Source organism: Pinus tabuliformis, chromosome 1_1 (genome assembly GCF_031772625.1).
Source record: "Pinus tabuliformis cultivar Carrire ecotype Pingquan chromosome 1_1, CPIR1, whole genome shotgun sequence".
NCBI classification, from domain to species: Eukaryota; Viridiplantae; Streptophyta; class Pinopsida; order Pinales; family Pinaceae; genus Pinus; species Pinus tabuliformis.
The window spans coordinates 539,105,675-539,177,763 of NC_142297.1; the positions used below are offsets into that span (position 1 = coordinate 539,105,675).

A 72,089-nucleotide genomic window follows, 5' to 3' on the forward strand; every position below is an offset into this window, starting at 1 on the left:
TACTACACAAATTTATGGGATGAAAAGATCACCTAAAAAGAGTTAGTTTTTGTAACAAAATATGCTGCGAATGCATATGAACATCACAATATTGATGAATATAGAAACATTTAAGATATTAAATAATAAAATATAATCATTGAATGGGTAATGAAAGAATTGAGTGATTGAATTTTGCACATATTAAATGGTCGTTGTTATTTTTTTTACAATATTAACATATTTATTTAGTAATAAAAATAATAGTATTATAAAAAAAATTATATTTGAAAATTTCAATTTTAAGAAAATAAAATAATTAATATTGTTGAGAATTTCTAGAATTTTGTGCATTTTGTTTGAAGAGTTTTGGTGAATACTTTATTCATCTTAAGTACTTATTCACATGACATTCTATTGTGTAGAAATTACAATAATACCTTCAAGTTATGGTCTAATAAAAGGTTTAGAAAATAGATATTTCAATAATATTGAAAAATAAATATTTGTTGTCCCTAGTGTCCCACCTTATTAGAAACTAATAACTAGTACAACTATGATTGGTAAGTATCCATATGCATCAACCTATAATAAGTATCAAAACACATACTTCATTATATATCTCAAGTTGTGAAAATTTAAAAATATTAAGATTTAGCTCAATTATAACTTTATTTATTATTATTATTATTATTGATAAAATGAATGAATATATATGTTAGACATATATACATTTAAAAAAAAAAAAAAAAAAATTGACCATGGATATTCACTCTCACTTTATTATGAAGATTATTGATATGTAAATATGATTTGTTACAATACCATAACTTATCAATACGGTATGTCCAAAAAATCATAACTAATTTCATATGATAATTGTTCATATAACATTTTCCTTTCGATTAATGAATTTTATTTCAATTAATGAATTTAAATGAAAGGGAAGAAAGAAATACCTACTATGAAAATAATTCTCAACCTTTGATTTGTCTTTACTACTAAGTATATTCTTGAAAATTTAATGGAGGATAAATCCCTACCATCAATGTAATAATTATTGATAATTAAATTACAATTTTAAAAACCCAATTCCTAAAAGATGAAGGATATCTTGATCTATACAAATTGTTTCATCTAACATATTAATGTAAATTTTAAACATTACTCATCATAATATAATATTTATTTAGCAATGTTTTCTTTTACGAAACCTATATCAAATTTGTCCCTACCTACACTAACTTAGAACAATATATTTAGAGTTTAAAAATGATGGGACTAAACTTTTGTTATGAGACTTTAATGTTAGAAATGAAAGTAGTCAGTCTATTCTTTTAACCAATGATTTGAAACCTAGTCTTCTATAATTAAATGAGGCCCTTGTTTTAGTTAACATATAAACAACAAAGTTAATTAAGATTTACAATTTTCATGATCTAAAAATCTAACCAATGATTTGAAACCTAGTCTTTTATAGTTAAATGAGGCCCTTGTTTTAGTTAACCTATAAACAACAAAGTTAATTAAGCTTTACCATTGTCATGATCTAAAAGTTTGCAATGGACTAGTGAAGTGGCCAATATCCAACCAAATCACATATATTCATGGGCTACAAACAAGACATATATGTGATATATGATATCCTTGTCTATAACCATCTAGTAAATTTTAACCTTTTAAATAAAAAAGTCTCTTCATTTTATGAAAAAAACCATTAAATAAAAGTATAACAAAAGGTAATTTCCTTAAAAAAAAATTTACAATTATTTTTAAGGATTTAAATATGAAATACATATCCTATGTTATATGAACACTATTGAAAACCTCATTGATGAATTTACAACAACGCTTTGTACTTTTATTAACAAGTTATGAGTGGAGTTGTGATGTGAAAAGAGAAGTGAAAAGACCAACCCTTGATAGGTGTTGAAATTGTTAAATTGTTAGAAAAGTTAGTAGGGATGTTTTTAGAAGGTCATTAAAATTTCATATCATAAATAGTTATAAAACTAATTAAATGGCTAATTAATTTTTGTATAAATGCAAAGAGAAAAAAACTCATTAGAAATTTGGAATGTAAATTATTAAAAAAAACTAAGAAAATAATATGATTCTCTCAAAGAATGGAACTCATACTTTAAAAACATTTATAAATTCCTAACACCATGGAGAAAACTATATAAAGCATTGTTGTAAGGGATAAAAGGCTTACAAAAGAGAAAGCTAAGGACATCAAATTCTACCAATATTAAACTTTTAAATTCAAAGGCTCATTGCACACTCGATATACATAATATTTCCAATTTAGTAGCCAAACAATATTTCCCTAAACCTTGGATACAAATCCTCAGAGTACTTATTTTTCAAATTGGAGATAAAAACATTCCCTCTAAGTGCAACAACATTAGTATTAGCCTAATTTTACCAAAGCTATGTGGAATTAATTTTTAAAATAAGATTAGTGTATGAATATAAATCCATGGAAAAAAAAAAGCCAAGGAAAAATTAAGAAGTTGGAATTCAAGTATGGAACACCTTGTTACATATAGGATCATTATGAAGAGGTGTTGTTATGATAAAATTGATGCCTTTTATTGTTTCATTGAATTTAGAAAATGATTTTACACAATGTTCATGATGAAACTTTGGGATATGTTAGAAGAGACGAAAGTCCCTTTCAAGTTGAGAGTTTTTGCAGTAAGGTTGTGTGAAAAAATTATTTCCAAGCTTAGGAACATAAAAAAAAATTGCAATATATGAGTTAATAGAGGTTGACCCCTCTTCCCTACCTTTTGTAGTATATTCATTAATAGTTTACCTAATAATGTTTTGAGGAAATCGATTGTGTCAACACATTTATGTCTGTATAATCATCATCCTTATTATTTAGAATTTTATTATGGCAAGAAGTCTTTAAGATCATGACAAGCAACTACAAATCCCAAATGATTTTTACTCTAGTATGGTTCTACTTTTTCACACTAACAAAACAATAATTATGATAATTAAATTGAAAAGGACGAATTATGATGCACTCATATAGGAAAACAACAACTTGGTTTTATTTTGCATACATATTTTTAAATACATATTTATCACAAGCTCAAATGTACCACAAAATTAAGAAAATAATAAATTAAGGGTAGAAATCTTATCATGTTTTGAAAACAATTGTAAGCTAGTTGAAATTTCAATATGATTTAAGATGAAAATCCCCTTTCGTTTCTTAGATGGATATGAAATTTAGGTATGTGATATCTATATAGAAACATGGATAAAAATAAAGAAGAATTAAGAGGATTTTATAACTAAAATGCCAAAATTAAAGGAAATAAACCTGGTCCTAGGTAATGTACAAGAACAAATAATTCACATGGAAGACAAGAGGCTTCCAAATGTTTCTTCAAACTCTAGACAAAACCACCTATGACTAGAGCCGGATGAAATGCAACTATTAAATCTTGGTTAATCCATTAGGAATAATGGGAGATCTACAAAGTAATGAGAACATTAGAAATATTATAACATCAAAATTTAAGAAAAAATTGTGATGTGATAAAGAATTAAAGGATAAAAGAAAATTAAGGTACTATAAAGAAGTGGTTAACCTTGATCTATAAAATCAAAAGTATCTCCTTATTTTGATTAGTGTAAATAAGAGTAATGGTATTATTAAAATAAAAGTATACTCTCACAAGCTCCATAGGGAACCAGGGATTATACAATTTCTAAAGTACTATGGGTTGGAAAAATATATCATCTTTGTTACACTAAGTATGTTGAAGAGGAAAAAATACTCTCTTTAAATGTATTCGAAATTCTCAGATTAAATCCTAATTTCAGAATATTTATCACAATATCAACCTTCATAGCCTTTTAATCCATTAAAATTATGGTGATCCTTAAAAAGTTACCTGAATACTTTTTGAACATATAAAATATAATTAATCATATAAACTAAATCTAACCTAAATAAGAATTAGTCATCATCATTATTATCATTATTATTAACGAGCATTATAATAAAAAAACTAGCCATCATCTTACCAAAAAAACTTATTAATTTACTAGTTTTACATTATTCTTTCTTATATAAATATTAACGCATTCAAAATAAACATAGGTATATCTATTAATAGTTGACTTTGAAATACATAGAAAGTTCTAAACAAATAAAGAAATCAGGAAATTTTGAGATCATTACTCACTAAGTTTTCAGTGACATTGTCTTAGCAAGAAAACGTTGTTGCACAGTTTCTCCATCTACTTATCAATTGTTAACCTGACAGTTTCTTCCCCAACCTCAGTGTCTATAACCAAAGTGGTCTCCCTGTTCCTCAAATCATTGCATGTTTGTATTTTTGTAGTTGTGTTGGCAATGATCAACGTATTCTCCAATGTCAAAATCTCATAAGTCCTCATTTTCCTTTTTAGATCTAATAGTTGACATCATGCATTTCCCTTCATGTTTGTAGCTCTAATTTATCGTAACGAAATTTTTATATATATAGATATTCTCTGCGTGCCAATAATTCCATGATTTAGATTGGAGCAAGTTAAACTTTTCTAGATCAAAGAAGCTCCGTTATGGATTCTCAATGATCTCCCGTCCTTCCTCAATTCACTAAAATAAGTGGAAAGGAGGAAACCTGCTCTCTTATACTTGTTAAAAGATTTCAACCTGAAACTTACACAAAATAGATTCCGTATCTAAATCATTAACTGAATTGAGAAAGCAAGTGCAATAGCAATAAGATTTCCGAGAAAACTCCCAAAGTTCAAACTCCTCTGAAATAAATGGAATGATTAGTTCGTTCCCTGAGATGGATGTTCTATTTATTAATTTTGTTTAGTTCGTTCCCTTAGATGGATGTTATATTTATTAATTTTTTTTAATAAAATATTTTTAATAATATTTATAATGTTAATATTTATTTATAAAATATATATGAATTTTTTTAATTAAATTGATTAATTAAAAAATGTTATAATAATTTATATTATTATAATAAAATTTATTTACAAAATAGAGATTTCTCTAATAATAATGTAATATGGATTATTCTAAAAATCTTATTACATATTTTAACATTATACATATTTGAATCATATGTTAATACTTTTTATAAAAATCTTATTACATATTTTAACATTATACATATTTGAATCATATGTTAATACTTTTTATAATTAATAATAAGTAGTAGTTACATTTAAATTATGGATTATTCTAAAAATCTTATTACATATTTTAACATTATACATATTTGAATCATATGTTAATACTTTTTATAATTAATAATAAGTAGTAGTTACATTTAAATTAAGGTTTATGAGTTTTTTAACATTGATAATGTGTGATCATTAGATAGATGTTTTGAAGAATAAAAATACAAAGATTAAATTTTTATATGCCTGACCTACTTTAAACTATATGAAATAATGATTAGTGCGTTTAATGTCTTTTAACCTATTTTTTTAAGTATTTTAAGTATACCTTATAGAATCATTTTGATTCTTAAAAATTTGCTATTTTATGTTTTAAGGATGATATAATTTTTTTTAACAAAAATGAAAATTCCTTTAGCTAACTTCCTTCTATTAACCAGATACAACATTTTATAGATGTCACCATCTTGTCAAATACAACATATTTAGGGATACTTGAACCAACAAAACTAAAAAACAAACACATTTCAAACACTTAAACCCACCCAACTGAAAAACAATTTTTTTATATAACACTCAGCCTAAAATCCTTTGATTTAATAATAATATAATACAATTATTAATAAATTGCTCCTGCGACCCCATATTACACCTAGCCTGCAATCGTAAATCGTGAATAGAAAAATAAGGTCCTAGCCTCGACTGGTACGTAAGAAGTTGGCGGCGGCGGTGACGCGACGAATCGAATTTATTATTACATAATTGAGAGAAACAGAAACACTTGCTCAAGAAGGATGTTGCAGATGTGTCCTACACGGGTTAATAATAAATTATTTTGTTAATTACATGATAACCTGAAAAGAAATACGATTTGTTTCGAGATATGGTCCAGATGCATCCACCTGTTAAATATGTGAAAATCATGCAATTTTTAGATATTTTAAATTATAAGATGATTTCAATGGACACTGATTCAATGAAAAACTGTGCAATAATAAGAGTATAAACGTGCAAAATGTTAATATTAAATAAATTAATTGGATTAAATGATCATCGAAAAAGAGTTAGATTCTGTAGTGAAATATGCTGCAAATGCATTTGAACATTAGGGAAATTTAAGATATTAAATTCTAAAGATAATCATTGAATGTGTAATTGGAGATTTGAGTTATTAATTTGCGCTTTTCGATAGCAGTTAGTGATGCTGTTTGGTTAATAACTTTTAGTGATGCTGTTTCGTTATTAGTAGATAATTGAGTTATAATTAGTTTTTTATTCTTTAAAAAAAATGGTAGATTTGATTTATAATAAGCTATAATTCGGAGGAGAAAGGGAAAAACACAATCCCCAAACACCTAATCATGGGGATTTGGTGATCATTTGTAAATAATGTAAATAATAAATAATGGAAAAGGAAGATTTATTGGGAGGTGAAACTCAAGAGTCACTCCCTTAGGTATATAATTATGAACAATTTAAATGAATAAAGACAGTTGATTTGAGGAGCTACCTCTTGTCTTGACAAAACACAACTTGCCACCATGGCAAGTCTCTCTATAGAAGCTCTACAAAATGCGAGAAACCTTCAAAATATTATGCTCTCTTTTTCAAAGAATAGTGGCTGCAATTTCAAATAAATACTCTAACACAATATGGTTCTATTCCTTTTCAATATTATAGGCAGTTTATTGAGTTTTGTAAACAAATTAGTATGGAGGACAGGACAAATTTAGTTGACATATCTGAATTTCTAGTATCCCAATTCTAGATTGGGAGACATGTAGCTCATGGCTTTAGCATCTTAGCTAGCTCTTGAAGAGACAAGGGTTGAGGAGGAGAAAAAAGTAATGACAAAAGAGGAGAAGGAACCCTTGTACATCACAACAGAGCTAGTGAGCCCTAAGGTTATCATTAACAATCATTTTCTCATCTCCTATGATGTTACTTTAGCACCCAAATATATTGCAAACCAGGAGAAATCCATTCTACACTTTAAAGATACCTTTAGACTAACTGGAACATAATGTCTACAAGTTTTCCAGAGCAGATGACATGCCTCACCCCATAGTCTACAAGTCGGAGAATATCACTCTCTAGAAAGGCTAAGAATTGCCTTGGAGAAAACACCATTGTACAAGAGAGTCATGCAAAGGATGAATATTAATTGGATAGGACTAAAACTCAATCCAGCCTTGTTTCTATGCTTACAGGAAGGAAGGAACCAAACGAAAAAGCAGCAGGAATGGAATAAGATAGAGATAAATGCATGGTTTTACCCACAAGAAGGCACACCATCTGCGGTGCCTTGTGATGTCAAAAAGGCCACCAGGGCCATGAAGGAGCTTCATGTGGATGACTGAGTTTCTCAAAGGATGAGAAACACCTTCAACAAGGGGGTTCATGATGATGCCGATCAATAGGTATATTTTTAAGATCATTATGCCATCCTCCAGCCTTAAAACTATCCTTCTCTCACATTAATTCACATTTTTTGTTATATTATGCTTAGTAAGAAGAGTAAAATGTGTTTATCATAGTATGTGGCATAATGTGGTTTAATTGCAAGAAAATGAACCATTTTTGAGGTATTTACTATGCAAAGGCTCAATAGAGACAACCAAGAGAAAATCTAGGGGGTTTGTCCACCTCCTTAACTCCATAAATTCGTTTGGAATCATAACATCCTCTCTCATAGATTTGAAATCATTGGTAGCCAAGTCACTCCAAGTGCATGTGAAGCTCAAGAAGGACAAGATCCACTATTTTTGAGATCAAGGAGGCAATCACTACTATTTTCAAGGGAGCTGCTATCAGTCGCCCTTTTATTTAAATAAACAAGATCTAAAGCTCATTAGGATTCGAATTTTTGACTCAACTAGGTGTAACTATTGAGCTCAGATCTTGACATTGTCATTTTTTTGAACTTTTATGTGATGTATGAGACTTTTACTTTATGATAATGGGAAGTTGGTTATTAAGATGCATCTAAGTTAGTTTCAGAGGGTGGAGATGCCAGAGGATTAGTTCCCTCTTGCGTGCTTGTGTTTTGTTCTTGGTTCCAAGCATTTCATAGATTTTGATTTCAGTAGAGGTTAATATATAAAACCCTATGATTAGAATCTTATTTATCACCTCTCTTGTGGGAGAATGGTTGCAAGGATTCACAACCTCATTCAAAAAGTATTTTGTTTATGATTTCTTGGAAATAGATGAAAGCTACTTTCCTTTCTCCATATTTTATTTTTGTAGCTTAGAAGTTAGTTCAGTGATCTAAGTAGTGTTAGAGCATAAAATATATGTCATTTAAATTCAACTCATATTTTCCATCATAGTTCTTATCACTATGTTAATGACCAATGAATGTATGTATGTGGCTAATTGCAAGCTTGTGTTAATATGTAGGGAAGGGAACCTATTTCACCTCCATCTTGGAATTCTCCATCTCTCAATCCTATCTCTAAAACTTCATTTCCAGAGTCACTCTATATAGTAAATGTAGAACATTGTGGGCATTCATCCTAATGCAAGGCAGACCTGTGAGGCCCTTGGTTTGGCCAGAAGGCTTCCTCAACCTTATTTCACTCTCCCTAACCTTGATACACCTATTCATGCCTTCACAACCTAATCTCCACCCTAAAAAGACCCTAAAAACCCCTCCTGTAGCATTACAAGTCCTCATGTAGCATTACAGGACCTCCTGTAACAACCTCTTGTAGCATGCCTATAGCACCATTTCCCTTAACATCCCTTGCTCCCCACTTAAACCTTACCTCAATTAGGATGAATAATGACCCCAAGCTATGATTTGATGATCAAGAGAAGCTCCTAAATCACTCCAACCATTCGTTTTCCACACTATAAAAACCAAGTACAATTAGTCTTTTAATTACATGCAAGATATAAGTTAGATTTCCAATTTCCAAAGAAAGTTTGATGTAGATAGATGATACAATAAATTACACTACTAAAGTTGATGAATGATGCAAGGTAGAGTAGCTTTCCTTTTGTAAGTATATTAGTTTTATTTCTCCTTCATGAAATGATAGTTAGCATCTACCAATTGAACAAATGGCAATTTTACTTTCCTAGTTAGGTTCAGTTTTCAATTTTACTTTCATCAACAAGTTTTTACTCTATACAAGTAGGAGGAATGGTGTTTGAACAACGTAATCTAATGTCTTAGTTTAGGGTGGAATGAGTAGAATCCAATATACTATGCATATATCACTGTCACATCTAAGTTTGTACGAATCCTTGGTTGATTAATTGAGTTGAGGAGCCCTTGGGAGTTGCAACACTCTTGGTGCAATACCAAGGCTCACTAATTGGAACCAAGGTTATAGTTCATCCCAAAAAATTTATATCCTGGTCCAATGGTTGAGGTGTAAGGATTATGTCCCCGAGGAAAAGTGCCCCTAGAGAACAAAGGGCCCCCATAGGCTTGAATTCCCATATGTTTATACCCAACATTAGGGAATGTACCTCCTTGTGTAGAAGCACTAGCATAAGAATGAGAAGTCATAGGAATAGAAGTTTTAATGGGGATGGTGCCCCCAACTATACTATCCCCCTTAGATAAAAAGGAAGCTCTAGAGAAAGGCATCCCTCCAAACATAGAACATGACCCAAGTTGAGATGTACTTCCATAAAAAAACTTTCCCCCAACGTGTCTAGAGGAAATGGATGACACTCCCATCATGTTTCCTAACATGAAGATACTCATACCCAAGTTAGGAATCATAGGTTGAAATGAACTAGGAGTAAATATCTGAGCTCCCATAGATTGACTAAAGATTGTCCCTACTGCAAATGCTAAGTTAGGAAAAGGAAATAACACAAATAAATATGGAAAACTTGATGAGGTCACATATGTGATTGGTGGAATACCCCAAGCAAGATTAAGACATGTAGAAGGATGTACAGACCCTGCTACACTGAGCGGTGGTAATGATGAGTACATGGAGACAATGACTACTACTTCATAAGGTAAAGTGGTGATTTTCCCCTCCATTGAAGAAGAAATATTTTCACTGGCAATGAAAGGAACTTGTACATAATAAGGTTCACTACTATCACATCTCAACTACACTAAAACTAGGTCAAGAGGGTTAGTCATAGGTGGATTAAAATATGGTAAGGGACTTTCGTTGACTAACACAATTGTGACAGAATCAATATCCCTAAGATTAAGGTTTTCCACCCCTCCTGGGACTTCGGTATCATTTGAGTCCTATAATGTGGAAGTTATCATACATCTACATGTTGGTGGAACCTCCTCTTCAGTAGAAATGCCTAACATTCTACAAGAATGATGGTTACTTCATTCAACCAAGGTGAATATAAATTTACTAACCAATGAAGTTAGTAATGTTGGAAAATCAAGATACTTGTAGATTATAGATGATTTTCCTTAACTTGATAATTACTTTTGATATTAATTAGCATTTTATTACTTCTTTTAGTTCCCTTTCATAAAGAAATTTCCAAAAAAATTAAGATCACAAAGAGACAAAGTATAAAAGATATAGGCCCCAAGCCAAGGGAAAACGTAGAAAGAAAGCTTGTCTTCTTATAGAAAATTCTTACAATGGGACTTCCAAGAACAAAATACCAAAGCGTAAGATTATCCCAAGCACCAAGTAAGACCAGTAACAAGATCTATTTCCAATGAACTAGTTCTTCTAATATCTGCAAGAGTCACCCCAACTACAATCAAGAATTTGGTCCCTACAACCTTGTACTGCAACTTCGCACTGTAATTTTTTCCTGCAATTTTAGCAGTGTAATTTTGATATAAACCTTAGGAGACCTCACTCGTGTGGAAATAAAATATATTTGCCCCATATACCTTTCTTCTTTAACTTCTTCTTCTTTCTCCTTGTTGTCTTTGCTCTTCGCTCTTCCTTATTCTTTGCTATTGCAGATCAAACATGCTTGAGTGTGTGTTTCAAATGAGTTGAATTCCCTCTTATTTATAGCCTTCTTGAGGGGTTGAATGGCCCTCCCTTAGGCCACATTTACCTGCATTGGGTTGACTTGGTATTGGAGGAATAAATGGTTTTTCTTGTCTCAAAGTATATATTTTTTTCATTACAATGTGTCCAAATGGGACTATAATACATGACGTAAATTTTTCTTTGTCCTAGAAAGACCTAGAAGCATAAAGAACGTGCTTTTGACCTACAATTGAGAATGAAACCCATGATTTAAATAAAACAGAGTTATTTTTCTTTCTTTTTCAAAATATACAATGTGATGTTTACAAAAGGTCATTATGAAGATCAAACCTAGTTATAATTTCCAACACTCCGTCTTAACTAGGGATTTATTCATAATCCCATCATGAAGTACAAGGAATCTCAAAATTTAGGCATTCTTGGAAGAATATTCAGATTGATAAGGAAACTTTCAATCATATATATATCATAAGCAACATTGTCATTAAAGGCCTTAACTAGACAAGCTCATCTCCATTCGGGAGAATTATGTAGGGAGGATTTACATGAGCTTCCACACTACCTCTAAGGAACACACTCCATCCATATGTTCATCGGGTATGTCCTTTTAGGACTATTCTTATTTTGGATTTCTAATCTTGAATCCTCAAAGAATTTCCATCCTCTTTGACTACTCTTATCGTAGATGCCCTACCTCATCCTCAAAGAGTATCGATCTACAAATTATCTCTTGGATTCTACAATCCGTAATAATTTTTGATCAAATGCTTATACAATCTTCCAAAATCCATTCTTTCCTTATCGCCTTCACTAATACTTATGATTTTTAGTCCTAGTCTAGTGCATGAAACATAAAGATAAGAACTATCCAACATCACTCCTCAACTAGGGAAGAGATATCTACCATACCAGAGGATATCTATTATGTATGTGGCTAATTGCAAGCTTGTGTTAATATGTAGGGAAGGGAACCTATTTCACCTCCATCTTGGAATTCTCCATCTCTCAATCCTATCTCTAAAACTTCATTTCCATAGTCACTCTATATAGTAAATGTAGAACATTGTGGGCATTCATCCTAATGCAAGACAGACCTGTGAGGCCCTTGGTTTGGCCAGGAGGCTTCCTCAACCTTATTTCACTCTCCCTAACCTTGATACACCTATTCATGCCTTCACAACTTAATCTCCACCCTAAAAAGACCCTAAAAACCCCTCCTGTAGCATTACAAGTCCTCATGTAGCATTACAGGACCTCCTGTAGCAACCTCTTGTAGCATGCCTGTAGCACCATTTCCCTTAACATCCCTTGCTCCCCACTTAAACCTTACCTCAATTAGGATGAATAATGACCCCAAGCTATGATTTGATGATCAAGAGAAGCTCCTAAACCACTCCAACCATTTGTTTTCCACACTATAAAAACCAAGTCCAATTAGTCTTTTAATTACATGCAAGATATAAGTTAGATTTCCAATTTCCAAAGAAAGTTTGATGTAGATAGATGATACAATAAATTACGCTACTAAAGTTGATGAATGATGCAAGGTAGAGTAGCTTTCCTTTTGTAAGTAGATTAGTTTTATTTCTCCTTCATGAAATGATAGTTAACATCTACCAATTGAACAAATGGCAATTTTACTTTCCTAGTTAGGTTCAGTTTTCAATTTTACTTTCATCAACAAGTTTTTACTCTATACAAGTAGGAGGAATGGTGTTTGAACAACGTAATCTAATGTCTTAGTTTAGGGTGGCATGAGTAGAATCCAATATACTATGCATATATCACTGTCACATCTAAGTTTGTACGAATCCTTGGTTGATTAATTGAGTTGAGGAGCCCTTGGGAGTTGCAACACTCTTGGTGCAATACCAAGGCTCACTAATTGGAACCAAGGTTATATTTCATCCCAAAAAATTTATATCCTGGTCCCATTGTTGAGGTGTAAGGATTATGTCCCCGAGGAAAAGTGCCCCTAGAGAACAAAGGACCCCCATAGGCTTGAATTCCCATATGTTTATACCCAACATTAGGGAATGTACCTCCTTGTGTAGAAGCACTAGCATAAGAATGATAAGTCATAGGAATACAAGTTTTAATGGGGATGGTGCCCCCAACTATACTATCCCCCTTAGATAAAAAGGAAGCTCTAGAGAAAGGCATCCCTCCAAACATAGAACATGACCCAAGTTGAGATGTACTTCCATAAAAAAACTTTCCCCCAACGTGTCTAGAGGAAATGGATGACACTCCCATCATGTTTCCTAACATGAAGATACTCATACCCAAGTTAGGAATCATAGGTTGAAATGAACTAGGAGTAAATATTTGAGCTCCCATAGATTGACTAAAGATTGTCCCTACTGCAAATGCTAAGTTAGGAAAAGGAAATAACACAAATAAATATGGAAAAATTGATGAGGTCACATATGTGATTGGTGGAATACCCCAAGCAAGATTAAGACATGTAGAAGGATGTACAGACCCTGCTACACTGAGTGGTGGTAATGATGAGTACATGGAGACAATGACTACTATTTCATAAGGTAAAGTGGTGATTTTCCCCTCCATTGAAGAATAAATATTTTCACTGGCAATGAAAGGAACTTGTACATAATAAGGTTCACTACTATCACATCTCAACTACACTAAAACTAGGTCAAGAGGGTTAGTCAGAGGTGGATTAAAATATGGTAAGGGACTTTCACTGACTAACACAATTGTGACAGAATCAATATCCCTAAGATTAAGGTTTTCCACCCCTCCTGGGACTTCGGTATCGTTTGAGTCTTATAATGTGGAAGTTATCATACATCTACATGTTGGTGGAACCTCCTCTTCAGTAGAAATGCCTAACATTCTACAAGAATGATGGTTACTTCATTCAACCAAGGTGAATATAAATTTACTAACCAATGAAGTTAGTAATGTTGGAAAATCAAGATACTTGTATATTATAGATGATTTTCCTTAACTTGATAATTACTTTTGATATTAATTAGCATTTTATTACTTCTTTTAGTTCCCTTTCATAAAGAAATTTCCAAAAAAATTAAGATCACAAAGAGACAAAGTATAAAAGATATAGGCCCCAAGCCAAGGGAAAACGTAGAAAGAAAGCTTGTCTTCTTATAGAAAATTCTTACAATGGGACTTCCAAGAACAAAATACCAAAGCGTAAGATTATCCCAAGCACCAAGTAAGACCAGTAACAAGATCTATTTCCAATGAACTAGTTCTTCTAATATCTGCAAGAGTCACCCCAACTACAATCAAGAATTTGGTCCCTACAACCTTGTACTGCAACTTCGCACTGTAATTTTTTCCTGCAATTTTAGCAGTGTAATTTTGATATAAACCTTAGGAGACCTCACTCGTGTGGAAATAAAATATATTTGCCCAATATACCTTTCTTCTTTAACTTCTTCTTCTTTCTCCTTGTTGTCTTTGCTCTTCGCTCTTCCTTATTCTTTGCTATTGCAGATCAAACATGCTTGAGTGTGTGTTTCAAATGAGTTGAATTCCCTCTTATTTATAGCTTTCTTGAGGGGTTGAATGGCCCTCCTTTAGGCCACATTTACCTGCATTGGGTTGACTTGGTATTGGAGGAATAAATGGTTTTTCTTGTCTCAAAGTATATATTTTTTTCATTACAATGTGTCCAAATGGGACTATAATACATGACGTAAATTTTTCTTTGTCCTAGAAAGACCTAGAAGCATAAAGAACGTGCTTTTGACCTACAATTGAGAATGAAACCCATGATTTAAATAAAACAGAGTTATTTTTCTTTCTTTTTCAAAATATACAATGTGATGTTTACAAAAGGTCATTATGAAGATCAAACCTAGTTATAATTTCCAACACTCCGTCTTAACTAGGGATTTATTCATAATCCCATCATGAAGTACAAGGAATCTCAAAATTTAGGCATTCTTGGAAGAATATTCAGATTGATAAGGAAACTTTCAATCATATATATATCATAAGCAACATTGTCATTAAAGGCCTTAACTAGACAAGCTCATCTCCATTTGGGAGAATTATGTAGGGAGGATTTACATGAGCTTCCACACTACCTCTAAGGAACACACTCCATCCATATGTTCATCGGGTATGTCCTTTTAGGACTATTCTTATCTTGGATTTCTAATCTTGAATCCTCAAAGAATTTCCATCCTCTTTGACTACTCTTATCGTAGATGCCCTACCTCATCCTCAAAGAGTATCGATCTACAAATTATCTCTTGGATTCTACAATCCGTAATAATTTATGATCAAATGCTTATACAATCTTCCAAAATCCATTCTTTCCTTATCGCCTTCACTAATACTTATGATTTTTAGTCCTAGTCTAGTGCATGAAACATAAAGATAAGAACTATACAACATCACTCCTCAATTAGGGAAGACATATCTACCATACCAAGTTTTTCTCTAAAATACTCAACCTTCTTGTTTGGTAGTACTTTAGTCAGAATATTTTCTACCTATTGATCTGTAGTTATATAATGAATCTCCATGAACCCATATCGTACAAATATTATGATGTAATGGTACTTGTTATTTATATGCTTTGTCCTAGCATGAAACACTAGGTCTTCTATTAATACTGTCTAACTTTCATTATGGTAATGCATGTGTGTAGGGCTAAGAGTTCCTTTAAATAAGTATGATAATAACTTTTTGAGCCAAACAACTTCCATGCAGATAACACTTGCAAAAACATACTCATCTTGAGCACTAATCAAATCAATTATATCATGCTTTTTTCTCATCCATGAGACGATGGAAGACACTAGGCTGAAACATCCACCTATTATGAATTTTCCATGTGTCTCAATGCCACCCAAATCAAGATCAGTGTATCCCATAAGCTATATTTCATTACCATTATACCAAAGGCAGTGATGCATGGTTCCATTCAGGCATCTAAAAATGTTCTTATCTACTATCCAATGGTCATGCTTTGGATCCATCTAAACTTGACTAAGAAAATTTACTTCAAAGAAAATGTTTTGTCTTGTGTTTACCAAATACATCAAGGGCCTAATCAATTGCTTGTATCAAATAGGGTCCACCTTATTATAATCTAAACTACTCAACTTATTTATATTGGAGATAATAGGAGTCATCACAGGCTTGCTATCCATCATTTCAAATTTCTAAAGAATTTTGATCACATATTTCCCTTAACCAATATATATTTCACCTGTCTTCTACCAAAATTCTACTCCCAAGTACTAATGCATAATCTCGAGATCCTTCATATCAAACTCGGTTGTTAATTTCTTCTTGCATTCCTAGATTCAATGATCTACACTTATAACAAGTATATCATCCACATACAATACTATGTTTCCTTGTTAACCTTGGACCACCCTGATGTATAGGTTAGGATCTGCATAACTCTCGGTAAAACTAAGTCTCAATAGCTATGCATACATTCTTACATACCAAGCTATAGGTTATTTCTTTAATCCATTTAGAGCTTTCTTCAATCTGTAGACATGAGTCTCCCATTCATTTATTTCAAATCCTTGAGGATGCTCAATGTAATCCTCTTCATTAATAATTTAGAAATGTTGTCTTAACTTCCATTTCATGGATGTTCCATCCCATAGTAGCAACCAAAGAAACAAGTGATTAGTTGTTGTATATCTAGTTGTACGAGAAAAGGTTTCTTCGTAATCAATACCTTTTTTTCTGTGAGAAGCCTCTTGCTACAAACATGGGCCTTTGTATTTATCAATGCTCCCATCCACAACATGATTTATCTTATATATCCATTTTGAAGTGACTATTAATTTTTCACTTGGCCTAGGAATGATTTCCCATATATCATTGTTCATAATTGACTAGTAGTTTTCTTGCATTGCATTTCTCCACTCTTGATGTTTAGTTGAATTTTCATAGGACGAAGGTTTAGCTTCATTTAACTTCATCATATATGCTACATATCCAAAATACCTTTTTGTCTCTTACCTTCTCTAAAGGACCCCTTTGTTGTGTGTCCTTATTCCTGTAGAGTAGTTCTCAACCAAGCATACCTCTTTCGCATTTCAAGAATAATTCCTTGCTACACATAATCATTAGGACCTTCAACATCTTCATGAGTTGATATCAAATGTTTACCATCAATGTCCCTTGAGATATCCTCAAAGATAGGTATCTCTCGTTCATTATAATTGACTAGAACATCCTTTGATTTATTGTAAGCTATACTTTCATCAAAGATGACATCTCTTCTTACTTCGATCCAATGATACTCCTTGATATAGATTTTTTAATATTCTGATGAAGAATTATACCCAACAAATATGCACTTCGTACTGGTAGGATCGAACTTCTTTCTTTTATCCTTTGGTACATGAATATAAATAGGACATCCAAATATTCAAATATGATCCACATTTGGATTATTTCTTATAAATTCTTCTTCTATAGTCATGTTGTGAAGAATATTATGAGGACTTTGGTTCTGCAAGATCAAATATCCAAAAATCCAGGGAATGGCAAAACAATTTCTATCTGGGAGGATAGAATAATGGGGAAGAACCCCATAAATCAACAACAAAATTTAAGGGGACTTCAGAGATGGATGGAAGAGCAAAGTTTTAACACTCTTTATTCCATTTCGGATTGGGATCAGAATAACTAGGTAAGATGGAAAAAGCTGGCTACACCACCAAGACTAAAAAGTCAGTGGGAAATTTTAAAAGTCCATCTAGCAGGGGCTGCGCCCATCAACATAGAAGAGCAGGATGACTTTGTTTGGGACCCAAATGGAGGGGATTACATAGTGAAATCAGGGTACAACTTCCTCCAAAAACTTCACAATCAAAATGACTGGAGTCCTTGGAAGGCAGCTTGGAATTCAGAGAGTCTGCCCAAAATTAAATTCTTCACCTGGACCCTCCTCAAAGGGAAAATTCTTACCTCTGAAAATTAAAAAAAAAAGGAATACAAGGGCCCTCAAAATGTGTCATGTGTCAAAAGGAGGAAGAAACAATTCAACACCTCTTCATTAACTGTATGGTGGCGAGAGAGTGCTGGAAACAGGCAACAAGTCCTTTGGAAATAAACATAAATCCAACAATTCAGTTGACAACTCTTCATAAAAACTGGGACAAAAGCTACCCATATACAAAGAAAAACAGGCAACAATAGATAGGATATGGAAATATTTCCCTTCAATCCTGTGTTGGAAAATTTGGTTAGCCCGAAACAAATGCATTTTCAAAGAACAAAAGCCAAATCTAGGCAAGATCCTAGCAAAAATTTGGAGCCAAGTTGCAGAGATAATAAGCACAAATGGAATCTCAAAAATGGACTAGAACGAGTTACAACAAGAAGAGAAAGACTGGTACAGCAAAGCAATGTTAGAAAACAAAGCAAAAGTAGCAGCTATAGCCAAAAATAAAGAATTTCACACAAATAAGAATTGGAAATTAAGATTGGAGGATAAAGAATTTGCAGAATGGATAAAATAATAGAAGAGACACATTCTCTTTTTTGATGGAGCTGCAAAAAATAACCCAAGTAAAGGAGGGGAAGGAGGAGTTATACTAGATCCAAATGGGAAAAAAAATAATAACCTATGAATGGAGCCTTGGAAAAATGACAAACAACAGGGCTGAAGCATATAGCCTTCTCCTAGGCACAAGGCTTTTAAACTAAAAGGCAATCAAGGACCCTATAATAATAGGGGACTTGGCTATCATAATAGCAGCACTGGATGCCAAAAGGGACTTCAAAAGCATAGCCATCAACAAAATCTACCAAAGGATCAGAACAAGCTTTGAAAGCTTGGGAAAAAAACCATAAAGCATGTCTTGAGAAACCAAAATAAGGATGCTGATAGCCATGCCAACAAAGCAATTGACAGACCAGTTGGGGTTGTCAAAGAGAATAATGAAGATTATGAAGAAAGTATACCATGACCCTCACACCCAGTATGAGGATCGAGAAAAAAGATATAGATCGGAAGAATAACACAAGAAATTTACAGGGGGGAAAATAAAAAAGAAGAATCAAAACATCAACTCAAGATGGAGATTGCATGAGGAAAATAGATAATATATGTCAGCAGAGGTTCCCAACTGTAATCAGCCTTGCTTAGAGCACATGACTCTCATAATCCCAAAAAGCTACACTTTATGTTGAAACAAGATTCCAATTGTCCTCCTCTCCTAGGGGAAATCAGCATTAATCATGTCAACCATGAATGCCTGGACCGTAATGGTAATGCAAGTAGCAATTAGGTCTCCAAGTTCACCTGCGCAAGCTCCCAGGCAATCCAAGACAGTAAGGAAATCATCAGCAGCAAGTTTCTCCTCAACAGAGACCAATACATTAGGACCAGAAACCATTAAACATCGAAGAATTGCCGCAAAGAAAGCATGAGGAGGTAGATGAAAAACCCTCGCACATGAACCGTTAGATCCAAAAACCAATGGATAAGGAATGACATTAGAAGTATCGGGAGAGGAACTCGACGGAGGCAGTTCAAGGGTCATCGGGTGCTAACTTGCATGAGTTTCGGTCAAAGAGAAAAGGCAGGAATACGTAGGAGTGGTATATCGAGAGGTGAATAAGCGGTAAGTGGTTTTAGGAGCGAACCCCCCGATTCCACTCACTGTTGGACACATACCAAGCAGGTGGGGTGAGAATACCGCTTTATTGGGCGGGTATTCTCTGCACGATTTGTCCACCAGAAATCCATGCTCGTTGTTGGATCTTTTGCGTGTGGATTGATGGTTGTGGTAAGTCATGCAGGTTGAATACTCGACGTTTGGTGGTGTCCGTTAGATTTGACGGAGGAAATCTACAGTGGAGATTGAGCCTAATAAAGGTAAGTTTTGATAATCATGCCAAGGTTGTGGAAAAGTGGAATTTGAGTCCCGTGAGCTTGTATTTTTGTCTGCCTTCTCAAAAGTTAAGTGCGGGTTTTTGGTTAAGTCCGCTTTTTCAAAGTTAAGTGCGAGTTTGGTCTCTTCGCGAGGCTTAAGGTGTTCAAGTCACATTTTGTATTTTTTTGAAGTTTAAAAGAAATAGGGTTGTTAAAGTAGCTGTGGGGACAGTGCTCCCTGTTGCGCTCTACTTTGATCCAGCCCTCCTTTGATTGTACAAGGAACTAGTTTCCTTTCTCCTTTTTTTTGCAATATATAAAAAGTAACCGACTGTGTTGAAAAAAAATAAATAGTATTGGAGAAATTTGTGTGCCATCATTCTTTACTTGTAATACCACTCTTACTTTCTTTAGGTTGGGTTGTTATATAAAAGTGATTATATTTAATATTAATACTAATAATTGATTAGAATTAAGACTCTAACTTTGCATATTTTATTATGTGAATATATGTGTTTGTTTTTAATGAGATTGAAAAATATATTTTTAATTATAGGTTTTAAGAAATTTGTATTGTAGATCTTATTATTTATGTAAATTGTTATCTTAATTTATATGTAGGTTATCTAGTTGGTTAGTCCTATTAATAATCTAAAGCAGTCATTTTATAGTGTCATCGTACACTGCCATGACACTTCAAATTACAAACAGTCACCGTCACCTAATCACATCGCCTCATCTCGTTAGATTTGAAAGGAAAAAACTGATTAGAATGTGAAGGGGCAACACTCCCTAGAGAATTATTTGTTTAATTGATGTAACCGACTTAATTTATGCTATAAATAAAACGATCATCGAGAGGCAGGCATCATCCACTCTTGGATTTCCTGCTTGTTTGTGTAATTAAGCAGTTGTAGTTGCAATTTACTGAGTTCTTGGTTTGTTCTAGTTCTTTCATTTGGTATCCTAGCTTAGGCTAACAAAAATATTGAATATGTTCCTGTGTGAGGTCAACATTTTTGCCATTCCAAGGGTGTCGTTCATTGAAGAGTGTTGTTGTATTATTTTACTTGGAGATTCACATCCTCTTATAGTTTCCTTTTATTTGTTTTGTCACCTTCACTAAACATCTACTTTGAAGACAGAGGAGTTTGGTGGAAGAGATCAAGTGAGAATTCAGTCACATTAAGAGATTCACCAAACACCTTTTTGATCCATTAGATGAGAAGGAATCAATATGTGGCTGTGACAAGTCTCATTTCAAAAGGGACAAGAACAAATTGTTGAAGGTCAAACATGCAAAGGTGACGTGGGGAATTTTTTTCTCAAATCCCTTTGTAAGTTTGAGAGGGAGTATTGTTTCAAGTCATATTGAAAACATGCTTTGTCATTATGAAGTTTGTTTTTTTTAAATTATTCATATGTTGTATAAATAAAAGGTTTATTAAGGGAGTATAAATGTATTAAAGACATGAGGGTGTTTTAAACTATTTGGAAGTCATCTCCATCATTTTGTAGTCTTTCCTTTAAAAGGAACTGAAAGTAATATAGTGTAAAAGTTTTTTTTAATTTTATCTTAAGATTTCAATTATTTGTGACAGATTTATACTAATTAGTCAATTCATATTTTAACTATGAAAAGCTATGGTTCCTGGTTTATTTGAATGAGAACAGTGTTGCATTATCATGATCTTTGGGGATTTGTTACTCATGGGTATCCAAAGTTTGTCAATGAGGTAGCTGAGATGGTTCTTACAAATGTTGAATGAATGTTGAGAAAAAAAAGAAGGACAATACACCTCTTGGCCTTATTCAACAAAGCTTAGATGATGTGTTACTTTCAAAAGTCTCAAATGCAGAATCTTCAAAGAAGGCATGCGACACTCATGAAACATGTTATGAGGGTGTAGAAAAAGTAAAGAATGTCAAGTTGCAGAATTTGGGAAGATATTTTGAGAATATGAAAATGAAAGACAGTGAAACTGTGGATGCTTTTATGACTCAATTCATGAGTGTTGTTAATCAATTGAGACAATATGGAGAACACCTCTCAAACAAGAGAGTGATTGAGAAAGACCTTCAAAGTTTTGCCAAAAAAATTTGAAGTGGTTGTTGTATCCAGAGAAGAGTTCAAGAACACAAGTCAAATGCAAATTGAAGAGTTGCCTGGTTCGTTGATTTCACATGAATCGAAGATGTCAAGATATGATGATAGCACGTTGGAGAATGCCTTCAAAATTAAACTACAATTTAATAGAGGAAGACGCAGAGGAAGATTGAGTAATAGAGGAAGAGGAGGCAGACATGTTGATCAAAGGCATCCGCGAGATAGTTATGATCATGAAGACAAATCTCATCAATGTCCTTCTAATTTAAGGGGGATTAATAATATAACCTAGCATCGAGGAAATCAAGGGTATGATATGTCTTAAGTTCAATGTTATTATTGCAAAAGATATGCCCATTTTTCTACTAACTTATTGAAGAGGCAGATAGATGTTGGTAAGAAATCTGCACACATCTTAGAAGAATTTGACGATAATCAAAAGCAAGTATTTATGACTTGTAATGAGACTCCAAAATGTTCGAATGATATTTGGTTTTTAGATAGCGATTGCAATGATCACATGACTAGAAACAAATATTTGTTTTCCAATATAGACACCAATATTCAATCTGAAGTCATGTTAGGTAATGATATTAAGGTATGCATTAAAGGTAAAGGAGTGATTTTTGTTTATACTAGAGATGGTTATAGAAGAAAAATTGATGATGTGTATTATGTACCTAGCTTAAAATCCAATGTGTTGAGCATTGGACAACTCATAGAGAAAATGTATAGAGTGTTATTGAAGAATAATGTTTTTACTCTCATTAACAAATATCCAATCAGGTTGCTAATAGAAAGAGTAGAAATGACAAAGAATAGGATGTTTCTTCCTATAATGAGAAATGAATTGTCTCCCTCCTTGAATGCTTATAAAACTAATAATTTTGACGAATCATTGTTATGGAATTTAAGATATGGTCATTTATAGTTTGGTGGTCTAGATTTATTGCAGAACCAAAAAATGGTAAAAGGGTTACCCAGTATTCAACAACCAATGAGGTTGTGTGAAATTTGTATACTTGCAAAGCATTATAGTTGTATCAGGAGTTTCGTATAGGGTGAAATCTCCATTGGAGATTGTTCACACATATTTATGTGGATCAATTCAAACACCTTATTTGGCTAGTAATGTTTAATTTTTAATTTTTATTGAAGACAACAATAAAAAACATGGGTTTATCTTCTGAAACATAAATCTGAAGCATTTTATGTATTTAAAAGATTTCAAGCTATGGTTGAAAAAGAAAGTGGAAAGCATATTAAAATTTTGAGATCAGTTAGAGGTGGTGAATATATGTTAACATATTTCATTGAGTTTTGTCAATTGCATGGAATCAAGAGGCAGTTTATTGCATGTTATACTCCACAGCAAAATGGAATAGTTGAAAGGAAAAATAGAACTATTATGAATATGGCTCGAGGTATGTTGAAGGAAAACCATCTACCAAATGAATGTTGGGGAGAGGCAGTAGCTTGTGTTGTTTATATTCTTAACAGAAGTCTGACTAAGAGTGTAAAGGACCAAGTTCCCAAAGAATCCTCAAATGTTAAGAGTTTCCATATATCTCATTTAAGAATTTTTGGATGCGTTGCTTATGCACATGTTCCTAAAGAATTGAGAAAGAAGTTATATGATAGAAGTTAGAAATGTATATTTATTGGATATAGTAAGGAATATAAAGCATATAGACTCTATAATCCCATCACCAAGAAATATATTATCAATAGAGATGTTGAATTCAAGGAAGAAGAAGCTTGGGATGGACGTATAGATAAATATGTTGCAGAGGGAGTCGTAGTATCTCATGGAGATGATAATGAACATGAGACAGAAGTACAAGGTGGACAATTGATTCAATATACACCTATTGCAAGCACTTCAACAAGTCAATCACCAAGAGCTAGTCAATTAGAACTCAGAACATCCAGAAATCGAGAATGTGGCGAACCATGAGGTTATGGTGGACAACAAACAACAACATCTTAGGTGAGTAATGAATCTAATCCTACAATAGCTACATTAAAGAATAGAATCAGAGGTCATAAGACTAAAAGTCTAAAGGAATTGTATGAGCAAAATGATGAAATAGATCAAGTTTCAAATTTTGCATTACTTAGATATGATACAATAAATTTTAATGAAGTTGTGAAAGAAAAAGTTTGGATAAAAGCCATGGCTGAATAAATTGATGCTATAAAAAAGAATAATATTTGGGAACTTGTAGATTTTCCTGAAGGTAAAAATACTATAGGTGTTAAATCGATTTATAAAATTAAATTGAATAGTAAAGGTAAAATTGAAAAACATAAAGCAATACATGTAGCTCAGCGGTTCAGTCAACAACCTCGTATTGGTTATAATGAAACTTTTTCACTTGTAGTTAGACTTGACACAACAAAAATGGTATTGGCTATTGCTGCACAAAATAAATGGAAAATATAGATGGACATTAAGTATGCATTTTTAAATGGCTTTTTAGAAGAGGAGGCTTATGTGAAACAACCTTGTGGATATGAAATTGATTATCAAGAAGATAAAGTTTACAGTTTAAATAAATCATTATATGCATTGAAACAAGCACCGCCATATGGTATAGTAGAATTAAGAATATCAGGAGTCCAAGTGAGCCATATTTGTATACAAAAGTAAATGAGGAAGATAAAATTTTCATGGTGTACCTGTATGTTGATGATTTTGTTTTCACTAGAGCTCTCTCAATAGATGATTTTAAGGCAAGCATGAAAACGTAATTTGATATGACTGATTTAGGCTGAATGAAATATTTTCTTAGTATTGAAGTAAATCAATATGAAGATGGTAATTTCATTTGTCAATCCATGTATGCAAACGATATATTGAAAAGGTTTAGGATGGAAAACTGTCAGCCAATTGTAACCCCAATTGAAATTGGTACAAAAATCGGTAAGGATGATCAAGGTTCAAATATTGATCCAACCTTTTCTAAACAATTGGTTGGAAGTCTTATCTATTTGACTGCAACAAGGCCCGATATAATGTTTGTTGTAAGTTTAATTTGTAGATTCATGGAGTCTCCGAAGGGTGCCCATTAACTAGTTGGAAAAAAAGATTTTAAAATATGTTGCTAGAACAAGAAATTATGGTATCTTGTATACATATTATTTAGATTTTAAACTGACTCGATGTACAGATAATGATTTTGTAGGAAATATGGATGATAGAAAGAGCACATCTGGATATTTATTCAATTTTGGTTCACGTGCAGTTTCATGGGCATAAGTGAAGCAATCCATTGTGACTCTATTATTAGAGAGTATGTTGCAGCCACAATAACAACATGTAAAACTATGTGGATGAGAAGAATTTTGAGATAGTTGTTGCATTAATAGAAAGAACTACTCAGATTTTGTGACAAAAAATCTGTTATTGCATTATCAATAAATCATGTTTTCCATAAGAAAAGTAAACATATTGATATGAGGTATCATTCCACTCGAGAATTAGTAAGAAATAATGAAATATATATGGAGTTTTGCAGATAAGAAGACCAGTTTGCAGACATATTTACTAAACACTTGGTAAAAGAATTGTTTGAAACTACAAAGAAAACATAGGGTATGTATGACGTAACCACATTTTGATGTAATAGAAAAGCTTTGTTCTTTTATTTTTTTTTTGTGGAATAATTAAAGGGGGAACGTAGGAATAATTATTTCACACTATCTTCCTCCATCACTGCACATCGCCATGATGCTTCAAACTCCAAAAAATCACCGCCGCCTGATCACACCACCTCAACTCGTCGGATTTGAAAGTGCAACAACGATTCAAATGCGAAGGGGAAGCACTGCCTAGAAAATTATTTGTTTAAATGACGTAACCGACTTAATTTTTTTTATAAATAGAAGGATCAGCCAGAGGGAAACATGATCCACTCTCGGCTTTATTTCTTGTTTGTGTAATTCAACAGTTGTAGCTGCGATTTACTAAGTTCTTAGCCCGTTCTATTTCTTTCAACGATGAAATATAATATAACATTGAATAACTTTACTGTTAAGTACAATCATGAAACTCCCAGTAATTATAAACACAAGGCAAACCCAAAAGTAAATTGCTATATACAAAAAAAATCTAAACAAAAAAATGAACGTAGTAGATGTATTAGCTGTTAGCACAGAAAAACACTAAGAAATTTTATATCACGGAAAAAAAAATTGAAAACATTTCTAACCAAAAAACTAATAGGTTAAGCGTCCTTTCAACTAGTAAATAGTATAGAACCATTAGTAATTGTAGTTTTATCCACAACCTGGTGCTAATACTCATAAGCGCCACCGAAAGTGGCATCATTCTTATGGCTACTTGAATTCAAGGGATTGCGCTTAAATATAGATTGGAAAGACGAATCTCATTTTTCCCATAATCAAACGAATGTAGAAAAAATTTAATCCGCATAACAAAGCTCACCGACTTAGCTTGTATAAAACACATCAACCATGGAAGGAACATCTGAAAATATAAGAATTAAGAAGGATAAAGATATGACTGATAGTTTAATGATATATATGTTTATTGAGGCATCGTCACATAATTAGTAGGATATCTCAAATAGTTCTCTTCTTTTACCCAGAATTCACAATACCATACCTAATTCTCTTAACTTTGTGAGTTATATCATCAACCTAGCAATGTTAGTTGTATAAACTACAATAGCCAGCAGATGGAAGATTTCCCTCGTCTAATTAGTCTAATTATAAATTGTAGAGATTAGTGAAGAGAGATATGTTCATTTTATATCCTTGAAGGAACCAAGTAGCTTACATCCTCATGGCATTTGAAATATGGCCTATACTATGTTAAAATCCTTTTAAAATCAGTGGCCAATCTCCTGTAATAGCCAGTGCATGGCTTGTAGCACCTTCAGTTCTTCATAAAAAAGGATCTGCACCAATGAGATATTTTAAGACCTATTAGCTTTAGCACTTCAAGATGTTAAAGTTGAAGAGTTTGCTCTTCATGAAGACCACACATTGAATTGAATGAATGTATATCAAGCCACATTGTGTGTTCAAATGATCCATTGCCTTAGAGGAAGTTGAAAATAATGGAGAATATGTATTATTGGAGAGAGCTTGTTTCACAGTTGTGTGTATCCTAGATTAGGATTAGTTCCTATTTTATAGGAGACATTTCTAATCTCCCTAAAATTATGTAAAGTTATATATTTGTGATTTTATGATTAATTCAATATAGCGGTTCTACTTGGGTAGTCTCCAAGTGCAGCTTGCTCACTTCTGAGCTACTAGTTTCAATATATAAGTTTCATCTTCGATTTTTAATATGGTATCAATGCTAGTGAGTCTTGGTGGCTATTAAGTGCTTTGGTGGCAGAGTTGAGAGCCTTGGTGGCTGGAGATCCTTAGTGGGAGTGTGTAGCCTTTGTCGCTATCCTAGATTAGGATTAGTTCCTATTTTATAGGAGACATTTCTAATCTCCCTAAAATTATGTAAAGTTATATATTTGTGATTTTATGATTAATTCAATATAGCGGTTCTACTTGGGTAGTCTCCAAGTGCAGCTTGCTCACTTCTGAGCTACTAGTTTCAATATATAAGTTTCATCTTCGATTTTTAATATGGTATCAATGCTAGTGAGTCTTGGTGGCTATTAAGTGCTTTGGTGGCAGAGTTGAGAGCCTTGGTGGCTGGAGATCCTTAGTGGGAGTGTGTAGCCTTTGTCGCTGAATTGAGAGTGGAGTGGAGTTAAGAGTCTTGGTGGCTAAATAACTAAGATCCTTAGTGTGTTGAAATATTAATTTCAACCTGCCGTACAGTTGCATTAAACGGCAACCGAAAACCACTTCAGAAAACAATTGTCCCTTATCGCACTGCCTTTTGTCAAAGGCTATTTTCCCCTGGAGGCATCCGACACAATCAACTCCAGCCATGCGTCCTGTGTACGAACCAAATACTGCCCATCTCCCGGACATTAAAGTTCGTTTGGGTTGTGTGGCTGTAGGATCTGAAAAGCGTCCGATTTGGTCAACCCGCTCCAACCTGCCAGAACGTTATTTTTACTTTTACCGCCGGTTTCATTTAATGTATTTAATGAAGTGTCATAGTTTTAGGTGAAGACTTTAAGTTTTTCATACGGCATGTATTTTTTTTTGTTTTTTTGTTAACCCATATAATGTGTGAGCATTGACCTTTTTAATTGTAATTGCAAGGTTGAAGATTTGTAACAAAAAAAAAGGAACGCGTATGTATATGCAATTTCTTTTTGTTATGTGTTGACTATTGTGTGATGCAAGGCATATAACGCACAGCAGTGCGAAACATAAACGAAGGGGGTTGAAATGTAATTTTTTATGTATTGCTCAAACGAAGGGGAGCAAGAGCGAATGAAGAATGACTGTGTGAATTTTATTTTTGAGATTGAAAAGTTATGTAAGAAATTTTTACAGCATATGTAAGAATTTCATTTTTACAGTTGTAAATATAAAAACCCCTTTTTACAGCAGTAAATGTGTATGAAGATTTTACACAGCAGTGTAAAAATCATTTGTAAAAGAGGCAGAGCTTTTTTTTGGTGAAGTTTTGGTGAATCCCTCTAAGAGAGAGGAAGAAAATTGTATTAGGCAGTTTATAAATTAATACAAGTTTATTTTGGCTAAGAAACTCTGCTTTGCTCATAATTTTTTTTTGGGCTTCCGTGTGCAAAAGATCCTGTGGAAGAAACAGAGTATTTCCTATGTTCAATATTTGTTTGGAATTATCAGAAATTTCCAACAATGGTATCAGAGCAGATCCAAACTCTTTGAATGTGATAAAGAAGCTGAAGGAAGGTTCCTTTTGTTGCAGCAGTAAATCCTCTCCAGCAAAGTGAAGTCTCAGGCAAAAGAATCCAGGTATTCCTCAAAGTTTTTTGTTACTGCTGAAGAAACAGTCAGTGTTTTTTTTAAATATACAGTCAAGGATTTAGAGGCATAGCTGAGAATGCAAGGAATGGCTAGCACAAGCATTAGCATGGGTATGTTTAATACTCAGCTTCCACAGTTTAATGGAAAAAACTATGATTACTGGGCAATAACCATGAGAGCCCTGTTTGTCTCACGAGATCTATGGGAACTTGTTGAATATGGGTTTGAAGAACCAGCAGATGAAAATCAATTTAACAGCTTAACTCAGGGAGAGAAGGATCTATTGAAGAGCAATAGGAAGAAGGATTCAAAAGCCCTTGTATTTTTGTATCAAGCAGTAGACCAGAGTGTGTTTCCAAGGATAGCAGCAGCTAAGACATCGAAAGAAGCATGGAAAACTCTCAAGACAGCCTATCAAGGCATGGAGAAAGTGAAGAAAACAAAACTACAATTGCTGAGGAAAGATTTTGAGAATCTGAACATGAAGGAGTCAGACAACATTGACTCATTCTTCACACATGTAATTGGTCTGGTCACACAGATAAGGACTCATGGAGAGACTCTTGAAGAAAGGAGGATTGTGGAGAAAATATTGAGAGTCCTACCCTCAAGGTTCCATGTGATTGTCACCACCATAGAAGAGACAAAGGATCTCTCAAACTTTTCAGTTGATGAGCTACATGCATCACTGATAACACATGAGCAGAGGTTGAGTAGAAATGAAAACTCATCTCTAGAGCAAGCCTTCAAGACCCAGATGTCCTTTGGAAGAGGAAGAGGTCAAGGCAGAGGAAACAAGAGAGGAAGAGGCAGAAGCCAAAACAGAGGTGGAAGGAACAGCCCAGCAAATGCTCAAGGAAGAGGCAGTAATCCAAATCAGAACCAAGGCCAAGGCAGCAGTCAACAAAGAGGACAACATCATGCTCAAGGACAAAGGTATGAAAAATCCAATGTCCAATGTTATTACTGTAAAAAATATGGGCATTATGCAAATGAATGTAGGAAAAAGCAGCATGATATGAGTAATAGACCAAATGCAAATATCACTAGAGAAAATATCAGCCAAGATAATGTGTTTTTAGCTTGTAACATGGCTGAAACAAACAGTGAAGATATATGGTTTTTAGATTCCGACTGTAGTAACCATATGACAGGAAACATAGCCCTCTTTTCTGCTTTAGATCAAAATGTGAAATCACAAGTCACACTAGGAACTGATAGCAAAATTTCTGTTATGGGAAAAGGAGAAGTAAAAATATTTACAAAGAAAGGTGAAAAGAAAACCATAGCAGATGTCTACTATGTCCCTGGAATGAGGTGTAACCTCTTGAGTATTGGACAGCTTGTCCATAAAGGGTACAATGTTTTCTTTGAGAATGATGTATGCACCATCATGGATAGAGCACCCAGCAAAAGATGCATTGTTGAAGTGAAGATGACAAGGAACAGGATGTTCCCTCTCAGAATAAGGGCAGATTTGAAAAACAAAGAAGTAATTGCAGTAGTTACCCAAGAGGCTTTCCAAAGTGTGCCAAAGGATGAAAATTGGTTGTGGCACTTAAGATTTGTACATCTCAAATTTGGAGGTCTTAACTTGTTGAGCAGAAAAGGAATGGTAAGAGGATTACCATTGATAGAGAAACCGGACAGCCTTTGTGAAGGTTGCATATTGGGTAAACAACATAGAGAAAGCTTTCCATCAGGGAAAAGCATAAGGGCAAAGGCACCCTTAGAGATTATCCACTCAGATTTATGTGGACCAATGCAAACTCCATCACTAGCAGGCAGCCAATATTTTCTAACATTTATTGATGATTTTACAAGAAAAACTTGGGTTTATTTCCTTAAGAACAAAAGTGAAGTGTTTGAAAAATTCCGGAATTTCAAAGCACTTGTAGAAAACCAAAGCGGGCTGCATATCAAAGTTTTGAGAACTGATAGAGGAGGTGAGTATATCTCCAAGGAATTTCTATGATTTTGTAGAGAAAATGGAATTCACAAACAATTTACAGCTAGGTACAACCCACAGCAAAATGGAGTTGCTGAAAGGAAGAACAGGACCATCATGGATATGGCAAGGAGCATGTTAAAGGCAAAGCATTTGCCAAATGATTATTGGGCTGAAGCTATACATTGTGTAGTGTATATCTTGAATAGGTGTCCTACAAAAGCAGTGATGAACAAAGTGCCGGCAGAAGCATGGAGTGGGAGAAAGCAAGGAGTCACCCACATGAAATTTTTTTGGATGTGTGGCTTATGCACACATTCCAGATCAGCTAAGGAGGAAGTTGGACAGCAAAGGGGAGAAATGTATTTTCATTGGATACAGTGAGGAATCCAAAGCTTGCAGGTTTTATATCCCATCCACCAAGAAGTTTTTTGTCAGCAGAGATGTTCAGTTCATTGAGGAGGAAGCTTGGGATGGAAGCATAGAGAAAACAGTGAATGTTAAAAATTGTTTGTCTCATGATGAAGATGATGAGGAGGTGGCTGAAATACATCCCCAAATAGCAGCGCCAACACAAGGACAGCAAGGAACACCCTTGAGGATAAATGAAAGTGCTTCTCCAAGCACACCACAAGGAGGAAATTCAAGTGCATCTTCAAGCACTTGCACACCAAATGAAAGAGGTAAGAAGTTCAGAAATTTAAGTGACATTTATGATGAAGGTATGAATTCCTTGTTTGCTTTGTATTGTCATGTTGATGACCCTATTCATTTCGAAGATGCAATTAAAGATAAGAAATGGATAGAAGCTATGGATGAGGAGATTAATGCCATAGAGAGAAACAAGACATGGGATTTGGTTGAGCTACTAAAAGGTAAAGAGGTCATAGGAGTTAAATGGGTTTACAAGACCAAATGTAATGCTGAAGGCAAGATAGAAAGGCACAAAGCAAGGCTGGTAGTCAAGGGATACAAGCAGCAGTATGGGAGAGATTATGAGACTTTCGCACCGGTTGCAAGAATGGAAACCGTGAGAGCAGTGTTGTCCATAGCAGCACAAAACAAGTGGAAAGTTTATCAAATGGATGTGAAGTCAGCATTCCTAAATGGAGTGTTAATGGAAGAGGTTTACATTGAACAGCCTCTAGGCTATGAGAAGAAAGGTGAAGAGCACAAAGTGTGCAGATTGAAGAAAGCTCTTTATGGGCTGAAGCAAGCGCCAAGAGCATGGTACAGTAGGATAGATTCCTATCTATTGGAGAATGGATTTGACAAATGTGAGGGAGAACCCACAGTCTACATCAAAGAAAAAGATGGTAAATTGCTAATTGTTGTATTATATGTTGATGATGTTATTTTTACAGGTAATGATGACTACCTCATTGAACAGTTCAAAACAGTCATGAAAGAGGAATTTGAAATGACTGACATGGGTTTGCTGAGATACTTCTTAGGAATAGAAGTAGATCAAAATGAAAATGGAATTTTCATCTCACAGGCAAAATATGTAAATGAAGTGTTGGGCAGATTTAATATGCAAGAGTGCAAGGCAACAATCACTCCCACAGTAATGGGATTAAAACTCAGCAAAGAGGACAACAGCAAGGATTTTGATCCTAGTTTGTATAAGAGCATAGTTGGCAACCTTATGTATTTAACTGCAACTAGGCCTGACATAATGTTTGCTGTTAGTTTAATTTCCAGATTCATGGAGAGGCCAAAGGAAGCACATTGGCAGGCAGCAAAAAGAATTCTGAGGTATGTTAAAGGTACTAAAAGACTTGGCATTTTATATACTGTCTCAGAATGTTCAAATTTAGTTGGATACACTGATAGTGATTGGGCTGGAAGTGTAGATGATCGGAAAAGCACTTCCGGTTATGTTTTTCACATGGGTTCAGGAGCCATTTCATGGGCTTCTAAGAAGCAGTCCATTGTAGCATTGTCTACAGCAGAGCCAAAATATGTGGCAGCTACAGCAGTAGCATGTAAAGCAGTTTGGATGAGAAGGATGTTGAGGAGCTTAGGCCAAGAGCAGGCAAAAGCAACAATGATTTTTTATGACAATAGCTCAGCTATTGCATTATCCAAGAATTCGATCTTTCATAAGAGAACGAAACACATTGACACAAGATTTCATTACATCAGGGAATTGGTGAGCAATGGATAAATTGTCTTAGAACATTGCAGGACTCAGGAACAGGTTGCAGACATTTTAACCAAGCCATTGGATCAGAAAAGCTTTGAATTTTTGAGGAAATGTTTGTATATGACTGAATGCCCAGTAGTTGAAATTAAAGGGGAGTGTTGAAATATTAATTTCAACCTGCCGTACAGCTGCATTAAACGGCAACCGAAAACCACTTCAGAAAACTATTGTCCCTTATCGCATCGCCTTTTGTCAAAGGCTGTTTTTCCTTGGAGGCATCGGACACAATCAACTCCAGCCATGCGTCCTGTGTACGAACCAAATACTGCCCATCTCCCGGACATTAAAGTTCGTTTGGGTTGTGTGGCTGTAGGATCCGAAAATCGTCTGATTTGGTCAACCCGCTCCAACCTGCCAAAACGTTATTTTTACTTTTACTGTCGGTTTCATTTAATGTATTTAATGAAGTGTCATAGTTTTAGGTGAAGACTTTAAGTTTTTTCATACGACATGTGTTTTTTTTGTTTTTTTTTGTTAAGCCATATAATGTGTGAGCGTTGACCTTTTTAATTGTAATTGCACACGGGAGGAGAAGAAGTTGTGTTCGCAGCAGCGAGGGTTGAAGAACCAGAGGTTTGCACAGCAGTGCAAGGTTGAAGATTTGTAACAAAAGAAAAAGGAACGTGTATGTATATGCAATTTCTTTTTGTTATGTGTTGACTATTGTGTGATGCAAGGCATATGACACACAGCAGTGTGAAACATAAACGAATGGGGTTGAAATGTAATTTTTTATGTATTGCTCAAACGAAGGGGAGCAAGAACGAATGAAGAATGACTGTGTGAATTTTATTTTTGAGATTGAAAAGTTATGTAAGAAATTTTTACAGCATATGTAAGAATTTCATTTTTACAGCTGTAAATGTAAAAACCCCTTTTTACAACAGTAAATGTGTATGAAGCTTTTACACAGCAGTGTAAAAATCATTTGTAAAAGAGGCAGAGCTTTTTTTTGGTGAAGTTTTGGTGAATCCCTCTAAGAGAGAGGAAGAAAATTGTATTAGGTAGTTTATAAATTAATACAAGTTTATTTTGGCTAAGAAACTCTTCTTTGCTCAAAAATTTTTTTTTGGGCTTCCCTGTGCAAAAGATCCTGTGGAAGAAACAGAGTATTTCCTCTGTTCAATATTTGTTTGAAATTATCAAAAATTTCCAACATAGTGGTGGGAGAGAGGCACTATCAAGAGAACTTCAGTGGCGAAGGAACTACTGCAAAATTCATTATTGTTTTCCTCTACAGATCCATCTCAGTGCATTTTTCTTCCAACATTTACGTACTGGTCAACAAAGGGAATAGTGCAACATTTTCCCCTTAATCCCACGCTTATCGAGGTTTCCTTCAACTCACGGTTCAAAAGCGCGGACCGGATACCCTAATCTCGCACTTGTCGTGGTGAGTTGGAAGATCATGGTGGATCATTGGCATACTGGTGTAGTGGTGAGCTGGATGTTGGATCGTTAGCTTATATTAGGGTTTGTGTAGATCGTTGTGCTCGCTTTGGCTGTAAAGGTCACCTACCCTCGTGCCCTTGCCATTCGTGGGGAGTGCTGAAACACATCATCGTTGAAACAATAGTGTGATGTGGATCTACGTTAGGGCAGAATGGTGCCTAGTTGGTGCTTATTCATGCTTCTGCAGATTGGAAAGCGTGGTGATTCGTGGTGAGTTGGTAGATCAAAATATTTAAAGCTCGAGATCAATCGGTGGATTTTGACTATAAAAAATCGTTGGAGACTGCAGAGAGGATTGTTGTGAGATCCTTTGTTTTTTGGTAGTCTGTTGTGTTGCCTCCACACAGAGCAAACAGTGCAAGTTCTGACAAGTGCTTGATCAATCCTCTACGTTGACAGTTGAGATCACATGCCTATGGTGCTATGTTGATGTCAAATTCTAATTTCTGTGAGGCATATCAGAAGCCTGCGCTTCCAATTGTTTCTCCTTCAACGTTTTGAATGTTTTTCTCGTTGCCACTATTCACGCCTTCCCTGATATTTCATGGTTTGTGTATTTTGGTGGTGTAAGTCTGCTTCGATTTTCGATGGTACCCTATTTCGACTTTGGTGTTTTCTTGTTTACGAAGCTGACTTCGATGCATTAGAGGTCAAGATCGATCCAATGCTCGTTTGATGTGGTTTTCATTTGGCTGCACTTTCTTTTGGTTGTGCTTTGATGTGTTGAGGTCGAGAACATCATTCTTGAGATCGCTCCTTTGGTTTTTTTTTTCTTAAGATTGAGATCCTCAGTGTTTGTGTAGTTTTGATGGTGACCAGATCGATTGTTGGAGATTGAGGATCTTGAAGGAGATCCATAGATCCCTCATATCATGATGAACAATCACATGGAAAAAGCGTATCTGAATGAGAGCAATAAGCACAATGGGTCGAATTACAACAATTGGAAGTTCAAATTGCAGACATTGGTAAAGGGTTCAAGTGGGTGGGAAATTGCAAATGCGGACGAAGTTAAAGGGTTTAAATGAGTGGGAAATTGCAAATGGGGACGAAGTTAAGCTGACTACAGCTGAAGGTGGAACAACGGCAGCAATTCAATATTGGGAGAAGAAGGAAAACAAAGTGCAGTTGTTTTTGAAGATGTCAATGAAAGAAAACATCATCCATCACGCGAAAGAGTGCAAAAATGCCAATGATATTTGGGTGACTTTGAAGGATCTGTATGAGATAAAGAATACAAATCACCTTTTATTTCTGAAGAGGAAAATTCTCTCCATCACAATGGAGAAGAATGAATCTGGGGTTGCCTTCATCTCTTGGATCAAAGTGTTGAGAGAATTTTCCAAAAAACCTACTTTAAGTTTGTTTAAATAATTTTTTATTACTAAAATAAATTCAGCTTAATCAAAAATCCCGAAAGCACCTGAAATCTTAAAACTTGATAACCGTAAATCCTGAATTTCGAATAATTCTACCCTATTTTTACAAAATTATATTTATGGTTTAAATTTATAATTAAGAAAAAAAAAAATCTGTTCTAAATTTTTATCAAAATAAAGTAGAAAAAACAACCATCAAAAAGGCTTAGTGCCTAATAGTTAAACTTGAGGAGATTCACTGATTTGAGAAAATAACATAATTACAGTTTGAGATAAAGATTGGCATGTGTTACTGTGGATAAGATGAACTGGCAACGATTAGATTGATGCGACGGACAAAGTCAAACCTACTGCTATGTGGAAGCGGCAACCAATATTTCCTATGCTATTCGGTATTTAATGCTTCTAAGACAGTACCATACAGTACATATGCCAGGCCAACCAGGAAATCCGACTTCCCCTTTTCCGGTTATGGCCACTTCGTCTGTTGGATGTATGCATGCATGGGTCCATTTCGTACTCGTGGATGGCGGATAATGATGAAAGGGCATGATTAATGCGATGGGAGGGTTTGGTTTAGTTTCAAATTCAAAATTTGAATGTTATTCATAACCATCTCCTGCTTCCCATTTGGTGAACCTATGGACGATGTTTCAAAAGTAACGATCATGGGTATTGCAGGTCACTGCTTTTCAGGGAGGCGGATTTTGCATCGGAGCCAATTTTCATCACGTCATTGCAGACGGGAATTCCTTTTCGCATTTCATGAGCAGTTGGGCAGAGTGTAGCAGAGAAATTTCCATTTCCAAGAGTCCTCACCACATGAGAACAGTCTTTCAGCGGGACAATGGAGATCGCGCAATACCCAACCTTTATTTGAGGGCTGAAGAAGTTGTCACTGATTTGATTAGAGAGGCGCAAATTTTCAGGTTTGTCCTAGATAATTCGCTGCCCTTAAAATATTCAGAAATCAATGCAAGTGCTGGTGATCACTCAGTGGAAAACATTGACATCAGTATTGTCCAGAATTCTGTCGAAGATGAAACAAATCTAGAAATATCAACATTTCATTTCAGCGAAAAAATAATTCAAGGTTTGAAGGAACGATCGGGCTCTTCAACTTCATTTGTAGCAGTTTCCACGCAGTTTTGGAGATGCGTAATGAAAGCTCGACAAGTTCCAGAGAACGAGCCCATTTATTTTAGAGTGCCTATTGACTTCAGAGGGCGGGTAAAACCGCCATTGCCTCCAACATATTTTGGGAACTGCGTATGCAGCGGTATTGTCGGGACTACGGCGAAGCAGTTATTGGCGCAGGATATCATCTTTGTTGCGACTCTCATCCAAGAGCTCGTCTCTTCCTGTGCCGCAGAGTTGCAGACTTCGTCGAATCTCGTCTTGGAAGTGGAAACATAGACCCAATTCTTGGAAATTTATGTAATGATTACATTGTAATGACATTCATGTCTCCGAAATTTCGTGTTTACGAGATAGACCACGGATGGGGAAGGCCACTGAATGTACAGGCTGCTTCCTTGAAAGAAATTGGAAGGATGAAGTTGTTCCCTGGAAGAGAAGGGGGAAAGAGTATTGATGTGTCCACAAAACTCCCTCGCCATCAGATGGAAACTCTAAAACAGTTACTCATGGTCATCCCCGCGATTTATTGATGATGCTTCGTTCTTTATTAGCGTGCACCTCTTCTTTCTCGCTGCACATATGCCATGTTTGCGACTAGTTGATTTGTCATGTGAATAAACAAGAATTTAGGTTGAAGGGAATTGCATCCTGAAATCGGAATTCGACACGTCTGTGCAATTGAATCTAATATTCTGATTGAAATAATATTTAAGCCTTTGTGATGACTACGTTTTCATCTGGTCTTCATCTGGTTGTGATGACTACGTTTTCATCGGGTCCTCATTTGGTTTTGATGATCCACATTTGTGGGTTAGCCAAAAAATTCTCTCATATAATTTTTACCGAAAGACTTTGTTTAATATTTATATATATTAACTTGCTTTTTGTTAACGTATCTTTCCTTTTAGCTTTAATAATTTGTTCTATGCTTCGTTCTTTATTTAGATTTTCCAAGAAGTTGATATCATAATTATTAGATATAATTCAATCTCACAAGACGATTTGGTGGGAGTTATTTTTTCTTTAGTATGGTTAAAGTTGGAATTGGATTATTATCATCAAATGGAGCTTTGGAACAATTTTTGAGGTTGAAATGACCATGGATAAGTGAAACACTAAAGGAATTTGTTCTAGCATATATATCTAGATTACACACGCATAACGTTTTAAGAGCAAGGTCATACTTGATGACTATATGAGGGTGCAAAGGGTCGATAAATATTGTTGTGTAAAAAGTAAAATTTCATAAAAAAAATGTTATAAAAAAATGTCATTTATATTGTTATTGAATTGATTATATCATGAAGGTCTCTATGAATTTAATTGAGGCTTTATGTCAAGAATTTTTTCCTACATTTAAAGTAGACTTCATATAAATATGTTTGGACATATTTATATGAACATACAAAACAATAAAGGAAAACATAAAAGGACCTAAATAAGATACTTAATCAATAAAGCCCCAAGGGATAGCTCAGTTTTTCGAGTTCTCGTTGCTAAGTACCTTGCTTATTATGAGGTCACGGGGTCAAATCTCCTCGACGCCCTTGGGGTTAGGCCTTGCTAGTTTGGCCGATGGGTAGATCCTTTCGGGTTGATCTACCTTGATTTTCCCGTGGATGTAGTGGTCACTCAGTGTCTGTGAACCACCCTTAAAAAAAACATACTTAATCAATATTATAGTTCCATAATACCTATATATGATTTATCTAGATAAAACAAGTTGATGCAACCATTGGACGAATGATGGAAGATGGAAGTGAATGACTCATATAAGGGAAACCCAAGATTATTATATTTTGTAGTTACATATGTCAAATAATTATATATTGATAAAATATTCACTAAACAATTATATATTTTAGTATCGTGACCCATGCTATTGGGATATTAGGAGATCGGGTCTCCCGTGTCATGAGATCTATCGAGTGATGTAGCTGCTAGTAATTTTTCCTCATGCCCTTCAACTCTCTATCATCTATTTCTCCTTAGCATGCTTCATGACATCTAAAATGTTTTTCATCAACCCACTAGAACTAATTCCTAACATTTGAAATTACCTTCATCTCTATTATAGGACATATCGGAATGTTGGCTCACTGGAATATCACAGATCCATGCACCTCAAAAATTTCTCTGGTACATTTCTATCCTAGTATAGATAGAATGTCAATTGATAGATACTCTTTTATATTAGTTAACATTACCAAATATTGAATTTTGGCATATTAAAAATTTAGAGGTTAAACACATTCATGAAACACATTACAAGTTTTCTAATATGAGTTGTCTCAGTAGGCAAACAATTTCAAATCCTGATAGAAAGAAAATATTCCCTTTAACTAAATTTTGTTCCAAGGGATACCGGGATATCGAGTGTCGAGAGATCAGGGTATTAATTATCAGGGATTTCTTAATGCACTACTCTTAACAGAGTCTCATCCCGATCTAATATGTGGAACCTTGCTAATGGAACCTTGAAATATGGGGATTTCAAGAGATTGAGATATCAGGTGATGGGGTGTTCAAGTATCGATTGATCGGGGCTTCAAAGTTTCAAGAGACTAGGAAAAACAACTTTGAATTAAAATAACTGATGTGTTTCTATCCTGAATCTAGCAAAAACGTTATGCAATACACCTACTACTTGTCAATTAACATTTATTTTGGGAGTTGGGTATTGAGTTGTTAGATTTTAAAATTTAAACATTAAACACAATTCAAATGACCCAACCCTATATTTGATCTTATCTGTAGAACCTTGCAACACTGGAAACCTTTGTCTAATCAATGACCTATGCTAGAATGCTCCTTCTACTTAGTTTCTTAAATTGACCTCAATATTACACAATAATGCATAAATTACTTAGAATTCGATCTACAGAGAAATAAATACACATGTGACCATGAGTTGGGAGATAGTCCAATCTTGTAATATCAAAGCATGTGAAGAACAAAGGATCTCACTCAGAATTATACTATGTATTAACTCAAATAAAAACACATCAATCAAAGCGGGGCATACATTACTCAAAGGCATAAATACACTACACACTACACCATTACATATGTACATAGAATTTCTCTGTAATATTTGTCTACCATTAATATCTACTCCTCGTCCTTTTCGAGATTAAATTCACTAGTTTATCTTGACCACTCTCTTGGCCTAATTCAACATAGTTTGGGCCTTTGTTTGTCCTAGCCACACACTTCAATCCATTCTAATCCATTCTGATGTCTTACATAAATAATTAGAATATGAAGCTTCCATATTATAACAAATCTAACAAATCCATAAGCTCTACAACTGATTACTGTAATAACTCTTAACTCTAACCTCTTATGGATCAAATTTATCTTCTAAATGTTATTTATACTCATACGAGGATCACATCTTCTTACAAAGACTTCACCTCATAATGATGAAAGGGCATGATTAATGCAATGGGAGGGTTTGGTTTAGTTTCAAATTCAAAATTTTAATGTTATTCATCACCATCTCCCGCTTCCCATTTGGTCAAAATATCTTTGTTCGCCATAAGGAATGCCTGAAGAACCATGCGGCCTGCATCAGGGACGACGCAAATGATGGTTGCAACAAATTCATGGCCAGCAGTGACTAAAGCACTCTGGAATCCCTCAGGTGCACTCCCAATGCCTGCCACTATAATTTCCACAGGGGAGACAACAGAAATGGAGGAGCCGACCCTCGGTGCTTCCTGCTATTACGGCTGCTACGGTAGCAACCACAATGGCTCCTCCAAGAGGCCTGGCGGTGGGATTCACCTCCCGGTGCCTGCTCTCCATGTGCCCCTGGTGTTGCCCTCCATTCCATTCCATATCCTGCGCTCCCATCCGCAGATGATCATGGTGATCTTTGACATTGGCAGTCAGAACCACGACCACATGATGAGCGTTGTCGATGTTGTAAATGTGTTAAAAAACCTGCACATATGAATCTAGCTAGTAAAGGTTGAACACACAACTTTGCAGAGCAAAAACACTAAAAGAATCGAAAGAACAAAAAGAATGATTTATTTAGAAAATAGGTTACAATGCTCATGATATAGCATTACTGGGTGAAGATCCCAAGGTAATGCACCATAGTGGTGATCAATTAGAGGACTCAACAACAAGTTCCGGAGAGAACTAGCCAGTTGCGGAGTGAAAGTAGGAGCAAATCAGGGAGTAAATCATGCAGAAGAACTAGCCAGTTGCAGAGTGAAAGGAGGAGAAAATCAGGGAGTAAATCATGCAGAAGAACTAACCAGTTGCGGAGTAAAAGGAGGAGAAAATCAGGGAGTAAATCATGCAGAAAGGATCTTGCATGTATTCCCATGCTCTAATTAAGTGTCTGCATGTTCCAGTAATGAAGGTCCTTGGTGTGTAGTACCTCCAGCACCCACTCTGAACACCACTATGGGGAAAAATAGAAAATGGGCCCTGGCAACTAAGGCCACAAGTCACCCAAAATACAGTGAAACTTGTAGTAAAATTGAGGAAAGAGGGAAAACCTTGTGGGAAACCCCCCCCCCCCCCCTGGCCCCCCAAAATACAATGTAATCAAAAGAAAAGAGGAAGAAAAGATAGTTGCTAAGCAACTGTGTCCTTCACTCCAAGACGATTGTGTAGAGAGTGAAACTTCTACTCAGTGAATGTCTTGGTGAAGATGTCTGCAGTCTATTATGCTGAAGGACAGAACTACAAATCAATGATCCAATCATGTACTAAGTCTCTAATGTAGTGCATATGGATCTCTATGTGCTTCGTCTGCTGCCATTATACTGGATCCCTACAAAATTTTAGAGTGCTATGGTTGTCACACCAAATGACAGTGGGCTGGTGGAACTGGACGCCCAACTCAGTGAGGAAGTGTTGTAGCCACAGAGCCTGAATGGTGATGTTGACTACTCCTCTGTACTCGGCCTCAGCTGAAGAGAGAGTAATAGGAGCTTGCTTCTTGCTCAACCAACAAATAGGGCCAAACCCTAGACTGAGTGAATATCTGAAGGTGGACTTGCGATCAATGTTGTCGCCCACCCAACCAAAATCTGTGAAGCCAAGGAGATTCAATGCAGTGCTTGCTACACAGTGAATTCCGAAGGTGATGGTGCCCTGCACATATCGGAGGATGCGCTTGTCAACATTCCAATGTAGCTCATGTGGCTCTTGCATGTATCTGGAAATTGTCCCTACTACATATGAGAGATCTGGTCTAGAGTGGGTGAGGTATAGTAAGCTCCCCACTAGCTGTTGGTAGAGAGTATTGTCAACTAATGGAGTGTCACCTCCATCCTTAAGGCGGACCCTAGACATAAAAGGAGTTGGTGCTGGCTTGCAGTCAGTCATGTGAAATCTCTCGAGGAGATCCCGTGCATACTTAGCTTGAGAGAGTTTGATTCCTGTGGCATCCTGGCTGATCTCAAGACCAAGAAAGAAGTGTAACGGACCCATGTCCATCATCAAGAATGTATCATGCAAGTCCCTCTTGACTGCAACGATGGCTGAAGCCGAGCTGCCCGTGATCAGGAGATCATCCACATACAAAACTAAGATAAGAAGAGAATCATGTGTCCTGAGCATGTAAACATTCGGATCAGACTTACATCTTTCAAAGTTTTGTGATAAGAGAAAAGAATCCATCTTTGCATACCAAGCTCTCGGGGCTTGCTTAAGACCGTAGAGAGACTTCTTCAGTCTGCAGACCAAAGATGAATCCTGAATGAAACCATGTGGCTGCTCAATGTAGATCTCCTCAGATAGGTATCCGTGAAGAAAGGCATTCTTCACATCCTTCTGATGTACTTCCCACCCTTGGGCAGCCGCAATGGCAAGTGCAAGGCATATGGAATCCATCTTGCTACTGGAGCAATGGTCTCATCATAATCAATGCCATGCACTTGATGGAAGCCTTTGGCTACTAGCCTGGCTTTCTGTCTAGTGATTTGCCCATCTGCAGCACTCTTGGTCCTGTAGACCCATTTGCATCGGACAAGTTTCCTTCCTGAAGGAAGGGGGACCAGATCCCAGGTCTGGTTCTCGAGGAGGGAGTTATACTCCTCCTCCATGGTGGACTCCCAAGAGGGATGCCCAGCAACCTCAGCATAAGACTGCGGATTAGAAGACTGAACCAAATGACAATGCCAAGATGGCATTGGTTTAGTGGCAGTGAGGGCAAGAGGAGGCTCAATAAACTTTGAGCTAGTCCTCCGTGAATCAGAATTATCCCCCACAAGACCATTTCTAGCAGCTGGGTGGTCTTGTGCATATATCTCACTTAAGCTCTTTGTTCTCTAATTTATGACAGGGGAATTTGATTCACTGTTGGAAGCCTGATCTGGTCTTGGATGTGGATCATCATATGCATGCACTAGATTTTTATCTGAAGACTTTGTCTCTGCATCTACATGCTCTACCTCGGCATCTGCATGCTCTGTATCTGCATCTGAGTGTACTGAGTCATCATCTCGGACATGAGGTAGATAAAAGGTGTCTGCATGTAGTAATTAAAGTGCATGCGAGAGACTTTCCTCAAATTTGACACTTCTCTCAATGATGAGCTTGTCCGTAGAGGAAATCAGGAGTCGGTATCCCTTCACACCATCAGGGTATCCAACAAAGATGCACTCAATGCTCTGTGGATCAAGAGCTTTCCTCTTTTCAGAGGGGATCCTGGCCCATGCTCGAGAGTCGAAAACACGGAAGTGGGTGACCTCCAGTTTAGTGCTACTCCAAGCCTCAAAGGGGGACCAATCCTTGATAGACCTATGAGGAGATCCGTTCTAGATGTAGTTAGCACAATTAAGTTCTTTAGCCCATAGCTTATGAGGTAGTGACTTAGCATGCAGCATGCAAGAAGCCATCTCTTTGAGAGATCGGTTCTTTCTCTCAGCAACTCCATTCTGCTGCGGAGTGTATGGAACTGTGTACTGCAACTGTATGCCAGACTCAAGGCAAAGGTTCTAAAGTGCTGTGTTAACATATTCACCCCCATTTTCTGTACGGAGAGCTTTGATCTTTCTCTCTGACTGTGTCTCAACTAGTGCTTTGAAATCTTCAAAGTGTGCAAAAACTTCAAATTTTTCCCTGAGAAAATACACCAAAGTATACCGTGAGAAATAATCAATAAATGTAAGCACATACCTTGCTTTGTTGATGGAAGGATGAGGAAAAGGCCACATGAGATTACTATGGTTTAGATCTAGAGGAGAGGATGCTCTGTGAGTCTTGTCGGTGTTAAACTTTTCTCTAGGATGTTTGCCAAGGACACACCCTTCACAAACTCCTTTGGAGAAACTGATATTTGGCAAGCCTTCCACCATCTCATGCTTGCTTAGTTGCTGCATAACCTGTAATTTAAATTAACAAACCTCTTGTGCCAAAGCCTACTACAATCATCAACATGTGTAAGCAATAAGAAGGATTCAGATTCAATAAGTTTAGAAAATTTATATAGTCTAGCTCCATTGTTTACCTCACCGGTTGCAATTTTGGAGCTGCTATGTAGGTCATATATGTTCACTACATCTGGAGTGAATTCCACTCTCTTTCCTGTGCTAAAATGAGTGATCTGATAAACTGAAAGCAGGTTTACCGAAAGTTTTGGAACATGAAGCACATCTTCAAAGCTTCCGTGTAAAATTTCCACTCTACCTTTTCCGGTGACCTCAATAAGTGAGTCATCTCCCATGAGGATGGGAGGTCCTTTGCATGCATCCAAAGAGGAATAGACTTCCTTTGTAGCAACCATATGATGTGATGCACCAGAATCTATAATCCATGCATCAGGGGAAGAGTTAATTGCAACTAAAGCATGAAAATTACTACCTTTCCCCTGTGGTGGATCCTCAGTTTTCTTCTTGGCGCCTTGACGGATGTGGTCCCCAAGGTTGTGCTTTTGAAGGATTTCTGCCATTTGGTCAATTTGTTTCTTCATGCACGAGGATTCTGGATAGAATCCTTGGTGACAATAGGTGCATTTGTCTCCTTTCTTCCCTTTCTCATTTCTGGAGCTGGAGGAGTCATTGAAGGGCTTGGTGTACCCTTCCTTCTTTGGATGGGAATGCGATTTTCCCTTGTCTTTTTGTTGCTGATTTTTCTGATTTGAATCAGATCTGTGATTTTTATTGTGGCTGCCATCATGCAAAACGAGTGCATACACTTTTGGAGGTTTGATTTTCCCCATGCCAATGAGTTTATCTTGCTCAAAAGTGAGGGACTCCATGAACTCTTTGAGAGATGGCATAGTGTAGGATTTACCTATTGCAAGCCTTACTGAATGAAATGTAGACACAAAGGCGGAGTATTCTGGTCCGAGCTTTTACATAATAGAGAAAACTTGGCGACTCTCCTCCTTGGATTTGTCAATTCCACAACCCTTGAGTTGTAGCAATAGATCATTATATTTGGTGAAGAAGTCTTGAATTCTGTCATAGTTTCGTGGATCCAATGAGAGAAGCTCCACTTCGAGCAGATGTCCTTTCATCTCATCCTGTTTCTCGTAGATTTCTTCAACCTTTTTCCAAATCTCATTGGGAGTATTGTAGGCAGATAGATGAAACTACAACTCTGGGGAGATGCACATGCATATTGATCCATGGGCCTCATCCATGCGGTTTAGGTACTTGGATTTCTCTATGGCTGAAGTGGGTTCCACTTCTACAGCCATGGTAATCCTGTACAACCCTTTCTGACGAAGGTACCAAGCCATTTGGTCCTTCCATTCGTGATAGTTGTATGGTGTTAGGATCAATGCTTTGGGAAACTCCATTTTTCTGTCAATCTTCAATCGCCAAGCTGTAATACCTGCAAAATAAAGTACTGGTGTGCCTTTTGTCTAGCAACCAACTTGCTTCGATGCCATTTAAATGTTTTAGAAAACCTGCACAGATGAATCTAGCTAGTAAAGGTTGAGTACACAGCTTTGCAGAGAAAAAACACTAAAAGAATCGAAAGAACAAAAATAATAATTTATTCAGAAAATAGGTTACAATGGTCATGATATATAATTTAAGGGTGAAGATCTCAAGGTAATGTGCCATAGTCGTGATCAATGAGAGGACTCAACACCTATAGCAAGTTCCAGAGAGAACTAGTCAGTTGCAGAGTGGAAGGAGGAGCAAATCAGGGAGTAAATCATGCAGAAAGGATCTTGCATGTAGTCCCATGCTCTAACTAAGTGTCCGCATGTGCCAGTAATGAAGGTCCTAGGTGTGTAGTACCTCCAACAGGTGTTCATGCCATGTACATGGCTGGCCACTCAAACCTAGATGCAGCAAAATGCTGAGGCGCAGCAAGATATATTGCAGCTATTCTACTCATGGCGGGAGTAACTTCTACGATGGCAGTTGTGAATCATATGTGTGGATACACAGTCCCACTCATTCTGCAATACATCAGCGTACTGTAGCACTGCGTACTGTTGTCTATGCCAGAACACAGTCCTAGCAAAACCATGTCTGCACTTCTTTATAATTACAGGCAAAGCATTGCAGCCCAAAACGCCTACTCACTTAGAGATAATGCTCATCAAACAATCGATCTAACAACAAAAATCCAGATGGTAGAAAACATAGCAGAATCGTTGGACTGAGAACTTCATTTTTCCAAATTTGCGATCCCAAGGAATGATTCATGATTACAATTTAGATGATTGAAATAATTTTGTAACATACTATTAGAACTCGTGTCTCTTACCTTTGATCTAATTACAATGTCAATCTCCACGACTCTAGTTTGGGTCAAGCTCCTGATCCTCCCCCTGCATCTTTGGAATCTCCCATCATTAACTTTTATTGGAAATGTAATTGGGAAGTTTTATTGTCGCAACTCATAAATTGAAAATTTCTCTAAGACCACTTATGCTCGAGTATGTGTGGAGATGGATTTTAATAAGGGTTTTCCTACCAAGATGTATAGGTTTAAAAGCTTAATTATGAAAAATGTTTCATTTCGATGTCAAGTGTGTTATGAAATAGGGCATGTAATAAAAAAATACCCCGAGTATTTGCAGAATAATAGAGTCCAGAAAAATAACTGGACGATAAAATGGTGGGAATGAGCTCAGAGTGAACATTATATGATATAAAAGAAGAGAAAGAAGAAAAAGAAAAACTTGGAAGAAGTTATTTTCAAATAAAATTCATTAAGGGAAACAAAAATCAATTAAGAAGAAGTGCATTTCAATGAAGACCCTCTAGATTTAGTGACAACGAAATCCCATAGATAGAAAACTCTTGTGAAAGTTGGATCCCCTTCTGAATCCTCAAGGAATAAAGACGGAAAAGAAATATCATGGGCATATGAGGCAGGTGAGGAAGAACTTAAAGACAACAATGCTCACTCACTGAAGACTGGTTGACCCATCAGATTTAGCAGAAAGCACAGGTTGGACCCAAGTTGGGAAGAAGGGAAAAATGTTTCGCAAAGGAAAATAATAAGCTAGTCAAAATCAAATCAAAAGTAGTGAAAAATGGATTGTAAATGTACTTGGATCTTGGGAGCATTCTGGAAAATTTATAGGTGGAAAGGGAACAATTTTTTTGTATCATGTGGAACTCGCATGATGATTTGGATTGAGCTTCGTGGGTTCCCGGAGTTCACATCTTTGAAATCAAAACTTACCTATATTCATCATTATGCCAACGAAACTATACCATTTTCTATGACAAACAGACCATAGATGCATGGTTATATAACACAATACTCAATCTCAAACCCACAAGGAAAATTGGTAGCTTTGATGAAATGTGACAGTTCTGGGATGGATCCCAACTTTATTTTTTAGTAAAACTCTCATATCCATTTCATTTATTTATACCCTATCACAAATCCATTTTGTATGCTTGACCACATACTTATATTTTTATTTATAAGGTCCTACTTAAGTCCAACTTGTCAAGTTGAAAGTTAAGGTTGATTTTTCCTCTTAAAAATACATTATAGTTAATGGTTTTGACCAAGATACTTGAAAACGTTTCAAGAATGGTTTAGCATAATTTGTAAAACCTTTGAAGTTACGTAAATAGTGACCATATATAATTGCACCAAATATTGGCTAGTTTGGCATTATGAATCTAGTTGAATATGTTTGATCTTTTTAAAGTAATATCAAATGTATACAAATGTGATATTACTTAGTTGAAGTTTATTTTATGGTCAAGTCAAAATTAAAAAATACTAAAACAAAATACAAAACATATATCAACAAAAAATGTTTCTGCACCCACAATAAAAAATTAACAACAAATGAATAATACATGATATTAAAATCATATGTAAAAATAAAAATAAAATGTCATGTGAAGGGAATTTTTAAAAGGAAATTGTCATAAAAAAGTTACTAATGGGTAGGTGTCTATCAATTTTATACCTTGGTTGCAAGAACTTGTTAGACAAGAATGAGATTGATAATTTTTTCACAAGTTCAAAATTGGATGGTGAAAAATGGAAGACAACCATTTAACATATTCCCACTATTCAATCTCAAAGCTCTTTTCCAGTCAAAAAATATATAGCTCTATTGGAATAATTATACCTATTTGTGACATAGCGTATGGTAATTAGTCCTCATTTAAATTGTTTTGATTTCAATTAACTTACACTATTTGGAATTTTTTATAAATTTTACCAAAATATATGTAAAATTTAAATTTCATTTTGGTATTGCTGGAAGCCATGTTGAAAATTATAATTAATTTGTTTATTTTTTATGTTTTCTAAAAATATCTTGTGGCCATTTAAGAATCCATCCCCCAATTGCCATGTAAGCATCCTTGCAATTTCCATGTGGATGTTTCTATTCCCACATGTTGCCATCATACAATTCCATTTCAACTTACCACATAAATGACAGGTGGCACTTTCCTTCCACATGTCATCACTATACAATGCCACGTCAAAAAATACTACACTATCATGTCACATCAACCTGCCATGTCAAAACCTTATTAGGTTTCAACAGTATTGAGAGGGAAGTACAATAAAGGAGGTCCCAACCTTCTGATACTCAACACCCTATACCTCAATTTCCCAACATTTAATATCCAATGGCCCAAAAACTAGATTTCTTAGTGGTCGATATACTATGGCTAGTTGCGAAAATTCTCATTAGTTAATAGGCATATCATGTTACGTTAGCAGCAAGGTTGGTTCGAAGTCCTACTCATCTCTATCACCCAATACCCAACCTCCCCATCACTTGAATTTCGACACACCATCAACATATGATGGGGACTTCTCGATCCATCAATGGACATATTGGAATCTATTAGCATTGGAGGGTTTGTGTAAGGGTTACTCAATGGTGCAGAAGAATTTCCTAAAAGCCAAATATTGACATCTATAAAGTTGAATAAACCTTTACCAAAGGAAATGGGTTATCGTAATTTATATTAGAAGGTTAGGAATGTGTTTATTCAAACCATAATGTGAGCGTTGTTTAAATGTTGGTTTGGTATTTAAGATTACAAGCTAGGATCACTATAGAAGGTGAAGTCTTTGTAAGAAGATGAGATCCTCGTATGAGTATAAATAACATTTAGAAGATAAATTTGATCCATAAGAGGTTAGAGTTAAGAGTTATTACAGTAATCAATTGTAGAGCTTATGGATTTGTTAGATTTGTTATAATATGGAAGATTCATATTCTAATTATTTATGTAAGACATCAAGAATGGATTGAAGTGTGTGGCTAGGACAAACAAAGGCCCAAACTATGTTGAATTAGGCCAAGAGAGTGGTCAAGATAAACCAGTGAATTTAATCTCGAAAAGGACGAGGAGTAGATATTAATGGTAGACAAATATTACAGAGAAATTCTATGTACATATGTAATGATGTAGTGTATTTATGCCTTTGAGTAATGTATGCCCCACTTTGATTGATGTGTTTTTATTTGAGTTAATACATAGTATAATTCTGAGTGAGATCCTTTGTTCTTCACATGCTTTGATATTACAAGATTGGACTATCTCCCAACTCATGGTCACATGTGTATTTATTTCTCTGTAGATCGAATTCTAAGTAATTTATGCATTATTGTGTAATATTGAGGTCGATTTAAGAAACTAAGTAGAAGGAGCATTCTAGCATAGGTCATTGATTAGACAAAGGTTTCCAGTGTTGCAAGGTTCTACAGATAAGATCAAATATAGGGTTGGGTCATTTGAATTGTGTTTAATGTTTAAATTTTAAAATTTGACAACTCAACACCCAACTCCCAAAATGTTAATTGACAAGTAATAGGTGTATTGCATAACGTTTTTGCTAGATTCAGGATAGAAACACATCAGTTATTTTAATTCAAAGTTGTTTTTCCTAGTCTCTTAAAACTCTGAAGCCCCGATCAATCGATACTTGAACACCCCATCACCAGATATCTCAATCTCTTGAAATTCCTATATTTCAAGGTTCCATTAGCAAGGTTCCACATATTATATCAGGATGAGACTCTGTTAAGAGTAGTGCATTAAGAAATCCCTGATAATTAATACCCTGATCTCTCGACACTCGATATCCCGGTATCCCTTGGAACAAAATTTAGTTAAAGGGAATATTTTCTTTCTACCAGGATTTGAAATTGTCTGCCTACTGAGACAACTCTTATTAGAAAATTTGTAATGTGTTTCATGAATGTGTTTAACCTCTAAATTTTTAATATGCCAAAATTCAATATTTGGTAATGTTAACTAATATAAAAGAGTATCTATCAATTGACATTCTATCTATACTATGATAGAAATGTACCAGAGAAATTTTTGAGGTGCATGGATCTGTGATATTCCAATGAGCCAACATTTTGATATGTCCTATAATAGAGATGAAAGTAATTTCAAATGTTAGGAATTAGTTCCAGTGGGTTGATGAAAAACATTTTAGATGTCATGAAGCATGCTAAGGAGAAATAGATGATAGATAGTTGAAGGGCATGAGGAAAAATTACTAACAGCTACATCACCCGATAGATCTCATGACACGGGAGACCCGATCTCCTAATATCCCAATAGCATGGGTCACGATACTAAAATATATAATTGTTTAGTGAATATTTTATCAATATATAATTATTTGACATACGTAACTACAAAATATAATAATCTTGGGTTTCCAAGATATGAGTCATTCACTTCCATCTTCCATCATTGGTCCAATGGTTGCATCAACTTGTTTTATCTAAATAAATCATATGTAGGTATTATGGAACTATAATATTGATTAAGTATGTTTTTTTTAAGGGTGGTTCACAGACATTGAGTGACCACTACATCCACGGGAAAATCCAGGTAGATCAACCCGAAAGGATCTACCCATAGGCCAAACTAGCAAGGCCTAACCCCAAGGGCGTCAGGGAGATTTGACCCCGGGATCTCATAATAAGCGAAGTACTTAGCAATGGGAACTTGAAAAACTGAGCTATCCCTTGGGGCTTTATTGATTAAGTATGTTATTTAAATCCTTTTATGTTTTCCTTTATTGTTTTGTATGTTCATATAAATATGTCCAAACATATTTATATAAAGTCTACTTTAAATAAATATTACTTTTAGTTTTTAATGAAATTTTACTTTTTACACATCAATATAAATTTTTATATTGACGCTCGCACTTTCATATAGTCCTCAAATATGACCTTGCTCTTAAAACGTTATGCGTGTGTAATCTAGATATATATGCAAGAACAAATTCCTGTAGTGTTTCAAATATGACCTTGCTCTTAAAACGTTATGCGTGTGTAATCTAGATATATATGCAAGAACAAATTCCTTTAGTGTTTCACTTATCCATGGTCATTTCAACCTCAAAAATTGTTCCAAAGCTCCATTTGATGATAATAATCCAATTGCAACTTTAACCATCCTAAAGAAAAAATAACTCCCATATTATATCTAATAATTATGATATCAACTTCTTGGAAAATCTAAATAAAGAACGAAGCACAGAACAAATTATTAAAGCTAAAAGGAAAGATACGTTAACGAAAAGCAAGTTAATATATATAAATATTATCTCAATCCAGAATCCTTAGATTCCATTGCAGAGACGTGTCGAATTCCGATTTCAGGATGCAGTTCCCTTCAACCTAAATTCTTGTTTATTCACATGACAAATCAACTAGTCGTAAACATGGCATATGTGCAGCGAGAAAGAAGAGGTGCACACTAATAAAGAACGAAGCATCATCAATAAATCGCGGGGATGACCATGAGTAACTGTTTCAGAGTTTCCATCTGATGGCGAGGGAGTTTTGTGGACACATCAATACTCTTTCTCCCTTCTCTTCCGGGGAACAACTTCATCCTTCCAATTTCTTTCAAGGAAGCAGCCTGTACACTCAGTGGCCTTCCCCATCCGTGGTCTATCTCGTAAACACGAAATTTCGGAGACATGAATGTCATTACAATGTAATCATTACATAAATTTCCAAGAATTGGGTCTATGTTTCCGCTGCCAAGACGAGATTCGACGAAGTCTGCAACTCTGCGACACAGGAAGAGACGAGCTCTTGGATGAGAGTCGCAACAAAGACGATATCCTGCACCAATAACTACTTCGCCGTAGTCCCGACAATACCGCTGCATACGCAGTTCCCAAAATATGTTGGAGGCAATGGCGGTTTTACCCGCCCTCTGAAGTCAATAGGCACTCTAAAATAAACGGGCTCGTTCTCTGGAACTTGTCGAGCTTTCATTACACATCTCCAAAACTGCGCGGAAACTGCTACAAATGAAGTTGAAGCGCCCGATCGTTCCTTCAAACCTTGAATTATTTTTTCGCTGAAATGAAATGTTGATATTTCCAGATTTGTTTCATCTTCGACAGAATTCTGGACAATACTGATGTCAATGTTTTCCACTGAGTGATCACCAACGCTTGCATTGATTTCTGAATATTTTAAGGGCAGCGAATTATCTGGGACAAACCTGAAAATTTGCGCCTCTCTAATCAAATCAGTGACAACTTCTTCAGCCCTCAAATAAAGGTTGGGTATTGCGCGATCTCCATTGTCCCGCTGAAAGACTGTTCTCATGTGGTGAGGACTCTTGGAAATGGAAATTTCTCTGCTACACTCTGCCCAACTGCTCATGAAATGCGAAAAGGAATTCCCGTCCGCAATGACATGATGAAAATTGGCTCCGATGCAAAATCCGCCTCCCTGAAAAGCAGTGACCTGCAATACCCATGATCGTTACTTTTGAAACATCGTCCATAGGTTCACCAAATGGGAAGCAGGAGATGGTTATGAATAACATTCAAATTTTGAATTTGAAACTAAACCAAACCCTCCCATCGCATTAATCATGCCCTTTCATCATTATCCGCCATGTAGGGATACGGAATGGACCCATGCATGCATACATCCAACAGACGAAGTGGCCATAACCGGAAAAGGGGAAGTTGGATTTCCTGGTTGGCCTGGCATATGTACTGTATGGTACTGTCTTAGAAGCATTAAATACCAAATAGCATAGGAAATATTGGTTGCCATGTGAAGCTGGCGATTCCTATTTCCAATCCCATAGGAAATTTATTGCGCCTGACATGCGCCCGAGATAGCCATATATAACACGGCAGTATTTTTTTTCTCTGTACCCATCACCACTGGCGTGTTATATATGGCTATCTCGGGCGCGTGTCAGGGCGCAATAAATTTCCTATGGGATTGGAAATAGGAATCGCCTGTGAAGCTGGCTGCCGCACGTGCGCACGCCGGACTAAACCGAATGATCTCCCATCAAACTATTTGTCCAATCACAGGACAGAGATGGCACGCCAAATTTTCTGGCAACCTTCAACGAGGATGAGAAATATGTAATCGCACGTCCCTAGGTTTTGAACAATTCCTAATATTTCGTCGAAGCCAGGAATTTGTAGTCAATTTAGGATGGGAAAATCACAGAGAATTCTTATGCTTATGCGACCATGTCAAATTTTCCAAATTCAAAATCAAGCGTGCGTGTTTCTGCAAACTATCATATCCACACAGCACCACGCTCTAATCTATGTTATATATAGCCACATGATCTGTGTATACATACCTACTTGCACATAACATTGCAAATCTCTCTAGTATGTAAAACCGCTGAAGCTAAGTCCTCGTTAGCTCCCCTGGCCTTCACTTGATCACGACATCGCAATTCAGAAATCTTAGAACTGTGGTTGAAACTCAGAAATTGTTAGAACGTTATATCAGATGATGCACCCTTATAGGATGAGGGTAATTCCTTCATGTTTGACAACTTCAAGCTTCGATGGTACTCTTCTGCATCAAGAATTCCGGGCACCAAAACCAATCAAAATCAATTTGACTGGGATTCATCAAACCGGACTACTTGCCGATATGTGGCAAGATATCCAAGGAGCAAACTGGTGGAATGGGTTATTAAATCCAATCAATCCACTTTTGAAAGCGGAGATACTTAGATATGGTGATTTTGCACAGTTATGCTATGATGCATTCGATAGTAAACTTTGCATGAGTTATTATGGGGGTGTAAAGACAGCCCTGATGAAATATTTTATAGTAATTATAACGTGGCCGGTAATTGGCAAGCTTTCTACGGGTATCGAGTCACCAAGTTTTTGTATACTGAGGCTGATATTATATTGGGGAGGCAGACAGAGCAATCTGTTTGGATTGGCTTTATTGCGGTCTGCACAGATGCTCAAAAAATACGAAGAGCGGGCCGGAGAGATATTATAATAGCGTGGAGAGGAACCCTATTGGATATTGCTCTGGCACCATATCAGAAACTTGAAGACTCGAGGAATGAGTTTGATCATTACATTACAAACATATACATTTATACATAGAGACAGCCGTAGATGCTACAACGATCTGTCGACTGACATTTATGGTTCAACAACAATGGCTGACTACCGCCGCTTGCTGTCGACTAACATTGATGACCCGCCGACTTCTAGAACCTGCACTTTGAAACATCTGCTGTATTATCTAGAATAATCTAGCTACTGCATTAATAGAGGGTAGTTGGAATTAATACCTTCCAACACTCTCCCTTAATTCCAACCATATGACAAATATACCATAGCACAATATACAAGACACTATACTCTTAATTGTCATGCGTGCTGGTCTAAGTCTCACCTAGGCTTACAACAAAACATTTCATTTTTGATTTCCTGTTAAAGGGTCCATGCTTGTTCATTTGCTGATGCAACTTCATCTCCACTTTTCTTGCCATAAAATAGTGATGGAGCTTCTCCTTTCTTGATTGCGGATTAACATTCTTTGTATTCAATATTGCTGCAGGGTGTTGGGACTTATGCTTGTCCTTAATGCTTGCAATTTCTTCTTTTATTGCTTTTTCTTGGCTGTCAATATCTGCACACTTAAAAACAATGTTAGATTCATAAACAAAACCATATTGACTTTTGTTATTGTGCTATTTGGAAAGAGCTTTGCTTCCTTCATTTTTCTTTGCTGATATAGTTGGTTGATTCATGTCTTCAACCTCTTTTTTCAATTCTGTTGCTGGAGGTAGGCAACTCTTCTCACCAAACAACAACCCATCAATAAGATGCTTTTCATGCATCATATTTAACCACTCATCATGGGATACATAATTGTCATCAAATTTGACTTCATAAATCTCTGCATCACAGGGAGTTTCCTTAATATCACATACTACTTTATTGTCAGCTAAAGAAATACTTTCAACCTTAATCCCAGCTATGATGCTTTCAACACAATCACCTTTAGCAACAATTCCTTCATTAATTTCAGCTTTCTCACTACCCTCCATACTGTATTTCATTTCAAGAACATTCCAAAGTATTTTTGCATTATGCATTTCACGAAATTCATGTAAAATACTAGACAAAATGTTTTCATCTAGAGCTGATATAATGAGAAGTAATGCTATTGCACTTCTACACTTATCATTCAAATTCATAGAAGTTTCTTGGACAAATTTCCATAAATCTATTGAACCAAGCAATCCTTCCATTTTAATTGCCCAAAGCTTAAAATTTTTCCGTGAGAAAATTAGGAAAACTGTCATTAATCGCTTTAATATTGCATCAGTGTTTTCAAATTTTTCGTGTTGATTCATATCTTCATTAGGCTTAAATTCTGGAAACATTTCTAATTCTTTTATAGCTTCTGCCATTTCATGGGTCTTACTCGCAACCGATCAATTCTAGAAAGACTGTATAGATAATGCTCCATCTGCCATTATTCCTGGACCACTAGAAATGTTTGAGATTTAGAGTTCTTTACAAATTTTCTAATCGCCCAGTCACCAAATCCAATGCTTCATCCACCTCACAGTCAGCTCTAATGGCTGGAATGGCGATGGACTTGAGCGCATACTTCGCGAAATTGTCAGCACAACCCATCACATCGAATTCCAATCAGAGTGTTATTTTCCATGCAACAAGGAGCTGGAATTTCAAATGCCCTTCAAGCCTTGGGGTGCCTCTTAGACTGAGAACGTCAAGCTGGAGAATCCAAGCATTTCACAAAATAATAACATTGGCAAAACAATCATGGCATTTTAAAAGCGCCTAACAGCGACCACAATATCAGCCGCACCAAAACTAAAAAAACATCACTCATGAGTATAAAATAGGGCATACCAACGTTTTCATGCATACAGGTGCTGACACAACCACAGACATAGAATCAAGCACCAATACAGATGCAACCACAAGCACACACACAGACACAACCTTTTGATCTTGACTTTACGCAAGGCTAAGTCACTTCCTCAAACTTCTTTCACCACCAGCACGCCGTTCTCCAAGCTCACAGCACACAACTCACCACCAAGCCCTCCTTTGCACGACTTCTTGGCTCGTTCTTACACGCAGGATCTCACTTGATTTCTCAGCAGCACACCCTTTACTCACACACAGGCACCTTTCATGTAGGTTTTCTGCCCTCTCTGCAACTTACCCTCACAGAAGAACCTTTGTCTCGTCGTATCTCACCTGACTGAGCCAACCACTGGCTGAGCACACAGCTCCCAACTATATGAGCACACAGCTCCACCACATGCAGCTCACCTAATTGAGCCAACAACTGGCTTAACAACAACACTTTGACCACAACGATTGGACTAGTCAGTTCGACTAGCCATCTCCACGCTTGTCATTTTCTCCAATTCACACAGACAAACTGTGATCTGTATGAAATTCATGTAGGGGTGGCTTCAATGACCTGCAACTATACTCTGCGCTACAAGCAAGTTCAGATTGAACAACTCATTATGCAAACGCATCTTCCGCTGCCTCTCTACAGCACACGTCTGTCAACTACTGTGTTCTCTGTGATGGCACTTCAGCTCCACCTTCACAGCATCTACAGCTTTTACAGTGGGCTCTCCACAGCTACCCGAGGCATGCCCTTAGCGGCCTCACAACAACTCACAACTCCACAGCGCCTTCGAGCCTCACTCTACTTCGAGCTCCACAACGCCTCTTCACAACACAGCGTCACAGCTCTACAACACTGCAACTAAGCTGAAACCTTCAGCTCTGATACCATATTGGATATTGCTCTGATACCATATCAGAAACTTGAAGACTCAAGGAATGAGCTTGATCATTACATTACAAACATAAAAAATTATACACAGAGACAACCGTAGATGCTACAGCAATCTGCCGACTGACATTTATGGTTCAACAACAATGGCTGACTACCGCCGCTTGATGCCGACTAACATTGATGACCCGCCGACTTCTAGAACCTGCACTTTGAAACATCTGCTGTATTATCTAGAATAATCTAGCTACTGCATTAAGAGAGGGTAGTTGGAATTAATCCCTTCCAACAAACCCAAACATCTCAAGAATGGATACAAGATCTCACAAATTTTTTAGTCCCTGCTTGATTATCAACTACTAATGGTCTCAACGAGAAGGGCGTCCGAGTAGAGAAGGGATTTCTAAATTGTTATAATTCTACAGGAGAAACTGCTCGTTTAGAAGTTATAAAACTCTTAGATAAATAGAAGGACGAGGCCTTGAGTGTTACTTTAACTGGGCACAGTTTAGGAGCTGCTCTCGCAACCTTATGCTCATATGATGTTAAACAAATTCTGAACTTACATTCACCAGCAGGCCCTATACCTGTTACTGTGTTTGCATTCGCCTCTCCACGCGTAGGGAATAGAGCATTCGCCCAAAGAATGGATGAACTTGGCGTTAAGGTGCTACGTTTGGTGAATAAGAACGATATTTTTCCCAAATTTCCTGGACTTGTTGTGAATGAGAGTTCATGGGGATGGTTCAAAAAATTGTTGAATTGGCTTCCCTGGAGATATTTTCATGTGGGGGTCGAAGTTATTTTGGACAACAATAACTCCCCCTTTCTGAAACATACCTGCAATCTTGTTAACGCGCACAATTTAGAGGTGTATCTTCACCTGATCGACGGTTATGTAGGAGAGGGTAAACCTTTCATATCTTCTGGAAGAGACCCTGCTCTTGTCAATAAGAGCTGCGACTCACTGGTCGAAAACCTGGGCATTCGTCCTCACTGGTTCCAGCAGCAACAGGAAGATGGAATTTGCGAGGCTGAATATGTCTACTCTAGTATTCCCGAAACCCCATGAAGAAATTGTATCGGGCTGTTTCCAAGATGTATATGGCCTTTGCTAGCTGTATTTGTCATAGAATGAGGTTCTCAGCCAATCAGTGATCTGTTAGCGAAAAAGTGGTTAGTTGATCATGCAATCCAATGCATTCCAATCATATGTGATCATAACATAGATAATGCAAATCAAAAGCATTCCATTGTTATTAGGGCACATGAATATGTTGGAGGACCATAATAGTATCTATTATTTTATCATCATCCATTGAAACGGCTTGCTAGATGCTAAGGATGTGAGGCAAACAATATGCACTAACGAATAGAGTAATCAATGCTTGTTATATGATAAACGTAAGGCTGCACCGTAAACAATATGTATTTTAACGTAGAGTAATACATGTTATATAAGTTTGGGATATACTCTAGGAAGTATTTAGACTTACATGTAATTATATTGACTGATTGTTAGGTTTTACATTATGTAGCGACAATTATAATTTAAAACTATGAATATTGTGTGTTCGATATTTAAATATGTATTAATAAATAAAGGATGTTAATCTCATTTAATAAAAAATATCTAAATTTTAACCAAAATCATTTTCCAGTAAAGTGGGAAAAATATTTATTAATAAATAAAGGAGATTAATTTAATTTAATAAAAAAATATTTAAATTTTAACCAAAATCATTTTCCACTCAAAAGAAAAAATCTATTACAATTAAAAGGATGATATTTATTTATTAAATCTGAATTAAATAATTACGAATAAAGTAAAATCTACACATTAATGAAAATATTAGAAATACTATAACATCAAAATTTAAGAAGAAATTGTGATCTCATAAAAACAATTAAAGGATGAAAGATAATTAAAATACTATCAAAAAGTGATTAATATTGATTTATAAAACTAAAAATATCTATTTATTTTGACTAGTATAAATAACACTGGCCATTATTAAAATAACAATTGACTTTCAAAAGCTTCATAATGAAAGTAGACATTATACAATTTCCAAAGCACCATGGATTGGAAAAATCCATATCTTTATAGCATTAAGAAGGATGAAGATGAAAACTAATTTTTTCTTTAAATTTCTTCCAAAAGCTCATATTAGACCTCAATTTTAAAATATTTGTCATAATATCAACCTTCATAACCTTCTAGTCCATTAAAACTATGGTGATCATCTAAATAATCCTCTAAATTAAATGTAAACTCAAAGAATATTAACCATCATCATTAGTATCATTACCATCAACAATTATATTTTTTTTTTATAAGCTTCACAGGACTACATCTTCAACATGTGTCCAATATATCACGCGGATCTGGGGCGGATATTGAACTGTTGACTTCACATCAAGGAGTGCCTTAACTTAACTGATCACACAATCACCGTCTATCCAAAACCCCATGGACTTTCCATATCAACAATTATACTTTAAAAAATAAGCATCATACTAATTAACTAACTTATTCATTAATTTTAGATTTATTTTTTACAAAAATTTCACCATGTTCAAAATATAATCTAAATCTTATTAATAACTAGACTTTGAAATACATACAATATTCTAAAAATCACTATTCTTTAAATTTTCACTAACATTGTATAAATCTATAACAAGGAAATGTTGTTACTCAATTTCTCCATGCTTATGAATTGTTAAACCAAGCGATAATACAACTTCTTAAACCATATTCAAATACATAAAAGGCTCACTAACCATATGCTTGAGCTGTATGCATTTCTTCCTCAACCCTAGCATTTATAATCAAAGTGGTTTCGCTGACCCTCAAGTCATCATCCTATGTTGGTATTTTTGTTGTTGTGCTATAAATGACCATCCGAAGTCAAAATCTAGGAAGCCCCCATTTTCCTTTTTAGTTCTAGTACAGCATCATGAACATCTCCCTCCATACTTGTCGCTCTAGTTCATTGTAACAAAATTCCTTAATAGATAAAAAAAAAGGTAGTGTTCTCTCCACATGCCAACAATTGCACGACTTAGATGAAAGCACGTAAAAGCTGTCCAGAGCGCAGAATCTCCGTTCTCGTTTCTAAGTGATCTCTATTCTTTCCTGAATTCACTAAAATTGGTGGGATGTGGGAAACCCGCTATCCCATACTTGTTGAAATACCAAATGAGATTTCAACGTGAAGCTCACATAACCTAGATCCTCTATCTAAACCATTACGTGAATTGAGCAAGCAAGTGCGATAGTAATAGGACCTCCAAAATAACAGCCAAAGTTTAAACTCCCCGAAATAATGTGGCAAAGTTCCTCCTCATAGCTTTAAACAAAAAAACGCCCCCCTTGTCGCTTTTATTGTTTATGAATACGGCTTGAAATCATGGTTCTTGATTAGTGGGATATAAATTATTTATTTATTTTTTTAAATATTTTATTTATTAATTTTTATTGATTTTATAATGAGGAAAAATTATTTTGTTATTATTTATTATATACATTTATATGTTTATTTTGAATGTTTTTATAATTTTAGTGTAATTATCTATAATTGTTAAATAAATGGTAAGATTTAATTTTTATATAATATTCTTAAATATTTTTGGTAGTTGTTAACTATTATAATTATGATATTTTTGTTTTTTTAATAAAATTGATTATTTAAAAAAATGCAATAATAAACTATAGTATTGTAATAAAGCTTATTTAGAAGTTAAAAATCTCCATAACAACATAGTGGTAAATTTCCATCATAAAAAATATATATAAATTAATAATAATAATAATTTCAAATTAAAGTTATAATTTAATTATTTTTTATGATTTTTTTTAACCTTAAAAATGTGAGATGTATTATAAGTGCTTAATGTATATAGACACAATTATTTATTTATATGGTTGAGTTAGTTTAAATTATATCAAAAGATGATGAGTGGATTAATTTATTTGCAATTCTTTTAGCTCTTCTTGTCTCCACTACTACACAAGATACAACATTTCATAGATACCACTCGCTGGACAAATATAACACGCTTTAAGATACTTGAACCCACACAATTAGTGAAATAAATTGTTCACCAAACCATTTAAACGAACATCATTAGTAATAAAACCAGCACAATCGCATTACTAACAAGCACAATAATAATTATTAAATGTCTAAGAGTTGTTAGACGTCTAAGAGAAATTTAATGTTAATTATTTTATAATTATAATAATTATTTAAGTAATAATTAGGTTTTATAATATTAAGTTTAAAATATAAAATTGTAATATTGAGTATTAATATTAGGGTTTTAGTATTGGGTTTTAATATTAAGGTTTCATGATGAATAAGGGTGAGTAAAAGATTCAAAAAAATGAATAAATTTCAAGTAAAAATCATAACCATAATTTTTTTTTGTTATTTAATAAATTATTTAAATAATATTCTTAATATTATTAATAAAATGATTAAACTTTAATATTAACATTAAAATTATTAGATGTATTAATATTAAGATTAAATTTTTTAATATTAACTTTGATTTTAATATTAAAATTAAACCAAAACATTATACTATTAAATATAAACTTAAAACCAATATTATTAAATTTAATATTAAAAAAATATTAAATCTAATGGTAAGAAACCTAAACATAATATTAATACTAATATTGAAATGTGAAACTTGGTCAAAAATCATTACTGAATTCCCTAAATTGTAGAAATTATAGGAGTCTTCCTACTTGAAAATAATATGGGTAAGTTATTTTTGAATAAATCAATATACACACCAAACAAGGGAACTATAGGGAGAGGATGTTAGTATCGTAATAGTATAACAAACAATTAATATTCCCAAGAACTATAGATAGAGGTTGTTGGTATCTTAATAGTATTTGAGAAATATGTGTGCCATCATTCTTTACTTGTAATACCACTCTTACTTTCTTGAGGTTGTTGGTATCTTAATAGTATTGGAGAAATACACTCTGCTGCTGACCTAGCCGCCGCTGCCCCTACTGATCCATCCCTCGACAGCCTCCTGCTGCTAAGGCCAACCAGACCATGTAGCCCTCTGAGGAGGGAGATCCTCACTCTTCCATGCAGCCATGGAATGAGGAAAACGCAGAAGCCTTCACATCTCTGATCGTAAAGAATGGAGCTCCAAGTAACAGGCCATCAATAAATAAATTTGTAAAGAAACTTGAAAGTATCCCAGAGATCTCTCTCCCTCCAGCACTTCCAAGAAGAGCAGCCATCTCTCTGGCAGAATGTGGACTTGTTAGATAGTTCATAGGGTTATGGCCTTCACCCAAATTAGTGCAAAAATGGGTGCAAAGAAACTGGAATGCAACCACACAGGGGAAGATAACAATACGATTATGTGGAAGGGGATACCTCACCTTTCTCTTTGAAATAAAGGAGGATAGAGATCTGATATCTAGAAATGGACCTTACTTCATGGACTCCAGAGGTTTATACCTGAACAGGTGGACGCCAGGCCTTGATCCGGAGATGGATGTTCCAAACGTAGTGCCTGGGTGGGTTAGGCTCCCGCATCTTCCTCTTCACTGCTGGGGAGATGAATCTATAAAGTCTATAGGAAGCACAATGGGTGAATATATTGATAGATGTGATCCAAAATACAAGATGCACGAGTGCACAAGAATATGTGTGGAAGTAGATCTCGAAAAAGGCCTCCGAGAGATAATAAAGATCAAGGTCGACCAATGGACACACATCCAGTAGTTGGACTAAGAGAAAATACAATTTAAATGCAAGGTATGTCACGAGTATGGTCATTTTGCAAATAGGTTTCTTAAAAAAATAGAGCATGAAAATGTAGAAGAGCAAGAACCTACATGGGAACAAGTGAAAAGGAAAAGACCTACCAATAAGCAGTCAACATCGAATATGTATCAGTCGCAAGAAGAAAATGAAACAACCTCTCAGCCTCCAGCGAAGGTTACTCCTCCTAATCACACAACTCTGAATCCTTTTGAGCCATTAGAAGACTCCTTTGATCCACCCTCTCCTAAATCCCGTCCCTCAAACCCTACCTCTTTAGCTCTCATATCCACCCCTAACCCTATATCCTCCCCTCCTCCTCCCTTAGTGGACTGCATTATAACTAGAAACAAAGCCAAAGAAATCCCCCATACCTGGGATCAGTAAAAAAAAGTGGGAAGGAAATCCAATAAAGAAATCATAGATGAGGCAGCAGCGAAAGAAATGGCTCTAGGAACGCAACAGCCAATGGATTCATTCCTTGGGAAACAAATAGGAAGTCATGAAAAAACTCAGCAAAGAGGAAAGGGAGGACCACACCAACACAACAGTAAATAATGATAGTGGTCTCTTGGAATTGTCGTGGCCTTGGCACCTCCTTTAAAGTCAATGCAGCTAGAGGCATTTTAGCCAAGGAACAAACAAACATATATATGATCCAAGAGACCAAACTAAACAAGAAAGAAAATAAAAAAAATGATTCAAAAACTAAAAAATTATGAAGAAGAAGTGTTAGAAGCCACAGGAGCATCAGGAGGAATCAACACCATTTGGGATAAAAGAAAATGGGAATTAATGACCCAAAAAATTAGCAGACACTGGATTCGAATAGAGTTGAGGAATCTAAATACAAAAGAATAGTATAGCATTATAAATGTGTATTCTCCAAATCACTATAGAGAGAAAGAACAATGCTGGAAATCAGTTAAAGAAGAAATAGTAGAGAGACAAAGTGGGCACTTAATCCTGGGAGGAGACTTAAATTTGATAAGGAATATAGAAGAAAAATTTGGCGGAATCTTCCACAACGATCCGTCAAGAGAAGCTCGTGAAGGAATAATAGAAGAATACAAATTAATAGACATTCTGCCAAGCAATGGAAAATACACTTGGAACAACAAAAGAATTGGAAAAAAACAACATAAAAGAAAGGCTGGATAGAATTCTTATTCATGAAAGCATAGCAGCTGCTTACACTCTTGTGAAAAGTAAAATTGTTCACAACTCAGCTTCAGATCACAAGCTGGTGGTGCTAACCTTGGGAAAGTTGGAAAATCAAGGACCCCTTCCCTTTAAATATAATTCAATTTGGGACAGCAAGGAACATTTTGAAAAATAGATAAAGGACAACTGGAAACAAAGTGTCACAGGATCTCCCCAGTATGTTTGGGAAACTAAGCTAAAGAACCTAAGGATGCACTTAAAAAATTGGGCAAAAGAAAATGATCTCTGGGACAAAGCTAGGAAAATTGAATTGCAAAAAAAAATTGATAACCTTTGCAAGGAAAAAGAGAACAAGGAAGAAAGTAAGCAAGATCATATACAAGAAAAGGAAATACATCGGGAAATATATAAGAAAAATAGGCAAGAAGAAGAGGAAAGTAGACTGAAATCAAGATGCCTCTGGTTAAAATTCGAAGACAAAAATACAGCCTTCTTTCATAATACAATGAAAATAAGGAGGTCAAAAAATCAGATTGAACAAATTCAAGTAAATGGTCAAGAAATAAAAGGAGTTGAAGCAGTAAAAAATGCAGCCCATAAACACTCTAAAGAACTCCTCTCAAAAAGTGACAAACAGGCAACTAATGAAGAAACTTTGCAGCATATAAAAAAAATAAGCGACTAGCAAAACAAGGAATTAGACAAAGAAATTACTGAGGAAGAAGTCAGAGAAGCTGTGTGGAATCTCCACCCTAACAAGGCACCAAGTCCAAATGGATTTACAATGGACTTTTACAGACAACATTTGGAAATTATCAAAAAAGACCTGATGAGAATGCTCAAAAATGCTTTCCAAAAAAAAAAGATTAGAGGAAATACAAAATCCTCCTTCCTAGCCCTCATTCCCAAAGAACCCAATCCTACAAGTTTTAACAGATATAGGCCAATCTCCCTTTGCAACTCGTCTTGAGCATCCAAATTTCTTGACGATTACTGATAGGAAGGATAGATTAACTCTATTAAATGTGTTTTTCATATCTAATTTCACAATGATGACTTGCTCTTTCCTTGATACAGTGGAGTGCAGAGCTTCTTGGAATATCATAATATTGTCCAGGATCTGTCTATTAGGCAAAAATCCTCCTTGATTTTCTGAGATTAGATAAGGGAGGAGGGGCTTTATTCTATTGGCTAGGAATTTTGTGATAATTTTATAAGAGTTACACAAGGGGATTGGTCAGAATTGTCTGAAAGTTGAGGGCCTTGCTTCTTTTAGGATAAGAGCAAGGTAAGAAGAATTGGTGAAACCTCCTAACTTCTTTTTCCTAAAAACATTTCTTGTCATTCTTATAAAATATTTTTTGATAATGTGCTGGCAATTGAAACGATAGAATTCAATGGAAAATCCATGAGGGCGAGGCTCTTTATCTAGATGAATGTCCCACACTGTTGATTAAATCTCATTCTCATTGACTTCTTTAGTGAGTTCCAAGTTGTTTCTTCACTTATTTTATTGGGAATATTTTTTATGAAGGTTCCATAATCTGAATTTGCTAATTCTGCAGTTAGAAGCTTTTTAAAGTGGTTTTAAGGTTCCTTTTCAATGCTTCTTGACGTATGGTTTCTTTGTCTTCTTCTACCTTTATATTGTCAGTCTGGTTTATGATTATACAGATGTTTGTGGAATTGTGAAAGAACTGTGTTTTCATCTCTCGCCTTCAACAAGAGGTTGCGAGATTTTAATCTCCATTCCACTTCCTCTACTCGATTCTCTCTATATATTTCCCAATGAAGTTTATTTTTCCGAAATTTACATGATTTTGTTTCGTCCAGATCTTATTTTTTTTCTTGACTTGATTCCATTTTTAAAATAATTTTGCCTTCCTTTTTTAAGTTTCTTTATGGTCATTCTTGGCTCATATTTTCATTTTCTTTCTCAAGGTTTTAAATTTGGTTTCCCAAAAATCTTACCTTTTTCAACAACCCTTGCATGAGGGGAGCTTTGGCATTATGGAGGTAGGTTTACAATTTCTCTACAACTTGAACTAGGGTTAGGGTTTTGAAGTTGGGCACCATGGTGGGATGCGCAAGGGGGAGTGCTGCTCCCTCCTACAGTCAAGTAGTTACGGATAGAAGCAAGGACATGGGAAAGTAGCATTTTAAGAAACCTTTGGAGAAGGCAACATGCGCAAGTAACACGGACACATTGGGAGCAAACAAACCTCATGAACAGCAAGGGGATCACCAATAACCTAGTATGAAAAAGGAGAAAGGGGATAGTAGTCAGAAACCTATTTCTATAAGGACATATGGGGTCTACAAACGTAATTTGAACACCATTCCTCGGGTCATCTTGAGTGACCCTGCACTACAAGCACATAGGGATCATATGATGGAACATGCAATCATCTGCAAATTCATGGGAATATGGCCAACGGAGAGGACGCTTCATGTCTGGATAAGGAGCTACTGGAAGCCAAAGGGGGAAATAAACCTTCATCTGGGATCCAAGGGCTTTTTCACAGTAGTGTTCACAAGCCTAGAGGATAAAGACAGAGTGTTTGAAGAAGGACCATACTTCTACGCTACTGCAGGCCTCTACATGCGGCCATGGATAACGAACTTTGTTTCGGAACGCGAGACATTTTCATCGGTACCAGTATGGATCAGACTATACTCCCTTCCTTTGGATTATTGGTTACCAGAATCACTGAAAATAATAGGCAACAAACTGGGTCATTTTCTAAAGATCTCAGATGTGACTCTGAAAGGTAAAAACACCTCCTTCGCCCAGATATGTGTGGAAATGGACTTATCTGGAGTACTTACGAACATGATAATTTTAGAAGTATATGATGAAGAATGGGTACAGGTAGTGGACTATGAGCACATCCCATTTAGGTGCCACAAATGCCATGAGCATGGGCATCTAGATAGAGACTTCCCTACAAACAACATCAAGAGAAATGTGAAAACCACTGTGGAAAAAAATCCTGAAGGTTTTACCAAGGTTGGGGGCAAAGGGAAAGGCAGAAAGAGGCCGCAAAAGAAGATTAATGAAGAGAAACAACCAAGCCACAATAGCTTTAAGATCATAGAAGAGGAAGAAGGAAACAAAGAAACAAACCAGGAAATGAAGAACATTATCACTGAGAAGGAAAGGGATGACAGCATGGAAGATATCATAGAAAACATAATGGAGATAAATAGGGACCATGAGATGACTCCAAGTGAGGCAGGAACAAAGGACCATGAATTGCAGGAGATTCTAGATAGGGAAAATCTCGATCTAGAGAAATTTCTGGAACAAGGAACAACCAAAGGAGTGGACTCCCTTCCAAAAGAGGAATATGACAGGGTTCAACAGTTCTTCCTATGGAGATCAAAAATGAAGGGAAATGGAGTCAAAATAAATCATTAAAGCCAGGAACATAGAGCGATCAAAATGATGGAGGAGACACAGGCACAATCTCCAAAGAACCTAGGCAGGAAAAGAGGAAGAAAAAGACAGAAGGAGTTTTTGAACGAATGTGGGAAACTATTGATTAACTCAGGTAATATGAAAGAGCTTAGTAGCTACTCCTTTACAAACATTTCTTAATGAAGATCACAACCTGGAATATTAGAGGCATAGGAAGTAGACAGAAACAAAGAAATCTCAGTACTAGAATAAAAGAAGAAAAACCAGATATGGTCTTTATTCAGGAGAGAAAATGTTCCATGGATAAGATTAGAGAAATTCATAATAAATGGCTAATCATGTAAGAGTACCTAGAGGTTAAAGCAAAAAACTTAGTGGGGGGGATTCTCATGCTGTGGGATCCACAAAAATTTGGAATCCTGGATGCTGAGGCATCTAAGAACTATCTTTCTTTGGTTTGTCAACCTTTAGGTGATAAGGAGATATACATGATCAAAAATTTCTATGGACCTCAAAAGCAAGAAGATAAACTCAAGATTCTCACCTGCCTTGAGGAACTAAGAGCAAGACACCCTAATATGTCGTGGATTGTTGCAGGAGATTTCAATATGATAAGATCTCTTACAGAGAAAAATGGAGGTATCAGACAGCTAGGCAGAGACTCCATGGCCTTCCAGAACTTCATAATGAACATGGGGTTAGTGGACACTGGAACAATAAATGGGACCTTCACCTGGAACAACAAAAGGGGAGGAGCTTCACAAGTTGCATCTAGACTAGATAGATTTACTATCTCAGAGGATCTCTTTCTCTTAGGTCCTACCATAACAACTTCTATTCTTCCCTTTGGAGGTTCGGATCATTAGCCTAGACAGCTAGAAGCCACTTTTATGGGTACACCAAGAAGCAGATCTTTTAGGTTTGAGAATTCCTAGCTCTCTCATCCTGAATTCACCAGTAATATTGACAAATGGTGGAGAGAGGATCTAAACATTCAAGGCATTAGAATGTTCCTTCTCCAATAGAAACTTAAACATATCAAATCCAATCTTAAAGGTTGGAACAAAAAGGAATTTGGCAATATCTTCAAATCCAAAAGAGAAGCTGAGCAGAAACTCCAGGAGATCAATTAGATCAACATCACAGAGGGCTTTACAGAGTAATGGAAAAAGCTAGCTGATTCTTTGCAGGAAGATTGGGAAGAATGGTGCTTGCAAGAGGAGATTTTCTGGAGACCGAAGTCAAGGATTCAGTGGATTAAAGAGGGAGAAAGAAACATGAAGTTCTTTCATAAATCCACAATGGATCACAAGGCACACAACAGAATCACAAATCTAAGAGACTCTCAAGGGAGAGAAATAATTTCTTACATAGACATGGAATCTCTCCTTGTACAACATTTCCTTAGTATTGTAGAGGAGCCTCTGGGCGATAGATCCAGGTTCATCAACCATTTCATTCAATATATCCCTCAGTTGGTTACCAGAGAAGATAACCACAATCTTAATAGGCCAGTGTCGGAAGAGGAGGTCAGTGAAGTGATCAATGAAATGCAAAATGGAAAAGCTCCAGGCCCGGATGGGTTCAATGTAGACTTCTTCAAATCATGTTGGAAAATAGTCAAACGGGATATCCTTGAGGTGGTGGAAGACTCAAGAAGATCCAAAAAGGTTTTGAAGGCGTTTAATGCTTCCTTCATAGCTTTGATCCCAAAAAAGGAAAATTCCATGACTCGAGATGGCTTCAAACCCATATCTTTCTATAATGTGGTGTATAAAATTATTTCCAAGGTGATCGCCAATAGACTCAAGCCCCTTTTACCAGCTCTCAACTCAGAGGAGCAAACAGGCTATGTGGAAGGAAGACAAATCCTCAATAATATCATCCAAGCTCATGAGGTGGTACACTCTCTCAAAAGCAACAAACAAGTTGGTATGATCATTCAATTGGACCTAGCGAAAGCTTATGACAAGCTAAGTTGGTCTTACATAAGGGCAGTTCTAAAAGCCTATGGCTTTGACCAAAACTGGATAAGATGGGTTATGGCACTAGTCACCACGACTAGTTTCTCCATCCTGCTTAATGGTGCTCCTTCAAGTCTCTTCACACCCTCCAGAGGTCTCAGACAAGGGGATCCGCTCTCACCCTTCCTCTTTGTTCTCATGATGGAAGGGCTTGGTAGAGCGATTAAAATGGCTAATGTTGAAGGAAGAATCCAGGGTATCAAACCCACCTTGGATGGGGCGACAAACAGACATCAACAATTTGTGGATGACACAATGCTGCAGGGCTTACCTACAATCAGGGAAGCCAAAATAATTAACAAATTTTGAATGAATTTTCTATGGTTGCTGGCATAGAGGTAAGCCTCAAGAAATCAGAAGTTTTTTTCTTTAACACTGACATTGCGATTCAAAGAAATATCACCAGAATTCTTGGGATTCAAAGGAACCATCTACCTTCCAAGTATCTGGGCATACCTCTCACAGATAAACCTCTCAGTAAGTCAGTGTAGGAGCCAATTATAAATAAATTGCAGAAAAGATCCGAAAATGGACATGTAGATCTTTAAACTTGGCGGGGCGCCTTGTGCTCACATAGGTTGTCCTACAGGCCATTCCTATATTTATGTTCTTAACTCTTCCTACTCCTAAAGGAGTTAAGTAGCAGATCAGGAGCATGCAAAGGGACTTTCTGTGGGGAAAAGGAGAAGAGAAAAAGAAATGGGCTTTAGTAGCCTCAGACAAGATCTGCAAACCCAAGAGCCACAGTGGCTTGGGGCTTCATGATCCTGAAACCATCAGCAAGGTTTCTGGAGCTAAACTCCGGTGGAGATGGATCAAGGAATCAACAACTCCTTGGGCTAAGCTTTTGACACAAAAATATGCCAAGAATTGGCAGGAGAAAGATCACATTAGAATGTTAGGGCACATTAAGGGCTCCCACATTTGGAACCTTGCCTGAGAAAATATTTGTATTGTTCAGCAACATAGTTTTCGGGAAATTCGAGCTGGGAACCTAGCATGATTTTTGGAGGAAAAATGGTAGTAGGAACCTAATTTGTATAAGGATTAATTAGGAGCTCTCAAGAATGACACAGACAACAAAGGTCTACTTATGGTAAAAGACTTCTAGGACCAAGAAAGGAACAATGTAAAATGGAGAATTTGGAAGGATCTAGGCCACAGTGAAGAGAGTACTCTGAGGGCCCAGGCAGACTCTCTTACCCAGGATCTAGAGCATAGGAGGATTTTGATATCATCCTTGCCTGACCATCATGAGGATTCTGGTATCATCATGAAGTACTTCACATGTGAGGGTAGGTATTCAAGGCTGTATAAGTACCACATGAAGCTTTTGATGCATTTCATTGGTGTTCAACAAATCAATTTGTCTCTTTATCTATACAAAAGTCTGATTAAAATGACAGAAAAGGTAAAAAGGTTGGGAGAGAATCACCATAATAGTTTGTTTCATCATGGCTTAGTGAAAGTTCAAGTTTTTCATAAGTTAGACAGGAAAATTTGTCTTGAGATCACGTTTCAATTTTAGCTTTTCCTCCATCCTCTTCAACTATGTCTAATGATGAAACAACACCTTCAAGCTCACCAGTGCAACAAGAGGTTTCTTCTTCAAGCAGACGAACCGAGAGGAAAGATAGGGCATTAGTGTTTTAGACATACTCTAGAGGTGATAGGCTTCTTTTTTCTCAAAGGATTGTTGAAAGGGCCAAGCCTGCAGCAGGTGAATAGAGATCTTCCTCATAGCATGAGGAATTCTCTCATCCAAGTACAAATGTGTCAGATATAGAGAAAGGATATGAGGGCAGAATTGAAGATCAGATCATAAGGAATAAGGAGGCTGAGATAAAGAGGTTGGATGGAAAGTTGAAAGAGGTGAATGCTTTTATAGCATTCTTGCAACAAGAGAACATGCAATTGAAAGTGAACCAAATGATCCAAGATAAACAAGCAGATTTTTCAAAGAAGGAAGATGTAAAGGGAAAAGAAGTGGCTAAATTGAAAATGTCAAAAGGTGAAGGAAAGAAAAGCACATCAGGGATACCAAGAACAAGAGCATCCAAGAGA

The 72,089-nt window shown here is 35.8% G+C and overlaps 1 protein-coding gene and 1 pseudogene across 1 annotated transcript; both read left to right on the plus strand.

Annotated features, from left to right (window-relative positions):
• The first annotated feature begins 35,577 nt into the window (after nt 1–35,577).
• LOC149214186 (agmatine coumaroyltransferase-like) lies at nt 35,578–37,373 on the plus strand. The gene is made up of 2 exons (XM_089389317.1): nt 35,578–35,781; nt 36,639–37,373. Exons 1-2 carry the CDS (start codon nt 35,578–35,580, stop codon nt 37,371–37,373), a joined length of 939 nt encoding a protein of 312 aa, XP_089245443.1.
• A 20,382-nt stretch (nt 37,374–57,755) lies between these two features.
• On the plus strand, nt 57,756–58,681 carry LOC149214187 (phospholipase A1-Igamma2, chloroplastic pseudogene; annotated as a pseudogene).
• Nucleotides 58,682–72,089: the final 13,408 nt, after the last annotated feature.

What these genes read in the sequence shown, in the direction of transcription:
- LOC149214186 (XM_089389317.1), top strand. Translation starts at nt 35,578, where the DNA reads ATGCGGACGAAGTTAAAGGGTTTAAATGAGTGGGAAATTGCAAATGGG. An exon ending in AAAATGCCAATGATATTTGG is followed by an intron (nt 35,782 to 36,638) that starts GTGACTTTGAAG and finishes TGGGTATTGCAG; the next exon opens with GTCACTGCTTTTCAGGGAGG.